The sequence below is a fragment of the Anomaloglossus baeobatrachus genome, chromosome 9 (assembly GCF_048569485.1).
Source record: "Anomaloglossus baeobatrachus isolate aAnoBae1 chromosome 9, aAnoBae1.hap1, whole genome shotgun sequence".
Classification (NCBI taxonomy): domain Eukaryota; kingdom Metazoa; phylum Chordata; class Amphibia; order Anura; family Aromobatidae; genus Anomaloglossus; species Anomaloglossus baeobatrachus.
The window spans coordinates 181456352-181528440 of NC_134361.1; positions in this window are offsets into that span (position 1 = coordinate 181456352).

The window sequence follows — 72089 nt, forward strand, 5'->3', positions numbered from 1 at the left end:
AAACATGTACTAAATATTATCTCTCAAATATAATGGCAAGGCAATTATAGTTGGCTAACTTGCGACGTACAATCGCTATATACATCCATTCCACATTCACTTGCCATTTTAGCTTTGAGGGATTTACTTAAAAAATACTCTAATTATTCATCTGAACTCCAAAATTATTTGCTAGAAGTCACAGATTTTTTACTAAAAAACAACTTCTTCACCTTCCTGGGCAAAGGATATGTCCAGCTGCAGTGATGTTCAATGGGCACACGGTTTTCCCCCTCACTAGCGGGCATATTTATGTTTTGGTGGGAGGAACAATTTATCTTTAACCAATGTAACCCTTTTCTATCAGATATAGCATTATATCTGAGATACATAGACGATATACTTATTGTGTGGCAAAATCCAAATAAAAAAATCGAAGATTTTATTTTTTACATCAGTAATAATGCCCACAATCTCTCTTTTACTTTTTTTCATGATTTATCAAAAATTAATTTTTTGGATATACAGTTTCATGGAAACAGTAACAGTGGGGAGATTAACTGTAGTCTCTATAGAAAACCCATATCAGGCAACTCCCTATTACACGCGGGAAGTTGCCATCCAAAACATGTCATAGAAAACATCCCTACAGGGGAGTATATCCGTGCCAGGAGGTGTTGTACTACCCAAAAAAAATTTGAGATGGAATGTGACACTATTGAAAAGAGATTTTTGGCCAGGGGTTATAAACTAAAAAATCTTTAAAAAGCCAGAACTAAAGCAATTACCAAGAGTAGATCACAATATCTTGAAATGAATAAAATCAGTCCTCAGAAGGAACTACCGGTTGTTTTTTCCACCATGTATAGTAAAAACTATTATGATGTGACTAGAATCATCAAAAAATGCTTACCCATTTTATCCACAGACGATACTTTGCATCAAATTTTGAAAGATGGAGTTAAATTTGTCTCAAAAAGAAACATCACCTTGGGATCTATTTTATCACCAAGTGACCATATGAATAGATGCGGTTTTGCTAATGGGGAAAAAAACACCGGTAATTGGTTGCCTAGCATAGGTTCTTACAAATGCGGCCACAAAACCTGTGGACTTTGTGGCTACATGTTAAATGTAAAAAACTTTTCTTCATATACGGACAAAAAAACTTATGAAATAACGTCCCTAATAAACTGCAGTTCAGACCATGTAGTTTATTTGATTTCTTGTACTATTTGCCAGTTGCAATATATAGGCAGTACTTGTCGCCCACTTAGAAAGAGGATATCGGAACACATCTATGATGTGAACAATGCCACCACCAGAAAACTATCAGGAGTGTCTCAGCATTTCCGCGACGCACATGCTGGTAATTCTAAAGGCATGAAAGTCAATGCCATTGAAAAAGTCAAATTACCCAAAAGAGGTGGAAACTTAAAAGATATCCTTTTTCAAAGAGCAATAAAATGGATTTTTTTTTAATGGGCACAAGATTCCCTATGGGTTTGAATAAAAGGAATGAACTAATGTTTGCATATTAAATCTGTTCATTATTGTATATTTTTATATGTGTTATATCACTATATGAATTGTTTTACCTTAAGGGGTTAACTTTTTTGCAATGACTATGCTCTCTCTATCCATTTGACCACGTGTTTGGGTTTAGCCCTTTTTAAAACAGTTCTATGACTAGATGGTTTAGAGACTGAATAAGAACTGGATGTTCGAAACGCGTCCTCTCTAACATGGGCTTGACTACCACAGCATGGACTTTTTAACAATATGTGAATAAAGAATCTTCAATTTTAAAAATACAAGTTGCCTGGATTTATGTGCTGGTGAAATCCTCTCCTCATCAGTCCTGGATAGAGTATGCTGAGCCTTGTAGTTCTGCACTGCTGTCTGTCTGTATGGAGAAGAGCAGACAGCAGCTGCAGAACTACAAGTCTCAGCATACTCCATCCAGGACTGTATGCAGAAGTTTTTTGCCCACCAAAAAAATGACATGGGCTTCGCCATATTTTTGTATGCTAGCCAGGTACAGCAGGCAGCCACGGGCTGCCTCCAACCCCCAGTTGCCTATTTGTACCCGGCTGGGAACCAAAAATATAGGGAAGCCCGTTTTTTTTTAATTATTTCACTTATTTCATGAAATAATTAAAAAACAAATGACGTGGGCTTCGCCCCCTTTTTGTGTCCAGCCGGGTACAACTAGGCAGCTGGGGATTGGAATCCGCAGCACAGGTTAGCCCGAGGTTTCTGGGCGCCTCTGCTGCGAATTGCAGTCCGCAGCCGCCCCAGAAAATGGCGCTTTCATAGAAGCGCCATCATCTGGCGCTGTATCCAACTCTTCCAACAGCCCTGAAGCCGGGTGGCTTGTTGGGTAATAATGAGTTAATACTAGCTTTGTTTTACTAGCTAGTATTAAGCCAGAGATTCTTAATGTCAGGCACGTTTGACCCGGCCATTAAGAATCTCCAATAAAGGGTTAAAAAAAAGACACCACACAGAGAAAAAATACTTTAATAGAAATAAATACACAGACACATTAGAGACTCCATCTTTATTACCCCTTGTCAGCCCTCCACGATCTATGGTCTTCTATCTTTCTTGTTCAACAAATGCAGCTCTGCTCCATCACTGCTGCATGGGGGAAGATGCTGTTTCCCGTGCAGCCTTCACTCCGTGAAGGCTGCACGGGAAGCAGCGTGCAGCCTTCACTCCGTGAGTGATCAGTGCTGCTGGCTGTCAGCGGTAACAGCGGTAATGCTGACAGACGCGTTACCATAGCAACGGTGCTCCCGGAGCCCGCGGTTAGCGGTGACGTCACCGCTAACTGTGTTGCTATGGCAACGCGGTTAGCGGTGACGTCACCGCTAACTGTGTTGCTATGGCAACGGTGATCTCCGTTAATGACCGGCTGTGTCAGCCGGTCCCTAACGGAACGGGGAGTCGACCGTATGCTAGAGCATGTCACCGGTACACGGTGATACACAAATGTGCACCGTGTACCGGAGAGTGCAATGACAGGTCCTACATGACGCGTCATAGTCATGTGACCAGTGTGTAGCCAATGAGATAATAACCACGTGACTGGTCACATGGCTATTTTGACGTCACGATAGGTCCTGCATCACTGCTGGCAGTGCTGGTCACCGGGAGGATTCAGCGATCATCGGATGGAATAGCGGCAGGAGACAGAGTGCAGGAGGGATCGCGGGGACCGGTAAGTGTTATGGCAATGTTTATTAACTGTATGTGTACATTTATAATGCGTTTTTATGTGTTTGTGATTGCCTCCCATTATATCCTATTGGTTCGAGTTCGGTTCGTCGAACGTTCGCCAAACTGAACTCGAACGAGACCTCCGTTCGACGAACCGAACTCGAGCCGAACCACGGCCGGTTCGCTCATCTCTAATCATTACACACAGCAAATCCAAGATGGCAGCCCCCAGTGTTTGAGTAAAAATAGAACTAAAAAAAAACTAAATAAACAATGAATTTAATTTAGCATTAAAAATAATTGATTCCACAGTCAGTATTATTAATACAAAAATTAAAAATACGGCATCTTCCCTTTAATTCTCTAAACACTTTCTTTTTGTCATTGACTGTACCCCTTATAGCTCTATTTAGCCATAGTGGTTTCCTCCTATCTATAACTTGTTTATTCCCAAAGGGTATATATTGTGCACAGGTCCTATTCAGGATGAGTATCAAAGTGTCCCAATTGCTTTGTGTAGTTTTCTCAGGACATTGTCTCAGTTTATGGCAGTAAGTTCAAGATTTATACTTTGGAAATTTGCCGTCCTGAAATATAGTGTTCTTGTAGCCCCTCTACTATACATCTTATTAAAGGTGATCACTAACAGCGCCTGTCATCATTATCCCATCCAGTCCTTTTCTTTCCAACATCACAACTCTGGCCTCTTTACAATAGACTAGGCCTTCTTGCTACATCCAAGCCTTGGAGGTTACGGTGTGTCATAAGGTCACAATGCAAATGTTGTGAATATGACACACAGTGACCTCCAAGGCCTGGATGTAGCTGGAAGTCTTGGAGATGCGAATGGAGGTGGTGGAAACAAAGGGACTAGAAAGTGAGTAGTAGGGGGTCCAGAGAGGTTAGTGTAAATTTATTTTTTAATCATTATTCACAGCTACAACCACCCTGCTTCTTGCCATCCTTTTCTTTCTGTCATCGGGTGCACAACATCTCCGGCCTCTTTACTAATTGCCACAACTTTTGGTGGTCTCCAAGCCAAAGCTCACTGCATGACATAAGGTTGCAATGATGAAGTGACCTTATGAAGCACTGTTATCTCTGCCTTGGATGTAACCAAGAGTTGGCCTATAGTGCAGAGGCTAGAGACGTGGGACATGATGGTGGAAAGAAGAGGATCCAGCAGACGCTGGAGATGTCACTGGTGACATGAGTGTTATTTTTTTCATCATCTGACATTCATAACTATGGGTTGCAGGTAAGTTGGATGCTTATAGGTTAGGGACCACCTGTGCTATATATTGTCTTACTGCTCCATGGCCCTGGTTGCCTCCATTTGTTGCCTTTATTGACCTTTTGTACAATTATTTTATTTTTAGTTTTTGCACATTACTTTCAGCTTTATTTTCCCTGAAGATTTAATATAATAACAAAAAAAGCCAGTTTCAATCTGAAATGATAAAGCATGCAAACCATGAATGTAAGAATATAGATATGCATTACTGCTTATGGAAATCTAGGAAAAATTGAGATATTTAGCATACAAAAATGGCCACTTCTATATCTGCCCAGTAGCCACATCAAGGTATATCTTGTATACTGGGTATCTACTCTAACATCTCTCTCTGGGTTAAAAACCTCCATGTTAATGGGCAAGTAGGAACCTGCTACTAGATAGTAAAGTCACATGTGGCTAATAGGGGAGCGGTGCACAGTTAGAGGTTATGACTTCATAATCTATACAAAAAAATTGATGGCACTCCCAACATGCAATTTGAATAGGTTCAAAACTGAACATGACATATAATAACAAAAAAAGACAGTTGCACTCTGAAATGCTAAAACATGCAAACCATGAATGTAAGAATATAGATATGTGTAGCGCCCAAGGAAGAGGGTACTCGGTCCCAGGCGGTAACAAATGGGAATGTCACTCTGGTGGCCGTTGCCCGGTCTCGTGCTCTGGGCCCCTTTTGTTAATGGGGGTATTTACAGGGGAGATAAGAGTTTTTGTCATGTAACGCCACCTGCGGGTTGCGGTTAGGGGTGGAGAACCGCTGCTGCTTAACGTAGGTACTCCCAGGGCTGGTGGTAGTTGCAGCTGTGATGGTAGGCCCTCCGCAGGTAGGGCTGTGCCTGGGAGATGTAGTGGGGCAATAATGGAGACCACACCAGGTTGTCTTTAACAGTCTCTACTCACTGTGGACCCAGGGGTTGCTGCTTCAGGTCCCAGGAGGACCAGTGCCAATGTAGTAACCCAGGTTGCTCTGTCCCCGGAACTGTACCCGGTACAGTCTCCTTCTCTGTACAGCGGGCAGTGCGGACCCTGCGGGGAGGTAACTGTCTGAACCCTGATGCTAATTTACTGCTGATGCCCCCGGATTATTTGGTTCGGTGAAGTCCGTGAAGGTGTCCTCACCGGGCAGGTATTTACCAAACAGTCTAAAACTCGCGCTTGACTTAGGGCCCTGTGCCCCGTGCATGCTCCGGTCCCAGCGGTATCTCCGGTACCCGTCCTCGTGACCTCTCTCCTGTGCCCCCGGGGTCACCGTTATAAGGACCCAGCTCAGGCAGGTCCGCACACCTCTCCTGTGTGCTACTTGACTCAAGACTCCTCTTTGACTGACTGACCCCTCCCACCAGGCTGGCTATACCCAGGGACTCATTCCCGTGGTGACCATCCCCTTATGTGGTTAACCCTCTATGCCCAGTGTGGAGAGGAGAACTAGGATTTAGATTGTGTTTTGGTGGAAAAGGCACTGGTACTCCAGGTCCCAGGGGGTAGGTCCTGCATCCCTAAGTGGATGCAGTTCCCTGTAGTGCCCTGAGGGTCTCAGGGGTGCTACATTTATTTTACTGCTAAAAAAAACGCTAGGAAAAATTGAGATGTTTAGCATAAAAAATGGGCATTTCCATATCTGCCCATTAGCTACGTCAAGGCTCGTATACTTGGTATCTACTCCAACACCTCTCTTTCTTTCTGTTAAAAATCTCTACGTGTATGGGCAAGTAGAGAATAAAATCACCTTTGGCTAATGGGGGAGGAGTAAACAGTCAAAGGCTATGACTCCATAATCTAGACAAAAAAACTGACAGCACTCCCAACATGCAGTTTGAACAGGTGCAAAGCTAAACATGACATATGAACCTCACCTACGGTACCCATCCCTTGTAGATTGTCAGCCCTTGCGGGCAGGGTCCTCTTTCCTCTTACTAGAGTCTGTGTCTTGTATTGTTTATGATTATTGTACTTGTCCTTATTATACAAAAAAAGACAGTTTGCGCTCTGATAATGCTAAAGTATGGAAACCATGAATGTGTGAACATGGACCTGCATTAATGCTAAGGAAAATCTGAGAAAATGAGATATTTAGCATATAGAAATGGCCATTTGTATACCTGCCCAGTTGCCCCTTCACGGCATATCTCGTATCTCGTTGTCCTTATTATGTATACCCCTGTTCACATGTAAAGCGCCATGGAATAAATGGCGCTATAATAATAAATAATATGATAACAAAAAAGACAGTTGCACTCTGAAATGCTAAAGCATGCAAACCATGAGTGTAAGAATATAGATATGCATTACTGCTTAAGGAAATATAAGAAAAACTGAGATATTTGGCATACAGAAATGTCCATTTCTATATCTGCCCAGTAGCCGCGTCAAGGCATATCTTGTATATTGGGAACCTACTCTAATGCTTAAGTTTTATTACCAAGATAAAAGAAAAAAAGTTAAGAAAATATCTTTCTGCAAAATGAAAGGCAACTGATCAGAAATATATAAAAACCCTTTTGATGTACATATAAAAAGTCTCAAACATTTTAATATCTAACCTTTCTGCTGAGATGTGATCGATTGAAAATACAAACCCAATTTCTGAAGCTAAACTTTTGGAAGATTCAGATAATGTGACCCCTTCAGATTTCAGTCAGGCACGTTTCCTTATACTAGGTATGTAGATGACAACAATGTCTAAATATCCAGTATAAGGAACAATAATACAGAAACAGAAAAAAAACAGGCTATCAGTAAAATGTATTAATCATATTATTTGGTAACATATAAATATGTTTTATGAAAGAAAACACATAGTATTCTCACTCGCACTATGCAGCAATTTGATCTGAGTTCAGATTTCGGGGTCGAGAGCTACAGTAACTTCATTATTGACTCTTTGGAACGTGTAAGCATATCCTGTGCTTAATAAACTTTTTTACGTTCCCACAGAAACCTGTGATAGCAACTGTGAACATACTGTATAATTTGAAGTACGGTAGCAAACACAAAACATACTGCAACACAGATGATAATTGATACACTTTCCGCTTTTTATGAGATGTAGTACTAGTTTGGGGGTGTACAGTTAGGTCCAGAAATATTTGGACAGTGACACAAGTTTTGTTATTTTAGCTGTTTACAAAAACATGTTCAGAAATACAATTATATATATAATATGGGCTGAAAGTGCACACTCCCAGCTGCAATATGAGAGTTTTCACATCCAAATCGGAGAAAGGGTTTAGGAATCATAGCTCTGTAATGCATAGCCTCCTCTTTTTCAAAGGACCAAAAGTAATTGGACAAGGGACTCTAAGGAGTGCAATTAACTCTGAAGGCATCTCCCTCGTTAACCTGTAATCAATGAAGTAGTTAAAAGGTCTGGGGTTGATTACAGGTGTGTGGTTTTGCATTTGGAAGCTGTTGCTGTGACCAGACAACATGCGGTCTAAGGAACTCTCAATTGAGGTGAAGCAGAACATCCTGAGGCTGAAAAAAAAGAAAAAATCCATCAGAGAGATAGCAGACATGCTTGGAGTAGCAAAATCAACAGTCGAGTACATTCTGAGAAAAAAGGAATTGACTGGTGAGCTTGGAAACTCAAAAAGGCCTGGGCGTCCACGGATGACAACAGTGGTGGATGATCGCCGCATACTTTCTTTGGTGAAGAAGAACCCATTCACAACATCAACTGAAGTCCAGAACACTCTCAGTGAAGTAGGTGTATCTGTCTCTAAGTCAACAGTAAAGAGAAGACTCCATGAAAGTAAATACAAAGGGTTCATATCTAGATGCAAACCATTCATCAATGCCAAAAATAGACAGGCCAGAGTTAAATTTGGTGAAAAACACCTCATGAAGCCAGCTCAGTTCTGGAAAAGTATTCTATGGACAGATGAGACCAAGATCAACCTGTACCAGAATGATGGGAAGAAAAAAGTTTGGAGAAGAAAGGGAACGGCACATGATCCAAGGCACACCACATCCTCTGTAAAACATGGTGGAGGCAACGTGATGGCATGGGCATGCATGGCTTTCAATGGCACTGGGTCACTTGTGTTTATTGATGACATAACAGCAGACAAGAGTAGCCGGATGAATTCTGAAGTGTACCGGGATATACTTTCAGCCCAGATTCAGCCAAATGCCGCAAAGTTGATCGGACGGCGCTTCATAGTACAGATGAACAATGACCCCAAGCATACAGCCAAAGCTACCCAGGAGTTCATGAGTGCAAAAAAGTGGAACATTCTGCAATGGCCAAGTCAATCACCAGATCTTAACCCAATTGAGCATGCATTTCACTTGCTCAAATCCAGACTTAAGACGGAAAGACCCACAAACAAGCAAAACCTGAAGGCTGCGGCTGTAAAGGCCTGGCAAAGCATTAAGAAGGAGGAAACCCAGCGTTTGGTGATGTCCATGGGTTCCAGACTTAAGGCAGTGATTGCCTCCAAAGGATTCGCAACAAAATATTGAAAATAAAAAAAATTTTTTGGGTTTGGATTATTTGTCCAATTACTTTTGACCTCCTAAAATGTGGAGTGTTTGTAAAGAAATGTGTACAATTCCTACAATTTCTATCAGATATTTTTGTTCAAACCTTCAAATTAAACGTTACAATCTGCACTTGAATTCTGTTGTAGAGGTTTCATTTCAAATCCAATGTGGTGGCATGCAGAGCCCAACTCGCGAAAATTGTGTCACTGTCCAAATATTTCTGGACCTAACTGTATGTTCTCTTTTGGGTGTATCTGCTTTCTTTAATGCAATGTCCAGCCGTATTCTTTAGCTTTTGAAGCTGCCCAGACACTATGTTATTGAACCAGAAATAGGGCTTGTTTTTGCATAGCATACTCCAAAAAAGCTGAAAATTCCAACTACATAGATACATAGGTACATAGAATACATAGAATGGTAGAGTTGGAAGGGACCTCAAGGGCCATCGGGTCCAACCCCCTACGAGTGCAGTCTTTCCTAAATCATCCTAGCTATATGTTTATCCAGCTTCCGCTTGAAGATTTCCATTGATGGAGAGCTCACTACCTTCCATGGTAGCCTGTTCCACTTCCTGACTGCCCTCACTACCTCCCATGGTAGCCTGTTCCACTCCCTGACTGCCCTCATTACCTCACGTGGTAGCCTGTTCCACTCCCTGACTGCCCTCATTACCTCCCATGGTAGCCTGTTCCACTTCCTGACTGTCTAATGAGAATAAGGTAGTTCCCTCTGTACTGTGAGAACCTTTCAGATATTTGTAGACCGCTATTAAGTCTCCTCTCAGCCTTCTTTTTTTGCAAACTAAAAAAAAGCTTATTTTCAGGGTAGGTTTTATTTTCGTGGGGAACATGGTAGTAATCGAATCCACTAACAAGAAAGAAACTAAAAGGGAATCTGTCACCAGGTTTTTGCTACCCCATGTGGGAGAAGCATAATGTAGGAGCAAAGATGCTGATTCCATTGATGTATCACTTACAGGGCTTCTTGGTGCAATATTGGCAAACTCATTGTTTTAGCAGATCTAGCTGTTCTCTGAATGCTAAACTCTGCATAACCCCTCCCACACCACTGATTGGTAGATTTCTGTGTACACTGTCCATAGGCGGAAAGCTGCCAATAAGTTTTGGGGGCGGGGTTATACAGAGTTTATGAATATGGAGAACTACATGGCAGCAGGTTTACTAGTCCTCTAGAGATAATCTCCTGCTGATAACTGCGTTTTTATCAAAACTACTGCAAGAGGTCCAGTAAGTAACAACACATCAATAGAATCAATGTCTCTGTTTCTATATTATATACTGCTGTAAGATTAGGCCGGTTTCACACATCCGGCTTTTCGCCGGTTTGACGGATTCGGCGCACTCCAGTACAGTATATACAGTACACTGGCAGCGCAACAAGGGCCGGTCACATGCTGTCATGTGACCGAAGCATGTGACCCGGAAGGTGCCGCGCTGCCATTGTACTGTATCACACTGTACTGGAGTGCGCCGAATCCGGGAAACCAGCGAAAAGCCGGATGTGTGAAACTAGCCTTAGATGGCTCAAACCTGGTAACAGATTCCTTTTAAAGGGGTTTCCTGCCAAATAAAACCTTGATAGCATTCCCTGAAATATTTTTGTTTAGCTTCAAAAGTGCAGAATGACTGTCAGTAAAACAGGACATCATAGTAATAAAAGTAGATTAGTACAGTTAGGTCCAGAAATATTTGGACAGAGACACAATTTTTGCGAGTTGGGCTCTGCATGCCACCACATTGGATTTGAAATGAAACCTCTACAACAGCATTCAAGTGCAGATTGTAACGTTTAATTTGAAGGTTTGAACAAAAATATCTGATAGAAATTGTAGGAATTGTACACATTTCTTTACAAACACTCCACATTTTAGGAGGTCAAAAGTAATTGGACAAATAAACCAAACCCAAACAAAATATTTTTATTTTCAATATTTTGTTGCGAATCCTTTGGAGGCAATCACTGCCTTAAGTCTGGAACCCATGGACATCACCAAACGCTGGGTTTCCTCCTTCTTAATGCTTTGCCAGGCCTTTACAGCCGCAGCCTTCAGGTCTTGCTTGTTTGTGGGTCTTTCCGTCTTAAGTCTGGATTTGAGCAAGTGAAATGCATGCTCAATTGGGTTAAGATCTGGTGATTGACTTGGCCATTGCAGAATGTTCCACTTTTTTGCACTCATGAACTCCTGGGTAGCTTTGGCTGTATGCTTGGGGTCATTGTCCATCTGTACTATGAAGCGCCGTCCGATCAACTTTGCGGCATTTGGCTGAATCTGGGCTGAAAGTATATCCCGGTACACTTCAGAATTCATCCGGCTACTCTTGTCTGCTGTTATGTCATCAATAAACACAAGTGACCCAGTGCCATTGAAAGCCATGCATGCCCATGCCATCAAGTTGCTTCCACCATGTTTTACAGAGGATGTGGTGTGCCTTGGATCATGTGCCGTTCCCTTTCTTCTCCAAACTTTTTTCTTCCCATCATTCTGGTACAGGTTGATCTTTGTCTCATCTGTCCATAGAATACTTTTCCAGAACTGAGCTGGCTTCATGAAGTGTTTTTCAGCAAATTTAACTCTGGCCTGTCTATTTTTGGAATTGATGAATGGTTTGCATCTAGATGTGAACCCTTTGTATTTACTTTCATGGAGTCTTCTCTTTACTGTTGACTTAGAGACAGATACACCTACTTCACTGAGAGTGTTCTGGACTTCAGTTGATGTTGTGAACGGGTTCTTCTTCACCAAAGAAAGTATGCGGCGATCATCCACCACTGTTGTCATCCGTGGACGCCCAGGCCTTTTTGAGTTCCCAAGCTCACCAGTCAATTCCTTTTTTCTCAGAATGTCCCCGACTGTTGATTTTGCTACTCCAAGCATGTCTGCTATCTCTCTGATGGATTTTTTTTTTTTTTTTCAGCCTCAGGATGTTCTGCTTCATCTCAATTGAGAGTTCCTTAGACCGCATGTTGTCTGGTTACAGCAACAGCTTCCAAATGCAAAACCACACACCTGTAATCAACCCCAGACCTTTTAACTACTTCATTGATTACAGGTTAACGAGGGAGACGCCTTCAGAGTTAATTGCAGCCCTTAGAGTCCCTTGTCCAATTACTTTTGGTCCCTTGAAAAAGAGGAGGCTATGCATTACAGAGCTATGATTCCTAAACCCTTTCTCCGATTTGGATGTGAAAACTCTCATATTGCAGCTGGGAGTGTGCACTTTCAGCCCATATTATATATATAATTGTATTTCTGAACATGTTTTTGTAAACAGCTAAAATAACAAAACTTGTGTCACTGTCCAAATATTTCTGGACCTAACTGTATATCAGCATTAATCTAGTTTGCATTATTAGATATTATGGAGAATGCTCAAGTCCCTAGTAAATTAAAACATGCCAAAATAATTGCATTGTTAAAACCTGGGAAGCCTGAAGATAATCCATCAAGCTATAGACCCATTGCCTTGTTGAGTTGCTTATATAAGCTCTTAGAACGCTTAATATATAACAAGATCAGTTTAAAGATTTTCGACTCAATACCTATAGAGCAAGCCGGCTTCAGACCTGATCGAAACTGTAGTGACCAAGTCTTAGCTTTGACAACTCTCATTGAAGCTGAATTCCAGGAGAACAAGAAAGTTTCAGTGGCGTTTATCGATCTCTCTGCCGCATATGATACTGTGTGGAGGGAAGGACTTTTATATAAATTTTTGAAGGTGATTCCATGTAAGAAAATGATGTACCTCTTGAACAATATGATTGCAAATCGAACTTTTCATCTTATTATGGGCGATTCAACCAGTTGTAAGAAATCTTTAAACAACGGACTGGCCCAGGGATCAGTTCTGGCACCTCTCCTGTTTGCCCTGTACCTAGCTGATATTCCTAAAACAGTGTCACGGAAATTTGGATATGCCGATGACTGGGCACTTGCTATGGTAAGCAAAACAATGGAGGAAGTAGAGGATGTTCTTACAAAAGATCTTAGTGTAATGGGAAAGTACTTCCGACAATGGAGATTAAAACCTAACCCATCAAAAACAGAAGTTTGTTGCTTTTATTTACACAATGCAAGTGCTAAGACTAAACTTAAAGTACAATTTGAAGGCCAATCTGTTAAACACAATTTCAATCCTAAGTACTTAGGTGTAACCCTTGATAGAAGTCTAACTTTTAAATCCCATCTGGATAAATTGGCACAGAAACTGAAAGCACGTAATAATATTATTCAGAAACTTTGTGGATCCTCATGGGGCTCGACAACATCTGTTTTGAGAACATCTACTCTTGCCCTGGTGTCCTCTGCTGCAGAATACTGTGCTCCAGCATGGTTAAATAGCTGTCATGTAAACTTAATTGACACTCAGCTGAACAACTCTTTGCGTATAATATCTGGTGCTATTAGACCTACACCTGTTCACTGGTTACCTGTGCTGGGTCATATCGCACCCGCAAATCTAAGAAGACAAAAGCTCCTACTTAAAGAATACACTAAGGTAGTGAATAATGAAAAACTACCAATACACCAAAATATCAGAGATGTTACAATACAACGATTGAAATCAAGACACCCAGCCATCCGAACTGCAATCACCTTGCATGAACAAGACTTCAATTTAGAGGAGAAATGGCGAGAACTTTGGGTCAATGTAGTAGAAGGTGATCCCCAAATGTTCCCTAATTTACAAAACCCTCCACCAGGCTTCAATCTACCAAGGAAAACATGGGTTATTCTAAATCGTATCAGAACAAACTTTGGCGTCTGTGCAGATTTTATGTATAAGTGGGGAAAATATGACTCTCCGACCTGTGACTGTGGAGCAGATCGTCAAACTATCCAGCACATTGTTGAGGAGCGCCCCCTGAGATCCTACCATGGTGACAAGAAGGATTTCTATATTGTAAATGATAACGCTATTGCATATATAGAAAATTTTGATATTCAAATTAGATTTTTATCCTTTTGATATTTTTCAATCACTGTCTATTGTCTGGTGTTTATTTTTATATGATGGTAAGATATATGTTAATACGATTAAATAAATAGTTTGCATTCAGAGAGCAGTGATGCAAACAACTAGTAAGTAGCTGCAGTGCTGCCCCCTTGTGACATTATGTTCCAGGAAGATTGATAGATGCTGTGGGGAGTGACTGCAGCCAAAGCCTCCTTTGATGTCCTATTTGAGATTCTTCTCAAGGAGATAGGGAGAAGTGTAAGGTACTGTGTAATAAAAAAAATTACAAATTGGTCAGAGCATAAAGATACATATTTAGAAAACACATTTTAGGTGTTGGTACAACTTTAACCCCTTCATGACATCCACCGTGCATGTACAGTACAAGTCAGAAGTGGGTGTATTGAGCAGGCTCATGGGGTGAGGTCGCCCCATGCTCAACCAGGAAATATAAAATCCTGATATCAAACTCTTATAGCAGCATTTAACACGCAGCGGCATGGGGGTGCGTCATTTTATGTGCCCATTGGGGAACCAAAGATATGATTGCTGACAGCAGCAGGTCTGTTGAAAACCTCCATGCTTGTCCAAGCAGCACTCCTTTGAAACCTGACTGTGTCCGGGCTTCAAAGAGACTGTGATTTAACTATTTACAGCAATAATATGACATTGTTATGTATAGCACAAGCAATCAGATGATCACAGCTTCAAGTCCCCTAAGGGAACTAATAAGAACAGTTAAAAAAGATGTAAAAAAACCTAAACAAAATTAAAATTGCATAAAACTTCAAATTACTCCTTTTTGCACCAGTAAAATTAAGATAATAAAATACACATATGTGGTATCTCTGAGTTCAGTAAAGTATGACCTATCAAAATATGAAAATAATGTACACGGTCAGTAAACAAAAAAAAATTCAAGAAAGCCAAAATTATGTTTTTTTAGGTCACTGCAATGACAAGAAGTCAAAAAGTAATTTCTATCTAAAAATGATATCAATAAAAATGTATCACCCCATGTAAAATAAACCATCACATAGCACATACAGTGCCTACAAGTAGTATTGAACCCCCTGCAGATTTAGCAGGTTTGATAAGATGCAAATAAGTTAGAGCCTGCAAACTTCAAACAAGAGCAGGATTTATTAACAGATGCATAAATCTTACAAACCAACAAGTTATGTTGCTCAGTTAAATTTTAATAAATTTTCAACATAAAAGTGTGGGTCAATTATTATTTAACCCCTAGGTTTAATATTTTGTGGAATAACCCTTGTTTGCAATTACAGCTTATAATCGTCTTTTATAAGACCTGATCAGGCCGGCACAGGTCTCTGGAGTTATCTTGGCCCACTCCTCCATGCAGATCTTCTCCAAGTTATCTAGGTTCTTTGGGTGTCTCATGCGGACTTTAATCTTGAGCTCCTTCCACAAGTTTTCTATTGGGTTAAGGTCAGGAGACTGACTAGGCCACTGCAACACCTTGATTTTTTCCCTCTTGAACCAGGCCTTGGTTTTCTTGGCTGTGTGCTTTGGGTCGTTGTCTTGTTGGAAGATGAAATGACGACCCATTTTAAGATCCTTGATGGAGGAGCGGAGGTTCTTGGCCAAAATCTCCAGGTAGGCCGTGCTATCCATCTTCCCATGGATGCGGACCAGATGGCCAGGCCCCTTGGCTGAGAAACAGCCCCACAGCATGATGCTGCCACCACCATGCTTGACTGTAGGGATGGTATTCTTGGGGTCGTATGCAGTGCCATCCAGTCTCCAAATGTCACGTGTGTGGTTGGCACCAAAGATCTCGATCTTGGTCTCATCAGACCAGAGAACCTTGAACTAGTCTGTCTCAGAGTCCTCCAAGTGATCATGAGCAAACTGTAGACGAGCCTTGACATGACGCTTTGAAAGTAAAGGTACCTTATGGGCTCGTCTGGAACGGAGACCATTGCGGTGGAGTATGTTACTTATGGTATTGACTGAAACCAATGTCCCCACTGCCATGAGATCTTCCCGGAGCTCCTTCCTTGATGTCCTTGGGTTAGCCTTGACTCTTCGGACAAGCCTGGCCTCGGCACGGGTGGAAACTTTCAAATGCTGTCCAGGCCGTGGAAGGCTAACAGTAGTTCCATAAGCCTTCCACTTCCGGATGATGCTCCCAACAGTGGAGACAGGTAGGCCCAACTCCTTGGAAAGGGTTTTGTACCCCTTGCCAGCCTTGTGACCCTCCACGATCTTGTCTCTGATGGCCTTGGAATGTTCCTTTGTCTTTCCCATGTTGACCAAGTATGAGTGCTTTTCACAAGTTTGGGGAGGGTCTTAATTAGTCAGAAAAGGCTGGAAAAAGAGATAATTAATCCAAACATGTGAAGCTCATTGTTCTTTGTGCCTGAAATACTTCTTAATACTTTAGGGGAACCAAACAGAATTCTGGTGGTTTGAGGGGTTGAATAATAAATGACCCTCTGAATAAACTTTTCACAATTTAAAAAAAAAAAAAGAAAAGAAATAACATTCTTTTTTGCTGCAGTGCATTTCACACTTCCAGGCTGATCTACAGTCCAAATGTCACAATGCCAAGTTAATTCCGAATGTGTAAACCTGCTAAATCTGCAGGGGGTTGAAGACTACTTGTAGGCACTGTAGCTAATCAGAAAATGTAAACGTTTTGGGTCTTGGAAAATTGCAACTAAACCCACCCATTTTTTATTCATCTATTTATTTTTTAATTTATATATATAATATATATATTTATTTTTTTATTTATTTTTTACAATCTTGTGATTTTTTTTTTTACCAGTTTAATAATAAAATAATTGGACATACTTGGTATCGCCGTAGTTGAACTGATGAGGAAAATCATATTTCGAGGAAATTTTTACAAAATTTACACCAATGTCAAAATTGTGGGTTTTTTCACAATTTTTCCTCTTTTGGATCCCCCCCCCCATTTTGCAATATGTGGTAAAGTGAATAATGTCATTCAAAAGTATAACACATTTTGTAAAAAAAAACAACAAGTCCTCAGGTCTAAATGGACAAAAAATAAAAAAGTTACGGCTCTGGGAAGAAGGGGGGAAAAAAACAAAATGGAAATTGGCGAAGCTCAATCACGTACATACTAACTAATATACAGTAGGATGAAACTTCATATAACAGCCATTACTGTAGGAGACCCTGAACCCAATTATACTATAATTGATACCAGGACCGTAAACTGCAAAATCTTTTTTTTTTTTCATATTTTAAATTCATTAGCATATCTTCCACCATGAAAAAGAAATAAAATATTTTTTTGAAAATCAGCATGACCCAGTACTAAGAAAGTGTCAAAAACTGCAGCTATAAAGGAGTCTTGTAAAGATGGAGAAAAAAGTAGCGCAGAGGAAAAATGATATCTCTGTAGGTGGGCTGATGGCTATAGAAAACTTGGTGCCTGCCGAGTTCCCCCAAAGATGAGAACTGATCTCCGAGATTCCCAGTATGGCACACCTTGTGATCATCTTATTGACAGGAGCATTGTAATAGCATTGGATTGCCCAAAGTGGAAACCTCTTTTATTAAATTAGTCGAGCCCCCGAAGGCATATTTATCAGATCTAAACTCAGGAAGCCAGAAATCCAGGACAGACCATAGCTAAGTAGGAATTTTGGTTTAGGCTTTAGTCTACATGGCAAGTATATTTTGATCAAAGATGTTGTGATTGCGAAGCTTTAATAAGTTGCCACTTACAATTCTTACATCATGGTTTACTTTAAAAGATCACAGGAACAGAAAGTATGCCGGGGCGGACAAAGAGAGTAAAGGGCCCCTGTGCAAAAGCAGTATATGGACCCAATAGTTCATCGTAATACACATTCCGAGCTGCTTTGGAGGTGGTTAAGGCCCCTTTTCCTCTTGGGCCACGGTGCGACTACACACATTGCCAATTGTATGTACGCGTCTATGTGCACTTCCTTCCAAGAAGTCTCTTAACTTCTACGAGCTGGACCTGTATAATTATAAATTATAAGTAAGAAAATATATGGGGTATTTCAGCTTGGCCCATATAATTATTGCGGTGGCTGGTAAACATTAGTACATTTCTATGGTTCATATACTTCAAGGAGAAGGAAAATAAGACTTGGATCACAACCAAAGTTGAAAATGAAGTCTGAACAGACCTGGATCTCAGTATACATGGTTTTGACAGAACACAAAAGCCATCATATTTTGTAATTTTATATTTATTTTAATGCTAGATTTAGCTGAGCCCTTTCAGTTTGCATAAGATTTTAATTATTATTATTCCATTTATTCCATGGCGCTTTACATGTGGAAAGGGGTACACATTGTAGGGACAAGTACAATAATCATAAACAAAACAAGTCACAGACTGGTACAGGAGGAGAGAGGACCCTGCCCGCGAGGGTTCACAGTCTACAAGGGATAGGTGAGGATAGAGTTGGTGAGGGTGGAGATGGTCGCGCAGTGCTATAGCGGACTGAGGGTTATGGCAGGTTGTAGGCTTCTCGGAAGAGGTGGGTCTTCAAATTCCTTTTGAAGCTTGTCAAGGTAGGTGAGAGTCTGATATGTTGTAAAATATAGGTCAGGTAAAGAGAAAACCGGTTTAAATGCCGCGCTAAAAACCACTGATGTTGTAGATGAAAAAGATTTCCTTTATGTCATAATTCTACACGTTTCAGAGACATCTCCGTCTCCTTCCTCAGGAAAATAAATCATATTACAAAAAAGGGGCAACAGAGCCTATATAAAGGAAGACCAGTAGCCACATATGCATTTGAAAAGTGAACAGCCCATATGACTCAGAGCCGATGACTCAGCGCCGCATGGAGAAGAGAAAAAAAAAATAAAAAGGGGAAAGCACACATTAAATCAGCACAAATGAACCGAAGGAATTACCGTGAAATAACATGAACATCTCAAGGAGAAAATTAGTGGATCAGTGAAGGATCAATAAAAAACATAAAAATAATTATTGCGTGTTATTTAATAAAAGTGTGAGGCAAATCCCGGGATATGAAGATGAATTATGACTTCCAGTCATAATCGCTCATCACTCCCTGGCAGTGCCCCCCTCCCTTCTTGTCCTCAATGTCCAGCATCTGTGAAGGTGTCACATCCCATGGCCATCTCCTATGATATGGAAATTAGGTGATGTAGGAACAATGGACACAGGAGGACTCCCTGCCGTGACCCTGTGGTAGGAGCTGCTATCTAATTAGCAAGCTTGGAAGTATCCAGACAGAACGACTCCAGTAAAAAATGGTTCATATCTCGCAAGCCATATTTCCGATAAATATGGCAACCATAAAAATGGTGTCTCCGCATGCGGACGATGCTGGCACACCCTTTTTATGGGAGCGGGAGCTTGGGAAATACCCCAGGCGTGATATCAGCCAATGGGGAACTAGTAGACAAGTCATGAGTCCTCTCATTCTGTAGCTAAATTCATAACTGTCACAATGAGAGCATTGGCGTCCGCCTACGACGCTCCCAGGCCAAGTTATGGCCATATTCCATGTTGTGGATTTTGTCCATAACTCCAGCCAGGGGTGGAGCAGTGCTCCCTCTGAGGTCACGAAGGTAGGAGGGGACCTGGATTTGCCCAGGTTGATAACCCTACTTCGGCCATTTTCCAGTGTTCTTTCGCTGGGGGTCACGTGTAGGAAACATCTGTGGGAGTTCCTGGAAACCTGGTCTACAGCGCCCCCCTGTGGCCAGACGCACAAGGTAACTGATTGAATTGCATACCTGTTTGTAAACCATGCTTTATCTGTAACTGTACTCTGACCTATGTATATTCTGTAGATTCCCTATTGTATATATTGTAGTTTCTAGTGTGCTTTAGGCTGATTAAATTATATAATTAATCTTGGGCTGTTCTGTTATCTCGATCTTGAATCCCACGTCTGTGTGTTCGGCTAATAGTTACCGTGAAGCGGTTGGTGGCAGCGAGTTGTGCCAAGGATTATTGTGGGGAGGCCAGTGAGATCCGGGGAGGTTTTATATATTCCGCCCGCGGAGGTCGGGGGAATATATACCCTACTCTCACTGGGGACCCTTCAATAATCGGCATAAGTAGTATAGCGGCCTCCTTGCTTATTGTCGGGCAATTCCATAATTGGCCTGACTATAAGAGGGGCGCTAGAGAGCGCGTCACGTGCTCTGTCTGTCGGTCGGGAGGTATAAAGGAGGGGTGACCCCCACTTGTTACCCCCCGATTGTGACGTACTGGTAGCCAGCGCGGGGGATTTCTGAGTGACCCCCCCGGTGGTTTGTGACATATTGGTGGCATAGCGGTGGGATCGAGATAATAGTGTGTGTGAGTGTGAGACCCATACTCCCAGACACTAAAGACTGCCTGCAGCAGCTGTGGCTGCTGGGGTCTTCAGACTAGCTCAACACTAGAGTGTCAGAGTGCAGATACTGTAAGGTGTGTGGAGGCATCGGGTGTCAGTTCTGTGTCAGTGACCAAAAGTCTGCAAGAATGGCTGATGGCACCAGGAGCAGAGCTATGCAACTGGCCAATGCTAAAGCAGGAGCCGAAGAGAGGGAGGACGGTGCTGTGGACAGTAATGAGGAGGAGCAGGCACGACCCACGGTCGCAGCGGCTGTGGCCGCTGTCACCTGCAGTGGGAGTGCTGGAAGCCAAGGGGCCTCCCGGAGGTCCGATAGCTCTTCCCCTTCTGACCAAGTGGCAGCCGAGTCAGGTGGAGGCCAGGACACAGGTCCCGGGGTACTGACCGAAGATGTGACAGTCTCGTCGATTCTGGCCACATCTAGTCAGGGGTTTCAGGCAGCGTTAGAAGCTGACGACAGCCTGAAAGCTCTTAAGGAGCAGGCGGCACAGCCTCCCTCGGACTCGGACCCGGAGCGAGTGGTCTGGGACCAAGGACGGCTGTACCGGGCCACGGTCCAGCAGGGTTCACCGGAGGCGTGGCCCAGGGACCGACAGTTGGTGGTACCCTATCCGTTCCGGACGGAGTTGTTGCGGATCGCACATGAGATTCCGATGGCCGGACACCTAGGGATCGCTAAGACCAAGGCCAGGTTAAACCAGCATTTCTACTGGCCAAAAATGGGGGCCGATGTGGCTGCCTACTGCCGTTCGTGTGAAACCTGTCAGAGAGTGGGGAAGGCGGGGCCACACCCCAAAGCCCCACTGGTATCTCTGCCAATCATCGATGAGCCTTTCAGGAGGGTGGCTGTGGATCTGGTCGGCCCGCTGGCCATCCCCAGCAGCTCCGGGAAACGCTTCATACTGACGGTAGTGGACTATGCCACCCGGTACCCGGAAGCAGTGGCCTTGTCGTCCATTCGGGCTGACAAGGTGGCCACCGCATTGCTGGAGATTTTCTCCCGAGTGGGTTTTCCCCAGGAAATGCTCACTGACCGGGGGACCCAATTCATGTCCCAGCTGATGGAGGCCCTCTGTAAGCAAGTCCAGGTGCGACATCTGGTGGCCAGCCCGTACCATCCACAGACTAATGGCCTGTGCGAGCGGTTTAATGGCACCTTAAAGCAGATGCTTAAGATGTTGGTCGACTCCCATGGGCGTGACTGGGAGCGGTATCTCCCACACCTGTTATTTGCTTACCGGGAGGTTCCACAGGCCTCAACAGGATTCTCACCGTTTGAGCTCCTGTACGGGCGACGTGTGCGGGGCCCCCTGGCTCTGGTGAAAGAGGCTTGGGAAGGGGATTTGGCCACCCCTGGAGTGTCGGTTATCGAGTATGTCGTGCGCTTCCGGGACAAAATGCAGGCCTTGACGCAACTGGTACACGACAATATGGCTCAAGCCCAGGCCGATCAGAAGCGTTGGTACGACCAGAACGCTTGTGAGAGGACCTACCAAGTGGGTCAAAAGGTGTGGGTACTGGTCCCCGTACCACAGGACAAGCTTCAGGCAGCCTGGGAAGGCCCATACCTCGTGTACCAGCAGTTCAACCCTGTGACGTACCTGGTCACCCTGGACCCTGCCCGTGGAAGGCGGAAGCCCTTCCATGTGAACATGATGAAGGCACATCATGAGCGGGAGGCATGTGCGCTCCCCGTGTGCAACCTGCCCGAGGAGGGAGAAGCGGAAACCCTCTTGGATATGCTAGCCCAGGTTAGGGCAGGCGGATCCATTGAGGATGTGGAGGTTGGCCACCAGCTCTTGGAGGACCAACGGTCCCAGCTGTGGGCCACCCTCCTCCCCTTCCGGGGGTTGTTTACCAACCAGCCCGGAAGGACTGACTTGGCTGTCCATCACGTGGACACTGGGGATCATCCCCCGATCCGGCGTTCAGCATATCGGGTCTCCCTGGAGGTGCAGCAACACATGCGCCAGGAGATTGACGAGATGCTGAAGCTGGGGGTGATCCAGGCATCCAACAGCGCTTGGGCCTCGCCTGTAGTCCTCGTCCCTAAGAAGGACCGAACCACTCGGTTCTGCGTGGACTACAGGGGGCTCAATGCTGTCACGGTCGCCGATGCGTACCCAATGCCACGCATCGATGACCTGCTCGATCAGTTGGCCGGGGCTCAGTACCTGACCATCATGGACCTGAGCCGGGGATATTGGCAGATCCCCCTGACTCGCAAGGCCAGGGAACGCTCTGCCTTTATTACCCCATTTGGACTATACGAGTCCACGGTGATGCCATTCGGGATGAGGAATGCCCCTGCCACTTTCCAGCGGATGGTCAACACCCTGCTCAAGGGACTTGAAAGGTACGCGGCCGCGTACCTGGATGACATTGCCGTCTTCAGTCCCACCTGGGAGGACCACCTAGAGCATCTAGCACAGGTGCTCAGGCGGATCCACCGGGCAGGTTTGACCATCAAGCCGGGAAAGTGTCAGCTGGCCATGAGCGAGGTCCAGTACCTCGGTCACCGGGTAGGTGGGAGAACACTGAAGCCCGAGCCTGAGAAAGTGGAGGCCATCGCATCCTGGCCCACCCCCAGGACCAAGAAGCAGGTGATGTCCTTCTTGGGGACCGCTGGGTACTATAGGAGGTTTGTTCCATGCTATAGTAGCCTGGCAAAGCCCTTGACGGACCTCACCAAGAAGAAGCTGCCCTCTGCAGTCGATTGGACAGTGGACTGCGAGACAGCCTTCCGGGCCCTAAAGGACGCCCTGTCCAGCCCGCCCGTGCTACAGGCAGCCGACTTCACGCGGCCGTTTGTAGTACAGACCGACGCCAGTGACTTCGGCCTCGGTGCGGTGCTCAGCCAGGTGGACTCTGCGAGCCAAGAGCACCCAGTCTTGTACCTGAGCAGGAAGCTGTTACCAAGGGAAGTGGCCTATTCCACGATGGAAAAGGAGTGCCTGGCCATAGTGTGGGCCCTGCAGCGTCTGCAACCCTATCTATACGGGCGCCACTTCATCGTGGAGACGGACCACAATCCCCTCAGCTGGTTGCACACCGTCTCTGGGACGAATGGGCGATTGTTGCGATGGAGCCTTGCGCTCCAGCAATACAACTTCACCATTCGCCACAAAAGGGGCCGTGACCACGGTAACGCAGACGGGCTGTCCCGACAAGGAGAGGTCGCGGACGGGCGCACGGGGGAACACCGGAGTGTGCTGCCCCCTAGCGCCCTCAAAAGGGGGGAGGTGTGAGGCAAATCCCGGGATATGAAGATGAATTATGACTTCCAGTCATAATCGCTCATCACTCCCTGGCAGTGCCCCCCTCCCTTCTTGTCCTCAATGTCCAGCATCTGTGAAGGTGTCACATCCCATGGCCATCTCCTATGATATGGAAATTAGGTGATGTGGGAACAATGGACACAGGAGGACTCCCTGCCGTGACCCTGTGGTAGGAGCTGCTATCTAATTAGCAAGCTTGGAAGTATCCAGACAGAACGACTCCAGTAAAAAATGGTTCATATCTCGCAAGCCATATTTCCGATAAATATGGCAACCATAAAAATGGTGTCTCCGCATGCGGACGATGCTGGCACACCCTTTTTATGGGAGCGGGAGCTTGGGAAATACCCCAGGCGTGATATCAGCCAATGGGGAACTAGTAGACAAGTCATGAGTCCTCTCATTCTGTAGCTAAATTCATAACTGTCACAATGAGAGCATTGGCGTCCGCCTACGACGCTCCCAGGCCAAGTTATGGCCATATTCCATGTTGTGGATTTTGTCCATAACTCCAGCCAGGGGTGGAGCAGTGCTCCCTCTGAGGTCACGAAGGTAGGAGGGGACCTGGATTTGCCCAGGTTGATAACCCTACTTCGGCCATTTTCCAGTGTTCTTTCGCTGGGGGTCACGTGTAGGAAACATCTGTGGGAGTTCCTGGAAACCTGGTCTACAGCGCCCCCCTGTGGCCAGACGCACAAGGTAACTGATTGAATTGCATACCTGTTTGTAAACCATGCTTTATCTGTAACTGTACTCTGACCTATGTATATTCTGTAGATTCCCTATTGTATATATTGTAGTTTCTAGTGTGCTTTAGGCTGATTAAATTATATAATTAATCTTGGGCTGTTCTGTTATCTCGATCTTGAATCCCACGTCTGTGTGTTCGGCTAATAGTTACCGTGAAGCGGTTGGTGGCAGCGAGTTGTGCCAAGGATTATTGTGGGGAGGCCAGTGAGATCCGGGGAGGTTTTATATATTCCGCCCGCGGAGGTCGGGGGAATATATACCCTACTCTCACTGGGGACCCTTCAATAATCGGCATAAGTAGTATAGCGGCCTCCTTGCTTATTGTCGGGCAATTCCATAATTGGCCTGACTATAAGAGGGGCGCTAGAGAGCGCGTCACGTGCTCTGTCTGTCGGTCGGGAGGTATAAAGGAGGGGTGACCCCCACTTGTTACCCCCCGATTGTGACGTACTGGTAGCCAGCGCGGGGGATTTCTGAGTGACCCCCCCGGTGGTTTGTGACAAAAAGAGTATAAAAAGAAAAAAGTGGGGACGAGGGTAAAAGAAAAGCAGATGGTGTGCGAACCCAGAAAGTGTAGGTGATAGCACAGGGGCCAAACCTCTACACTAAACAGGAATATGGTTACTGTGGATTCGGTTCATTTGTGCTCATTTAATGTGTGCTTTCCCCTTTTTTTTTTTTTTCTCTTCTCCATGCGGCGCTGAGTCATCGGCTCTGAGTCATATGGGCTGTTCACTTTTCAAATGCATATGTGGCTACTGGTCTTCCTTTATATAGGCTCTGTTGCCCCTTTTTTGTAATATGATTTATTTTCCTGAGGAAGGAGACGGAGATAATAATAATAATAATAATAATAATTTTATTCATTTATATAGCGCTATTAATTCCACAGCGCTTTACATACATTTGCAACACTGTCCCCATTGGGGCTCACAATCTAGAGTCCCTATCTGTATGTCTTTGGAGTGTGGGAGGAAACCGGAGAACCCGGAGGAAACCCACGCAAACACGGGGAGAACATACAAACTCCTTGCAGATGGTGTCCTTGGTGGGATGTCTCTGAAACGCGTAGAATAATGAAATAAAGGAAATCTTTTTCATCTACAACATCAGTGGTTTTTAGCGCGGCATTTAAACCGGTTTTCTCTTTACCTGACTTATATTTTATATACTGCATTCCGGGGCCGCTGCTAAACCACAAAAAGGCACTCACATGCGATCATAAGGAGTTGTGACTTTCACAGCCCTACCAGGTGAGTGTACCTCTTTCTGTCTCTCTACCCTCATACCGGGTAAGACCCTATTGCGCTTTTTCCCCCTACAGCTCTACAAGTTCTGATATGTTGTGGCAGAGCATTCCAGAGTATGGGGAAGGCACAGAAGAAATCTTGGATGCGATGGTGGGAAGAGGAGATGAGAGGGGAGTAGAGAAGGAGATCTTGTGAGGAACGAAGGTTACGTGAGGGTAAGTACTGGGACCCTGGGTCTCATATGTAAGGAAGAGACAGGTTGTGGATGGCTTTGTAGGTCATGGTTAGTGTTTTGAACTGGAGACATTGAGCAATGGGAAGCCAATGAAGAGATTGGCAGAGAGGAGAGGTTGGGGAGTAGCGGGGGGACAGGTGGATTAGTCGAGTAGCATAGTTTGGAATAGATTGTAGCGGTGCGAGACTGTTAGAAGGGAGGTCACAGAGCATCTCCTCTGCATCTCTTATTTTTAGTTTTCCTTGAATCAATGTGGGTGGAGAGTGGAAACTAACGTCTATGATGTCTCCCATACACAGCACATATAGAAGAGGAGATCTTGTTCCACCGTGTCTCTTGTTCCCCAAGTTCTCTTGTTCCCCAGGTTCTCTTGTTCCCCAAGTTCTCTTGTTCCCCAGGTTCTCATGTTCCTGAAGTTCTCATGCTCCTGAAATTCTCTTGTTCTCTAGGTTCTCTTGTTCCTGAAGTTGTCTTGTTCCCCAGGTTCTCTTGTTCCCCAGGTTCTCTTGTTCCCCACGTTCTCTTGTTCCTCACGTTCTCTTGTTCCAAAAGTTCTCTTGTTTCTCAGGTTCGCTTGTTCCCCAGGTTCTCTTGTTCCCCAGCTTCTCTTGTTCCAAAAGTTCTTTTGTTCCCCAGGTTCTCTTGTTCCCCAGGTTCTCTTGTTCCTCAGGTTCTCTTGTTCCCCAGGTTCTCTTGTTCCTGAAGTTCTCTTGTTCCCCAGGTTCTCTTGTTCCTCAGGTTCTCTTATTCCTCAGGTTCTCTTATTCCTCAGGTTCTCTTGTTCCAAAAGTTCTCTTGTTCCCCAGGTTCTCTTTTTCCCCAGGTTCTCTTGTTCCCCAGGTTCTCATGTCCCCCAGGTTCTCTTGTTCCCCAAGTTCTCTTGTTCCCAAGTTCTCTTGTTCCTCAAGTTTCATAGCGGAATGAGATTTGACATAAAACATTTATTAGAATGACGAAGCACTGCCCATCTTTACCATCAAATGCTGGACAATATGGGTGGAGACTAGCGTCTATGATGTCTCCCATACACAGCACACACAGAAAAGAAGATCCAGCCCCCTATCTCTTCGTTGCACACCCTCAGATGTGGAAGCAGCATAGAAAATTTTATATAGCAGTCAAAAAAATTGTTTAAAAGAACTGAGAGTCCTCAGTGGTTGATACCTTTTAATGGCTAACTGAAAAGATGGTAATAATTGCAAGCTTTCGAGACTACTCAGGTCTCTTCATCAGGCATGGTATAACACAAAATCTGAAGAGTCACATATTTATACACAACAGGACTTAGAATAGTGCAGTAAAAAAAAAAAAAAAGTTATATAAAACAGAACTATCTCTATGGCAGGGGGCAAACTGTTGTGGCCATAAATTTTGCTGCAGTTCAGTGTGAAAGTTTTATTGTCCTTTGATAAGGGTCTGGTCCAGGGTGTGACACGCTCGGATGGTCAGAGGAGCACATCTTTTAACTGATGTAAAAAGACATGGCCAAGCTTGAGAGTGACTTTTTATCCTCTTGTACTATCAGGCCTCTGGCCTACTACCGTTACATTGATGATATTTTAATCATCTGGACAGAGTCTGAGGAGCAGCTGAAGACCTTCCATGAACACTTTAATCAGTTTCATCCCACCATCAACTTAACACTCAGCTACTCCTGCATGGAAATCAACTTCTTGGACACCATCATTAACCCCTTCAGCCCCCGGGCACTTTCCGTTTTTGCATTTTTGTTTTTTGCTCCCCTTCTTCCAAGAGGCGTAACTTTTTTATTTTTCCATCAATCTTGCCATATGAGGGCTTGTTTTTTGCAGGACGAGTTGTACTTTTAAATGAAACCATAAGTTTTACCATATAGTGTACTGAAAAACGGCAAAAAAATTCCAAGTGCGGAAAAATTGCAAAAAAAGTGGGATTGTACAATAGTTTTTGGGATATTTTATTCAGCATGTTCACTATATGGTAAAACTGATGTGTGGGTATGATGCCTCAGGTCGGTGCGAGTTTGTAGACACCAAACATGTATAGGTTTACTTGTATCTAAGGGGTTAAAAAAAATTCACAAGCTTGTCCAAAAAACGTGGCGCACGTTTTGCGCCATTTTCCAAAACCCGTAGCGTTCTCATTTTTCAGGATCTGAGGCTCTGTGATGGCTTATTTTTTGCGTCTCGACCTGACGTTCTTAACGGTACCATTTTTGCGCAGATGCTACGTTTTGATCGCCTGTTATTGCATTTTGCGCAAAATTTGCGGAGACCAAAAAAACGTAATTTTGGCGTTTGGAATTTGTTTGCCGCTACGCCGTTTACTGATCAGATTCATTGATTTTATATTTTGATAGATCGGGCATTTCTGAATGTGGCGATACCAAATATGTGTGTATTTTTTATTTTTTTAACCCTTTAATTTTCAATGGGGTGAAAGGGGGGTGATTTGAACTTTTAGGTTTTTTTATTTTTTTTTAATTTTTTAAAACTTTTTCTTTTACTTTTTTTTTTTATTTTACTAGTCCCCCTAGGGGGCTATTGCGATCAGCAATCCGATCGCTCTGCACTATCTGCAGATCTCAGCTACAGAGCTGAGAACTGCAGATTTGCTGCTTCACTTTCAATGCCGGCTGTATTCCGGCATTGAGAGGAAGTGACTCATGTTAGCTACAGGCGTCATCACATGACCCTGTGCTACCATGGCAACCACCGAAAGTCACGTGATCATGTCACGTGACTTCCGGTGGGGGCGGGGTAAGTCACTGTCATGGCGGCGCCCATATACATATCGCTGCCAAGACTTTGGCAGCGAAATGTAAGGGGTTAATGGCCGCGGGTGGAAGCGATTCCACCCGCGGCTAGCAGGCACACATATCAGCTGTTGATAACAGCTGATATGTGCGCGTCTCGCCGCCGCCTGCCGGCGGCAGGGCTTACCGGCACACGATCCATGACGTACATAGTACGTCATGGGTCGTTAAGGGGTTAAACTACGGAACAATGAAATAGAGACATCCCTGTACAAGAAGCCAATTGACCGTCCAACATACCTGAAATGGGACAGTTTTCATCCAAAACACATAAAAAACTCTATTGTATACAGCCAGGCTATCAGGTATAATCGGATATGTTCCAACAGTACAGATAGAGACAATCACCTTGAGGGCCTCAGAAAGACCTTTCTGAATCAAGGCTACCACCCAAGAACAATTGAAAACCAGATTACAAGAGCCACCAGAATATCAAGAAACCATCTCCTACATTATAAAACTAAAGAAGAAAACAACCGGATCCCTCTTGTAGTCACCTACAATCCACATCTGGAGGTGTTTAGAGGAGCTGCACGGAAACTACAACCATTACTGCAAAAAGATGCCCGGTTAAAATCTATTTTTCCAGACCCCCCACTTTTGTGTTTTAGACAGCCCCCGAATCTAAGAAGCATCATTGTCAGAAGCTCCCTGTCCTCTCCAACACCAACAGGAACATTTCCCTGCAACCAGAAAAAATGTAAGACCTGTCCATTAATATTGACAACGGACAAGACAAAGATTCCCAGATCACATCAGGACTACAAGATCCCAGGTACCTTCAGCTGCACTACAACCAATGTGGTGTACTTAATTATATGTACCAAATGTCCAACTGGGGGTCTGTATGTAGGGGAGACCGGACAACAGCTCAGGACAAGGATGAATTCTCACCGCCACACAATTAGAGAAAAAAGGATGGATCTACCTATGGCCAAACATTTTTATAACTCAGACCACAGCATCATGGACATGAAATTGCTGGTATTGAAAGGAAACTTCAAGTCCCAGAGAGATAGGAGACTATGGGAGTACAAACTCATGATGACTTTTGACACATTCAGAGTAGGAATGAATGTGTCTCATGGATTCATGTCTTTTTACATCAGTTAAAAGATGTGCTCCTCTCCGAGCGTGTCACAGCCTGGACCAGACCTTTATCAGAGGACAATAAAACTTTCACACTGAACTGCAGCAAAATTTATGGCCACAACAGTTTGCCCCCTGCCATAGAGATAGTTCTGTTTTATATAACTTTTTTTTTTTTTTTTACTGCCCCAATCTATGTCCTGTTGTGTATAAATATGTGACTCTTCACATTTTGTGTTATACCATGCCTGAAGAAGAGACCTGAGCAGTCTCGAAAGCTTGCAATTATTACCATCTTTTCAGTTAGCCATTAAAAGGTATCAACCACTGAGGACTCTCAGTTCTTTTAAACAATTTTTTTATCTCTACTGGTTAACACGGTACAAAGATATATTTTACTTGTATATAGCAGTCTTAATTCTTGAGATAAAACACATTAAAAAGCTGCACCACGCATACTTACTGTCAATGGGAAGTTGGAACCCCACATTTTGGTCATCTAAGTTACATCCTTGCCACATTTTGGGTCTAGTTTTGATAAACCTTGTCCAATTGTACTCAGTTTCGCAGGACTTTCTCGGTAATTCAGGAAAGTTGGCAAATATGTGTGTGTCTCTCTGTTTCTGTCCTTCTGTTTTCTTTGCAAATGACCAAAGTTCCTTTTTATTTGTTTATACAACTGATAAAAAAACAATTTGAAAATATGCTTACTCTTTAAAGAGAATCTGTCGCGGGCGGGGAGGAGGGTGTCAGCACACTACGCTCACCCCCTTCTGCTCGGGTCCGGCGGCCGCTGCTCAGTGGTGGCTCGAGCTGTAGGCCGGATCCCGGGAGTTTCTCGAGCGGCACTCCTCGCCCGTGAGTGAAAGGGGTTTGTTGGGTGTGGGGATGATTATTGTCCGTGACGCCACCCACGGTTGTGGTGATTTCACCACCGCTGCTCTATACGGGGCTCCCGGGGATGGTGATGCGGAGCAGCCAGGTGTTGTGTTGCCCCTCCGTGGGTAGGGGTTGGTGATCCCGGGGCCCGGTGATGGTTTGGGAGGTGTAGGGCCTGGTGGGCGCAGGGGCGCGGGGGCAGCGCTGTGCATTGCGGCACTGTGGTACTCACTCAGCCTGAGACGTGGACACAGTTTTACGGTAAACCAAACGGCTGGTAGGACGGTCCCACGGACGGCTGCACCTGCACTCCCGGTAGGTGACGGTGATGTCCCTCTTCCTTGCACCTTTGGTTGACTTGTGATAGCGGTGGATTCCCTCTGGTTACCCGCTCCCCGGCTACATTCTGGGCCGGAGGAGCCCTACACCTTGCCCGCAGGCGCTGGGCCCGAGAAACTGGTGCCGTGGCGGTGGCGGTGTCTCTCTGCTTCTGGTTGGGCTGTTGCCTTCAATCGGGACTTGGTTGTTGGGGGATCTACGTCCCCTTCACTGACGGATTTGGCAAATTTGGCGACTCCTAGCCTTGCCGGGGTCCGAGAGGCCCCTGCCCTGGTGCTGACTATCCTTCGGAACACTGCTCCAGACCGCCGGGCACACAGCCAACGGGGTCCTTCCAGGAACTTCCAAACGGTCCCCCTCCAGACAGTCACCGCCGTCGCTGACCTTGCTGATCTGGCCCTACACAAAGCTGGGCCCTTCAGGCTTTCCTTCCTTCTTGTCACCTCACTTGCTTTCCTCCTTTACCACTTTTCTACTTTCACTACTTGTTTACTCTTCCACTTAGCTCCTCACTCCTGCTCCTCCCTGAGCTTTCTCCTGGTCTCAACTGCCTGGTTTCTTCCCGCCTCCAGAGCTGTGACCTCCTCGGTGGGCGGAGCCAACCGCCTGGCCCACCCCCTGGTGTGAATCATCAGCCTCTGGAGGAAGGCAACAAGGATTTGTAGTTTAGCTGTGATGTGCCTACCTGGGGTGTGGGGTGTGGTGGTGTTGTGACCTGTGACCCCTGGCTTGCCCAGGGCGTCACATTCCCCTTTAGCAAAATGCAGACCGTCCGCGGGCTGCCGTCCTACACCGGTTTTATTTTTCTGAAAAAGATAACAGTTGGGAATTAACATATATACATTTTTAATAATAACTCTTCCCAAGATGGGAGGCACATTTCTTAAACGTTGCAAACGGTTTACGGTTACGGTTTCCGCTCTCTCCCACCCAAGCAACCTGGCCCTGATGCTGCCCCTAAAGCCCAGGCAGCACCCCTTGACCCACAGTCCAGCACAAGTTACCCGAGCGGGATCTGTCCTTCCCTCCAGAGGGTAGCCACCGGTTCCTTTGGTGGCTGGGCCCTAGCCTGCTCTGCTCAGGGCCCTCCCTCCAACCTGCCTCTCCAGAGGCGGCATTGCGGAAAACGGTAACGGTAAACAACTTATTTACAAGCCACTAACGTTTGTGGTTGCCCTGCAAGTTCACGGGCTTGTCCATGGATAGTTCCCATGCAAAACTTTAAACGGTCCCCACTGGGACAACGGTGCCGGCTCCGGCCGGTTCAATCACTACAGACAATCAGGTAACTTCTTCTTGGATCAATCATTTTTCATTTTCAACTTTTAACTAAACAAACTCTAAACTCACATAACTGCCTTCCTGATCCCCTCTCTAAAGGACGGTTTCTCTGTACCTAAGTGGGGGTCTACCTAAGTTGGAACGGGTGGACCTCCGGGGACCGGTATCAGTGAGGCTAGGCAGTGGGGCAGAGGGAACAACTGGTTCCACCTCCCGGCTTTCGTGTGGGACAGGTGGAGGCATAGGGGAGCTGGGCATAGGTTCATCCCTGGGCACTGGCATCGGTTCTGGCTCACGGTTGACCGCTTCCACCACTTCTTCATCCACAGGTTGTGGGAACAGTATCACTGGAAGAATCACCGCGCCGTTCTGCATAGGCCAGTCTGCTGGGAAGTCACCCATCACCGTGTGGATCACCTCTTTTTCCTTTTCCGCTGGTGGAGGAGCTGGCACCTCCGGCATTGTCCTCAAGGCTGGTGGGCACCTTTTCAGATGGTCCCAAGAAACTGTGGCCAAAGTGCCCCCTTGGTCACGACTGATCTGGTAAGCCTTTCCATTCTCCCATCCGGTGGGCTGAATGACGTAGGGGGTTTGTTCCCACTGATCATCCAACTTGTGGGCTTTTCTCTTCCGCTTCAACACCACATCTCCAGGCTGGAAAGGCCCGGCAGCCGCTCTCTGATTGAAGTGCCGCTCCTGCTGTTTTCGACTCTGACCCAGGTTCTTCTCCACATACTCCTGAATCTGTCGGTACTGCACCCTCCGCCGGGCATCCCATTCAGCCGTTGCGGGGAGCGTCTCTGGGGCTTCCAATCCCATTTCCAAATCCACTGGCAGCCGGACAGGCCGAGCTCTCATAAGATACGCTGGGGTGCACTTCGTTGAGCTGGACGGGATATTATTGTACATATCGACCAAGTCAGGCAGCTTCTCCGGCCACAGGTTCCGTTCCTCTAGTGGCAACGTCTTGAGGAGACCCAGGACCAGATGGTTCATCTTCTCACACATACCGTTGGTCTGGGCATGGTAAGGGGTGGTCCGGATCTTCTTACAACCATACAGCTGACAAAACTCGTGGAATACTTCCGCCTCAAAGGCTGGACCTTGGTCGGTGAGCACCCTCTCAGGGTATCCATGGGGCCGACAGAAGTACGCCTGGAACGCTCTCGCAGCGGTACGGCCGGTTAAGTCCTTGACCGGGACACCCACCATGAACCGAGAATAATGGTCTACTATGGTCAGAGCGTAGGTATACCCACTTCGGCTGGGGGCGAGCTTTACATGGTCCAAGGCGACCAGTTCCAACGGTTGGTGTGTAACGATGGGATGCAGGGGGGCCTTCTGGATAGCTTCATCCTTCCTCCTCAACGTACAAGGACCACATTCCCGACACCAGGCTTCCACCGATTCCCGCATCCCACTCCAATAGAACCGCTCCCTTAACAGCATCTCCAGCTTCTTCCATCCGAAGTGGCCGGCACCATCATGGTACGCCTGCAGAACGGTGGGTACATCAGCCTGGGGAATAACCAACTGGCGGGTCTTCTCGTGGGTCTTCGGGTTAATCAGCTCCCGGTACAGCCTCCCCTGATGCAGGCACAGCCGGGCCCGTTCTTTCCACAAGCGTTGGGCCTCCGCTGGGGCGGCAGGGTCCATCCCGGCGGCGCCTTGCTCTACCAGGTTCTTGACCAGGCGGACCGCATGCGCCTGATTTTGAGCTTCTTGCCACTTCTGACTGGGTAGCGGATCCAGATTCACCCGTTGTTGATGGACATGGATCTTCTCAACCGATGGCCGGTGGAATGCAGGCAACTCGATCTCCTCGAGGTCATCATCTTCGCACTCACCTTCTGACAAGTGGGGCATTCAAGAGAGGGCATCAGCATTGATGTTGACACGACCGGCCCTATACTTGATGGTGAAGTCGTAGTTGGCTAGTCTGGCTACCCACCGCTGTTCTAATGCACCCAGTTTGGCCGTGTCCAGGTGAGTCAACGGATTGTTATCCGTAAAAGCGGTGAACTTTGCGGCGGCCAGGTAGTGGTGGAACCGCTCGGTGATAGCCCACATCAGTGCCAGGAGCTCAAGCTTGAAAGAGCTATAGTTCTCAGGGTTCCTTTCGGTCGGCCGGAGTTTTCGACTAGCATAGGCAATCACTTTCTCCTTGCCTTCCTGGACCTGGGACAGGACTGCCCCTAAACCCACATTGCTGGCATCAGTGTGGAGAATGAATGGGCAGCCGTAGTCCGGGTACGCCAGGACCTCTTCTCCGGTCAAAGCCGCCTTCAGCTGACGGAAGGACTCCTCGTGCCTGTCCTCCCACACCATTGGGGCTGGTCTTCCCCCTTTGGTCTGTCCCACGAGGAGGTCTTGCATGGAGGCAGCCATCTTCGTGTACCCCTTGATGAAGCGCCGGTAGTACCCCACCAGACCCAGAAACTGCCTTACTTCCCTTACTGTAGTTGGTCTCGGCCAGCTCTGGATGGCAGTGATCTTCTCAGGGTCGGGAGCGACACCATCCGCACTCACCACATGCCCTAGATACTGCACCCTGGGTTTCAGCAGGTGGCATTTAGAGGGCTTCAATTTCATCCCATACTTGGCAAGGGACGCGAACACCTCGGCCAGGTGCTCCAGATGGGCTTCATACGTCTGGGAATAAACAATCACATCATCCAAGTACAGCAGGACGGTCTCGAAGTTTAAATGTCCCAAACAGCACTCCATCAGCCGTTGGAAGGTTCCAGGGGCATTGCACAGCCCAAACGGCATGCTATTGAATTCGCAAAGCCCCATCAGGGTGGTGAAGGCGGTCTTCTCCCGGTCTTCCGGGGCCACAGCCACTTGCCAGTACCCACTGGTGAGGTCCAGGGTAGAGAAATAATTTGCCGTCCGCAGTGCGGCCAACGATTCTTCAATACGGGGCAGCGGGTAGGCATCTTTGTGGGTTATCTGATTAATCTTCCGGTAGTCCACACACATCCGCATGGTACCATCCTTCTTCTTGACCAGTACCAACGGAGCGGCCCAGGGACTACAGCTATCCCGAATGACCCCTGCCTCCTTCATATTCCTCAACATATCTTTGGCACACTGGTAATGTGCAGGGGGAATAGGCCGGTACCTCTCTTTGACAGGGGGGTGTTCACCAGTGGGGATGTGATGTTGGACCCCTTTGATCTGCCCGAAGTCTAGTGGGTGCTTACTGAATACCTGTTCATACTCCTGCACCACCCTGTATACCCCCGCTTTGTGATGTGTAGGGGTGTCGTCAGTGCCCACATGTAGCTGTTGGTGCCACTCTTTCACCTCCCCCTGCGGTGGGGAAGTGCTGGTAGCAGGTGGGGAGACCGAGGGACTGGTTTCGTGGATGGTGTGAGGGTCTAGGGTGAGCAGTTTGGCGATGGTAGCATACCGGGGAAGCCTGACTTCTTCCTCCCCACAATTCAACACCCTCACGGGCACCCTCCCCTTTTTCACGTCTACCACCCCGCGGGCGGCCATTACGGTGGGCCAGTGCTCGGAGGGTATGGGCTCCATCATGGCAGGGTAGTCACGCCCCTGAGGTCCTACTGCTGACCTACACCAAATCATCATCTCACTTCTGGGGGGCACAAGCAACGGGGCCACATCCATCACTCTCACTCCACCAATCTCTCCTCCTGTTGAATTTACGTGCTGGCGGTACATCAAGGCTCAAATCTCACGCTGCACAGCTCTCTGTCGGCTCCCCGCCGCCGTGGCGGCCAGCTGTTGCAATAGGGCCAACACATCACCCATACAGTGCTCCATCACATTGGTTCCTAGCACTATCTTCGGGTTATGATCACTGGGCTCATTCATGATCACAATCATACCCTGGTGTTGCAGTTCAGCTTGCCCCACTGTCATGGCCACCTGTTTATACCCCACTTGGGTCAAGGGGAGTCCGTTGGCAGCAATCAGCGTTATACTAGTTGTGAGGCAAATCCCGGGATATGAAGATGAATTATGACTCCAGTCATAGTCCCTCATCACTCCCTGGCAGTGCCCCCTCCCTTCTTGTTCTCAGTGTTCCACTTACACCTCCATGGCCATGTCCTGTGATATGGAAATGAGGTGGTGTGGGAACAATGGACACAGGATGACTCCCTGCCGTCACCCTGTAGTAGGAGCTGCTAGCTCATTAGCAAGGCTATGGAAATAGCCAGACAGAACGACTCCAGTAAAAAATGGTTCATATCTCGCAAGCCATATTTCCGATAAATATGGCAACCATAAAAATGGTGTCTCCGCATGCGGACGATGCCGGCACACCCTTTTTATGGGAGCAGGACATTGGGAAATGCCCCAGGCGTGATATCAGCCAATGGGGAACTGGCAGGCAGGTCATGAGTCCCCTCGTTCTGTAGCTAAATTCATAACTGTCACAATGAGAGCATTGGCGTCCGCCTACGACGCTCCCAGGCAAAGTTATGGCCATATTCCATGTTGGGATATTGTCCATAACTCAAGCCAGGGGTGGAGCAGTGCTCCCTGTGAGGTCACTAAGGTAGGAGGGGACCTGGATCTGCCCAGGTTGATAACCCTACTTCGGCCATTTTCCAGCGTTCTTCTCGCTGGGGGCACGTGTAGGAAACATCTGTGGGAAGGATCCTAGAAACCTGGGTACAGCGCCCCCCTGTGGCCAGACGCAACAAGGTAACTGCTGGAACTGTGTATGCCTGTTTGTAACCCATGCTTTGATTGTAACTGTACTCTGACATATGTATATTCTGTAGATTCCCTATTGTATATATTGTAGTTCTAGTGTGCTTTAGGCTGATTAAATTATATAATTAATCTTGGGCTGTTCTGTTATCTCGATCTTGAATCCCACGTCTGTGTGTTCGGCTAATAGTTACCGTAAATCGGTTGGTGGCAGCGAATTGTGCCAAGGATTACTGTGGGGAGGCCAGTGAGATTCGGGGAGATTTTATATATTCCGCCCGCGGAGGTCGGGGGAATATATACCTTACTCTCACCGGGGACCCTTCAATAATCGGCATAAGTAGTATAGCGGCCTCCTTGCTTATGGTCGGGCAATTCCATAATTGGCCTGACTATAAGAGGGGCGCTAGAGAGCGCGTCACGTGCTCTGTCTGTCGGTCGGGAGGTATAAAGGATGGGTGACCCCCCACTTGTTACCCCCCGATTGTGACGTACTGGTAGCCAGCGCGGGGGATTTCTGAGTGACCCCCCGGTGGTTTGTGACATATTGGTGGCATAGCGGTGGGATCGAGATAATAGTGTGTGTGAGTGTGAGACCCATACTCCCAGACACTAAAGACTGCCTGCAGCAGCTGTGGCTGCTGGGGTCTTCAGACTAGCTCAACACTAGAGTGTCAGAGTGCAGATACTGTAAGGTGTGTGGAGGCATCAGGTGTCAGTTCTGTGTCAGTGACCAAAAGTCTGCAAGAATGGCTGATGGCACCAGGAGCAGAGCTATGCAACTGGCCAATGCTAAGGCAGGAGCCGAAGAGAGGGAGGACGGTGCTGTGGACAGCAATGAGGAGGTTGCCCACGAGTCCTCCAGGAGCTCGACGCCAGAAAACCGTTCTGCCGAGGACATTGCGCAACCTGGCACTGCTGGACAAGATGAGGAGCAGCTCACCCAAGGTTCCTCAACGAGCCAGATGCCAGCCCTCCGCTCTGAAAGGGACAGTGAATCACCAGGCTCCGCAGCGTGCCGCAGATCACCACGTGCCATTCCACCGAGCCTGGGAGGCTCGGATAGCCTTCTTCAAATGGCTATGGCCCTTCTCCAGGCTGGAGACCAGAAGGGCTACAAGGAACTCCTGGCAGAGCGCAGGGCAGAGCGGCACGCAGAGCGTGAGGCTGCGGAGCGAGAGCGGCAGGCAGCGCGTGAAGAGCGAGAGCGACAGGCAGACCGTGACTACCAGCTGCAGCTAGCTCAGCTCCGGCCCTCATCAGCCACATGTGACCTTCGAGACACCAAACTTCCAAAGGTCCGTGTTGAGGACTTCCCAGTGCTGGAGAAGGATGGAGACTTGGACTCTTTCTTGACTGCTTTTGAACGGACTTGCTTGCAGCACCATCTGGACAAGGACCAGTGGGCCAAATACCTGACCCCCCGTTTAAGGGGTAAGGCCCTGGATGTCCTTGGGGACTTGCCTGCTGAGGCAGATCAGGGCTACGACACCATCAAGCGGGCCCTGATCCAACAGTACAACCTCACTCCAGAGTCCTACCGCAAGAAGTTCCGGAGCCTACAGAAGGGACCAAAGGACTCCTGGGCTGACCACAGGCGGGCACTTGCCCGAGCTGCCGACCACTGGACCCAAGGCCTGCAGCTTTCCACCGGACCGGAGATCCTGGACTTGTTCATCACGGAGCAACTCTTGTGGAACTGCCCTGAGGATCTCCGCCAGTTCATCCGAGACCAGAAGCCAAAGGGGTCCACGGCTACAGCTGCCCTTGCCGATGACTACACCAACAACCGGGCCCCTGAGGCCAGGAGAGCGGCCACCAGCAGCACCTGGAGAGGGGGTAAGATGAATTCGGCGACTGCCCCACCTGCCCCTAGACTGCAGGGGGTGTCCCCCTCAACTCCCCTCTCCAGGCCCGTGGCGGAACCAAGACGGTGCCACCAGTGCAACCTACCTGGACACTTCAAGGCCATGTGCCCTCAGCGTCCCAAGGCCCCGGCTCCGTCCCCGTCCCAAGGGCCGCCCAAGGTGTATTGTGTGGGTGGGGGTGGTGGTAGGTCCCTGGACAGCTTCCAACCTGTCACCGTCGGCCGGTCTGTGACCATAGGACTGCGAGACAGCGCCTCGGAGGTGACTCTGGTGCGGCCTGAGATGGTGTCCCCCCAAGACTTGATCCCTGGAAAAACCCTCGCTGTCTCCGGGATTGGAGGCACTGACCCGGCGCTGCCTGTTGCTGACATTTATGTGGACTGGGGCGCAGGGCGGGGGGTGAGGGAGGTGGGGGTAACTGATCGGATCCCTGCAAACGTGCTACTTGGGACAGATTTGGGGCAGATAACCTCCCAGTTTGGGCCCCCCCCAAGGGCTGAACCTTCAGCCCGTACTGACATGACTCCTAACAATGTTAATGTGTTATCTATGAATGATGTAAGGGAGGAGGGAGTGAACCCTGATATTTCTGCTTGCATAGACACCATAGACACACACTCAGCTGCAGCTGTGACAGGGGAGGGGGTCAGAGAAAGGTGTGACAATGCCTCTACAAGTAACCAGCCTGTGAGCTGGGATCTGTTGCCCTCTGCAGGGATAAGCAGAGAGCAGGGTGCTGCAGGGGGAGGACCAGTGTGTGGGGTGGGGGCTACCACAGCAAATGTGGGGTCCCCAGAGATTTCACAGCGGGGTTCTGTTGCTGCAGGAGGGGAACAGGCAGGTGAGATTGGGGCCGGTCCAGGAGCGGAAGTGCTGCCAGGTAAGATCTCGGTGCATGGTTCCCCCACAACCGGGGTGTCAGGAAGCCAGGTCGGTCTGCCTGAACCGGCGACTTGGTCAGGAACGGAGGAGGAGCAGGCACGACCCACGGTCGCAGCGGCTGTGGCCGCTGTCACCCGCAGTGGGAGTGCTGGAAGCCAAGGGGCCTCCCGGAGGTCCGATAGCTCTTCCCCTTCTGACCAAGTGGCAGCCGAGTCAGGTGGAGGCCAGGACACAGGTCCCGGGGTACTGACCGAAGATGTGACAGTCTCGTCGATTCTGGCCACATCTAGTCAGGGGTTTCAGGCAGCGTTAGAAGCTGACGACAGCCTGAAAGCTCTTAAGGAGCAGGCGGCACAGCCTCCCTCGGACTCGGACCCGGAGCGAGTGGTCTGGGACCAAGGACGGCTGTACCGGGCCACGGTCCAGCAGGGTTCACCGGAGGCGTGGCCCAGGGACCGACAGTTGGTGGTACCCTATCCGTTCCGGACGGAGTTGTTGCGGATCGCACATGAGATTCCGATGGCCGGACACCTAGGGATCGCTAAGACCAAGGCCAGGTTAAACCAGCATTTCTACTGGCCAAAAATGGGGGCCGATGTGGCTGCCTACTGCCGTTCGTGTGAAACCTGTCAGAGAGTGGGGAAGGCGGGGCCACGCCCCAAAGCCCCACTGGTATCTCTGCCAATCATCGATGAGCCTTTCAGGAGGGTGGCTGTGGATCTGGTCGGCCCGCTGGCCATCCCCAGCAGCTCCGGGAAACGCTTCATACTGACGGTAGTGGACTATGCCACCCGGTACCCAGAAGCAGTGGCCTTGTCGTCCATTCGGGCTGACAAGGTGGCCACCGCATTGCTGGAGATTTTCTCCCGAGTGGGTTTTCCCCAGGAAATGCTCACTGACCGGGGGACCCAATTCATGTCCCAGCTGATGGAGGCCCTCTGTAAGCAAGTCCAGGTGCGACATCTGGTGGCCAGCCCGTACCATCCACAGACTAATGGCCTGTGCGAGCGGTTCAATGGCACCTTAAAGCAGATGCTTAAGATGTTGGTCGACTCCCATGGGCGTGACTGGGAGCGGTATCTCCCACACCTGTTATTTGCTTACCGGGAGGTTCCACAGGCCTCAACAGGATTCTCACCGTTTGAGCTCCTGTACGGGCGACGTGTGCGGGGCCCCCTGGCTCTGGTGAAAGAGGCTTGGGAAGGGGATTTGGCCACCCCTGGAGTGTCGGTTATCGAGTATGTCATGCGCTTCCGGGACAAAATGCAGGCCTTGACGCAACTGGTACACGACAATATGGCTCAAGCCCAGGCCGATCAGAAGCGTTGGTACGACCAGAACGCTTGTGAGAGGACCTACCAAGTGGGTCAAAAGGTGTGGGTACTGGTCCCCGTACCACAGGACAAGCTTTAGGCAGCCTGGGAAGGCCCATACCTCGTGTACCAGCAGCTCAACCCTGTAACGTACCTGGTCACCCTGGACCCTGCCCGTGGAAGGCGGAAGCCCTTCCATGTGAACATGATGAAGGCACATCATGAGCGGGAGGCATGTGCGCTCCCCGTGTGCAACCTGCCCGAGGAGGGAGAAGCGGAAACCCTCTTGGATATGCTAGCCCAGGTTAGGGCAGGCGGATCCATTGAGGATGTGGAGGTTGGCCACCAGCTCTTGGAAGACCAACGGTCCCAGCTGTGGGCCACCCTCCTCCCCTTCCGGGGGTTGTTTACCAACCAGCCCGGAAGGACTGACTTGGCTGTCCATCACGTGGACACTGGGGATCATCCCCCGATCCGGCGTTCAGCATATCGGGTCTCCCTGGAGGTGCAGCAACACATGCGCCAGGAGATTGACGAGATGCTGAAGCTGGGGGTGATCCAGGCATCCAACAGCGCTTGGGCCTCGCCTGTAGTCCTCGTCCCTAAGAAGGACCGAACCACTCGGTTCTGCGTGGACTACAGGGGGCTCAATGCTGTCACGGTCGCCGATGCGTACCCAATGCCACGCATCGATGACCTGCTCGATCAGTTGGCCGGGGCTCAGTACCTGACCATCATGGACCTGAGCCGGGGATATTGGCAGATCCCCCTGACTCGCAAGGCCAGGGAACGCTCTGCCTTTATTACCCCATTTGGACTGTACGAGTCCACGGTGATGCCATTCGGGATGAGGAATGCCCCTGCCACTTTCCAGCGGATGGTCAACACCCTGCTCAAGGGACTTGAAGGGTACGCGGCCGCGTACCTGGATGACATTGCCGTCTTCAGTCCCACCTGGGAAGATCACCTAGAGCATCTAGCACAGGTGCTCAGGCGGGTCCACCGGGCAGGTTTGACCATCAAGCCGGGCAAGTGTCAGCTGGCCATGAGCGAGGTCCAGTACCTCGGTCACCGGGTAGGTGGGAGAACACTGAAGCCCGAGCCTGAGAAAGTGGAAGCCATCGCATCCTGGCCCACCCCCAGGACCAAGAAGCAGGTGATGTCCTTCTTGTGGACCGCTGGGTACTATAGGAGGTTTGTTCCATGCTATAGTAGCCTGGCAAAGCCCTTGACGGACCTCACCAAGAAGAAGCTGCCCTCTGCAGTCGATTGGACAATGGACTGCGAGACAGCCTTCCGGGCCCTAAAGGACGCCCTGTCCAGCCCGCCCGTGCTACAGGCAGCCGACTTCACGCGGCCGTTTGTAGTACAGACCGACGCCAGTGACTTCGGCCTCGGTGCGGTGCTCAGCCAGGTGGACTCTGCGAGCCAAGAGCACCCAGTCTTGTACCTGAGCAGGAAGCTGTTACCAAGGGAAGTTGCCTATTCCACGATGGAGAAGGAGTGCCTGGCCATAGTGTGGGCCCTGCAGCGTCTGCAACCCTATCTATACGGGCGCCACTTCATCGTGGAGACGGACCACAATCCCCTCAGCTGGTTGCACACCGTCTCTGGGACGAATGGGCGATTGTTGCGATGGAGCCTTGCGCTCCAGCAATACAACTTCACCATTCGCCACAAAAGGGGCCGTGACCACGGTAACGCAGACGGGCTGTCCCGACAAGGAGAGGTCGCGGACGGGCGCACGGGGGAACACCGGAGTGTGCTGCCCCCTAGCGCCCTCAAAAGGGGGGAGGTGTGAGGCAAATCCCGGGATATGAAGATGAATTATGACTCCAGTCATAGTCCCTCATCACTCCCTGGCAGTGCCCCCTCCCTTCTTGTTCTCAGTGTTCCACTTACACCTCCATGGCCATGTCCTGTGATATGGAAATGAGGTGGTGTGGGAACAATGGACACAGGATGACTCCCTGCCGTCACCCTGTAGTAGGAGCTGCTAGCTCATTAGCAAGGCTATGGAAATAGCCAGACAGAACGACTCCAGTAAAAAATGGTTCATATCTCGCAAGCCATATTTCCGATAAATATGGCAACCATAAAAATGGTGTCTCCGCATGCGGACGATGCCGGCACACCCTTTTTATGGGAGCAGGACATTGGGAAATGCCCCAGGCGTGATATCAGCCAATGGGGAACTGGCAGGCAGGTCATGAGTCCCCTCGTTCTGTAGCTAAATTCATAACTGTCACAATGAGAGCATTGGCGTCCGCCTACGACGCTCCCAGGCAAAGTTATGGCCATATTCCATGTTGGGATATTGTCCATAACTCAAGCCAGGGGTGGAGCAGTGCTCCCTGTGAGGTCACTAAGGTAGGAGGGGACCTGGATCTGCCCAGGTTGATAACCCTACTTCGGCCATTTTCCAGCGTTCTTCTCGCTGGGGGCACGTGTAGGAAACATCTGTGGGAAGGATCCTAGAAACCTGGGTACAGCGCCCCCCTGTGGCCAGACGCAACAAGGTAACTGCTGGAACTGTGTATGCCTGTTTGTAACCCATGCTTTGATTGTAACTGTACTCTGACATATGTATATTCTGTAGATTCCCTATTGTATATATTGTAGTTCTAGTGTGCTTTAGGCTGATTAAATTATATAATTAATCTTGGGCTGTTCTGTTATCTCGATCTTGAATCCCACGTCTGTGTGTTCGGCTAATAGTTACCGTAAATCGGTTGGTGGCAGCGAATTGTGCCAAGGATTACTGTGGGGAGGCCAGTGAGATTCGGGGAGATTTTATATATTCCGCCCGCGGAGGTCGGGGGAATATATACCTTACTCTCACCGGGGACCCTTCAATAATCGGCATAAGTAGTATAGCGGCCTCCTTGCTTATGGTCGGGCAATTCCATAATTGGCCTGACTATAAGAGGGGCGCTAGAGAGCGCGTCACGTGCTCTGTCTGTCGGTCGGGAGGTATAAAGGAGGGGTGACCCCCCACTTGTTACCCCCCGATTGTGACGTACTGGTAGCCAGCGCGGGGGATTTCTGAGTGACCCCCCGGTGGTTTGTGACACTAGTATCTGGGGGTGCCAGCTCGTCCGTCCCCCAATACCGCTGGTACAATGTGTATGGTATGGTGGTTACCTGGGATCCAGTGTCCAAGAGAGCCATCACCGGTATACCGTCCACAACCACGGGAATGATGGGTCGAGCTCCGATATACCGATCCCGCCAGTCCGAGGGGCCACGGGGTTCTACTCCTGAGGATTGGCCCGGGGCCCCAGGGGTTGCTCGTTTAACGGGCACTCTCGAAAGTAATGCCCCGGCTTACGGCACTTGTAGCAGATTGGAGGCCTGCTCCGCGGTGGATTAGCACCTCTCCGCTGCATCCAGGGTACATCTTCAGGGCTGTCAGCAAGCTGTATCGGTGATGCAGGCGGAGATTTGGTCAACGGTTGAAGTGCAGCAAGGATCTTGGCGAGGTCTCCGTCCATGCGACGGACCTGGGCTGCCAGCTCCTCCATAGTGCTGCTTGAGGTGGTGGACGTTGAAGAGGTTGGTAGAGCAGGGGCCACCACCACAGGAGCCGTCTCGATGGGCCATGGGGCTGGCTCTAGGGCTTCTGAAGCTGGGGGTTGTAGTGCTTTAATGGCCCGCTCCTTTAACACAGCAAAGTCCACATCAGGATGTTCCAGGGCCCACAGCCAGAGTTGTTTACAATCCTCAGGGGACCTCATCCCCTGCGCAAATTGCTCAGTTAACATCTTGTTGCTGTCCGCTTCCTTAATAGGATTCACTCGTTTTAGCGTGCGGAGGGCGGTTTGCAACCGCAAAGCATAGTCCCGAATGCTATCCGTAGCCCGTTGTCGGCACTGGTAAAACTGCATCCTCAGCTCAGCTTCAGTCCGGGTCTCAAAGGCAGTCTGTAGCTTCTCAAAGATGGTGGCTACAGAGAGCCGGTCCCCCTCAGCCCAGGTCTCCGCCTCCTGCTCAGCCGCACCGGTTAACTGGCTCAGCACTATCGCCATACGTTGCTTATCGGTCAGGGGGTACAGCTCCAGCAACGGGCCGAGCTTCTTCCGGAAGGCCTGTAAGGCATCCGGTTTCCCGTCATACTGCGGTAGCCAGGCAGCTCCGGGCGCATAGGGCAAGGAGAACGGCATGACCTGAGCGAGCGTGGGGGCCACGGCACCTCCCGCCGGTACGGCCGGGACCTGGGCAGGCCCATTCCCATCCGCGGGTGCCGCTGCGGCTGCGAACACCGCTCCTCCAGCGGCTCCGTCGGGCGCAGACATCTTGTTTACGTCCCCCTTAGCTCTTTCCGGCCCCTCCTCTTTCGGGGCGGGGTTTTGGCCTTCGCGCCTCTGCTACTCGAGAAGACGCTCGAGCGGGAACTTTTCGCGCCAAAGATGGCGGCTTCTGAAATTTTTCTGCCGGATACCTCCGGCGGTAACAAGGCGCACCTCTACCAGACGGCAGAGCGGTAAGATCCTGTTCGTGACGCCAAGTTGTCGCGGGCGGGGAGGAGGGTGTCAGCACACTACGCTCACCCCCTTCTGCTCGGGTCCGGCGGCCGCTGCTCAGTGGTGGCTCGAGCTGTAGGCCGGATCCCGGGGGTTTCTCGAGCGGCACTCCTCGCCCGTGAGTGAAAGGGGTTTGTTGGGTGTGGGGATGATTATTGTCCGTGACGCCACCCACAGTTGTGGTGATTTCACCACCGCTGCTCTATACGGGGCTCCCGGGGATGGTGATGCGGAGCAGCCAGGTGTTGTGTTGCCCCTCCGTGGGTAGGGGTTGGTGATCCCGGGGCCCGGTGATGGTTTGGGAGGTGTAGGGCCTGGTGGGCGCAGGGGCGCGGGGGCAGCGCTGTGCCTTGTGGCACTGTGGTACTCACTCAGCCTGAGACGTGGACACAGTTTTACGGTAAACCAAACGGCTGGTAGGACGGTCCCACGGACGGCTGCACCTGCACTCCCGGTAGGTGACGGTGATGTCCCTCTTCCTTGCACCTTTGGTTGACTTGTGGTAGCGGTGGATTCCCTCCGGTTACCCGCTCCCCGGCTACAATCTGGGCCGGAGGAGCCCTACACCTTGCCCGCAGGCGCTGGGCCCGAGAAACTGGTGCCGTGGCGGTGGCGGTGTCTCTCCTATTCTGGTTGGGCTGTTGCCTTCAATCGGGACTTGGTTGTTGGGGGATCATCTACGTCCCCTTCACTGACGGATTTGGCAAATTTGGCGACTCCTAGCCTTGCCGGGGTCTGAGAGGCCCCTGCCCTGGTGCTGACTGTCCTTCGGAACACTGCTCCAGACCGCCGGGCACACAGCCAACGGGGTCCTTCCAGGAACTTCCAAACGGTCCCCCTCCAGACAGTCACCGCCGTCGCTGACCTTGCTGATCTGGCCCTACACAAAGCTGGGCCCTTCAGGCTTTCCTTCCTTCTTGTCACCTCACTTGCTTTCCTCCTTTACCACTTTTCTACTTTCACTACTTGTTTACTCTTCCACTTAGCTCCTCACTCCTGCTCCTCCCTGAGCTTTCTCCTGGTCTCAACTGCCTGGTTTCTTCCCGCCTCCAGAGCTGTGACCTCCTCGGTGGGCGGAGCCGACCACCTGGCCCACCCCCTGGTGTGAATCATCAGCCTCTGGAGGAAGGCAACAAGGATTTGTAGTTTAGCTGTATTGTGCCTACCTGGGGTGTGGGGTGTGGTGGTGTTGTGACCTGTGACCCCTGGCTTGCCCAGGGCGTCACAAATCTGTCACCAAGTTTTTGCAATCTAATCTGAGAGCAGCATGATGTAGGGACAGGGACCCTGACTTCAGCGATGTGTCACTTTGTGGAATGTTTGCTGCAGTTTTGATAAAGTCACAGTTTTATCTGATGCAAATCTACCCGTTCTCTGAATGCTGTGCTCTTTATAACCCTGCACACACCTCTGAATCATAGCTTTCTGTGTACACTGTACATGTCATGCTATGTATGGGGAAGTATGAAGCTAACGGTAAAAGGGAAGGGATACCCTGTGTCCAGGGAAGGAGAACATTGTAACCCCTGAACAAGCCTACCACTGGGCCTTGAGTTCCCTCAAAACCCAAGATAGGTTCCGCACCTATGCGCCAAAAAGGATATACCTGGCCTTAGGCTGACACTCATCTGGGCCTTAGGTAGGGAGCAGATGGGATGAGCACTTTGGCAACCCCACTAGGCACTAAAGGACACACAGGGATAACAAACAAGGGAAAACCCCCAACAACTTATCTCCAGTTGACTCAGGGAAAGAAACTGCAACAACCACCAAGATTCTCCAGATGTATGCAAGCCGCCTGCTTGCACTGACGACTTGATAAATGCATGTGAAGTATCATCAGCACTGAGTAATAGGAAGTGAAGGTATGTAAAGACAAGGGAAGTACTGATAAACAGCAGCTGACAGGCTGAGGAACTTTGCAGGGTCCTAAAGGGAAAGGAATGAATACCAGTCAGAAATAATAGTAGGTCAGGGATCAGTTTGAGCAGCCAAACACTGGGACTTTCTATAGCCGGACACCACAGGACTGTCTATCACGCATGACATACCCTTTATAGTACATTGGCAGAAAGCTACCAATCAATGGTGGGGGCGGGGTTACACAGAGCAGGAGGACCACATGGCACAAAACTACTAGTCCTAGAGTGATAATCTCCTGCTGATAAAACACTGATTTTAGTTAAAGTACAACGACCATCCCCGTCAGTGACACATTGCTGGAGTTAGGAATAAAATAGAAGAAACCTGTCTATAGATTCCTTTTCAGGTAATTTTATGGCAGTAAAAACTCATTTACTATAACTATTTGTGGCTTCATAATCACTCAAAAATAATTATATGTCATAATATAGAAAAGGACTTGTAAATGACTATGTAAAGTACTGGGTCAAATGTGACACAAGTTCTTAATTTTTATTCCATTCCTGAACAGTTCTCCACAATTTACCGGACACACAGGACTTAATATTTATTACAATGATAACACAACTAAAGTCTCATTTCGAATTTTCATTTCAAGGACAAAAATAATGGTCAGTCCCCGACAATCAATAATGTTGGTTCAACCAGGTCACTATACAGTCAAGAAGTTGCAGAGGAAAAGCAAAAAAACCTCTTAATCCCAAGACTCGTATCTCATTACAATCAGTAATTGTAAAGAGTAAGAACGTTCATGGCTCCGGAATGTTTCTCAGACCACAAGACTGACCTAAGTGTGCGAGTCCAAGATGGGAAACGAGCTGCAAACGTTCAATAGAAGGCATACATCATAACCTGGCAGAGAAAGACACCCACACAGCGAGAAGAGAATTTGTGGCTCAGCTCCTATGGGGATATACTGCAGTCACTTTTATTATGAGTAATAGGGAAACACTGGTTACTGCGTAAGAAGCTACGGTTCCTGTCTGCCTATTCCTGCAGCTCGAAATCTCTCATAGGATTATTTCCTATAATTTAATTTATATGTGGAGAAGAATCAATAGAATATAGAAATAAAGAGGCAAGCTACTATGACTCCGATGCATGTCCAAGTTTGAACAGAACAGGGACAAAATCGGCAGACAAGGACGTAGTCAGAAAACCAAGCAAAGGTCAAATCCGGTTCTGGTAGCAAGGTAGAAAAATGGCAGGCAGGAGGGTAGTCATAAAAAAGGCAGAGGTCAAAACACAGAAATCACAATACAGAACAGAGCAAGGAACCAGGAAGTAGGAATACAAAAACTATCTCTGGCAATGACCAGTAGACAGGAGGGGGAATAAGAAGGGTGCGGTGTCTTCCCATTGGTTGTATCTGAATGGTGGTAACATCAGCTGGAAGACAAATGTCGCGGGCGGGGAGGATACCGCTGCCGCGCACTCGCTAACGCTTGGGTCCGGCGCTGCTGCGGCTGCTGCTGCTGCTCAGTGGCTCGAGCGGTGGGCCGGATCCGGGGACTCGAGTGGCGCTCCTCGCCCATGAGTGAAAGGGGTGGTTGGGTTGAGGGATTTAGTCCATGACGCCACCCACGGATTGTGGTGAAGATAGGCACCACCGCTGCTCGTGACAGGGAACCCGGGAGCGATGGTAAAGAGCAGCTGGGATGTTGTTTTCCCCCCTCCGTGGGTAGGGGTCGGTGGTCCCGGCGCCCGGTGGAGTGACGGGGAGGCAGGGTTGGTGAGGTGCAGGGTTGCAGGGACAGCGCGGCGTGGTGCCGGATGGCACGGGTGTACTCACTTAGTAAGAGATGCACAAAGTCCTCGGTAAACCAAACGGCAGGATGGACAGGTCCTGCAGCCGGCTGAAGTGTCTCTCCCCGGACAGGTGATGGCGGCTGTCTTTCCCTGCACCTTTGTGTACTTGTTTGACTGCGATGGATTCTCAATGGTAGTCCGCTCCCCGGTGTATGGATACCGGAGGAGCCCGTTTGCCCGCAGACGCTGACCCTTGGGTCTCTAGTCTTAGGCGGTAGCTGTATACCCTCACGATGTGGGCGGTTGCCTTCAATCGGGTCTTTGGCTGTTAGAAAACCCCTGGGGTTCCCGTCACACTCGGATTTGACTATTGTCGGCGGCTCTGAGTCTGGTCGGGGTCCGATGGCCCTGCCTGTGTGTGCTGGCTTCACTTCGCTCCCCGGTCGGTACTGGCGGGCCAACACCCGACCCCGGTCCTACTGTTCCGCGTCGATTCACCTCTCCTGCAGATGGCCACCACCGTCTGCCAACCTTGCTGTTGGTGCCTGGGCCACAAACCCAGACACCCAAGCGTTTACTCCTCACTCTTTGACCTGTCAGACTGATCTGTCACTTTTCCCGCCTCCAGGCCTTTGAACTCCTCGGTGGGTGGGGGCCAACCGCTTGGCTCCGCCCCCACCTGGTGTGGACATCAGACCCTGGAGGGAGGCAACAAGGATTTTATGTTTGGCTAATGTTACTGTCTAGTGGAGGTGGGGGTGTTTGTGTGTTACCTGTGACGACCTGGCTAGGCCAGGGCGCCACACACACGCCACCTATAGTCAACGAGTGGTACTGCAGGTCCCAGAGAAATCCATCTTAGTGGATGAGCGGAGCCTGCGCCCACCAGTGCCACTGGCACCGACTCCTCTCCCATCACCAGCACTGTCCACAGTGGGAACACAGCATCACCTGGTGATCAAAGCAGAAGTCACAGGAGTGGGCCCTGGTGGTGACGTGACAATATTCATATTCAAGTCAATGAGGGCGTGGAAATTGGCGGACTGCACTCGGATGACATCTGAGTGCAGTCCGATTTCCATAGACTCACAGAATGGGGAAGATGGAGAAATTTTGTTCTCAATCTTCTACTCAAAGTGCACTACAATTCCCCTATCTGAAAAAAGTGTATCACAATATTCTTATCAGACTGTCTTTTGCATGCTCGGCTTCATAATTGTGGATGAATCTACTGCCATCTGCCCTTGCCATTAGGCTAAAATCCCACCATGAGTATTTGATGAGTTTTTTATGTTACTGATTTTTTGCATCTATTAGCTAAATTAGATTACTTGAGTTTTTTCTTTGCATGCCTTTCTGAGTGCAGTTATTTACATTTATTTACTTCTCTCCCTCCCTCCTGCACGGATGTTGACTCACACACCACCGTACCTTCACCACGCTGCCTGGCTTCCCCACGGTCCTCCATGTGGATGTCCTCTGCTTCCCTCTCCCAGGCATTGCACAGGTACTCTAGGAGTGCTCCTAGAGAGTGCACCTGCACCACTGCCCTTCTCTTACATGGCCAGTGTGCCATTTCCTGGAAGTTCCGCTCAGCCTATTGCTGAGAAGCACTGGGTACTTAAGGCACGTTCCCACTAGGGGAGGTGCCTGAACAACACTCTTAGTTAGTGGTTTGTTCCCTACCAGCTAATTGTCAGGTCGCCTTGTTCACTGTCTGGTTCCCTGCCAGTGTACATTCCTGTTCCTTGCCCTGCTGGTACCTTGTACCTGTCTATCCTGGTTGTGCTACCTTCCTCAGCCTTCCCAGTGGTCTCTGTCTACACTAGAGACTGTACCTGTCTGTCCTGGCTATGCTATCTGCCTCAGCTGTCCCTGTGGTCCCTGTCTATAATAGTGACTGTATCTGTCCGTCCTGGCCATGCTATCTGCCTCAGCCATCTTGGTGGTCCCTGTCTATACTAATGACTGTTCATGTCCATCCTGGCTGTGCTACCTGCCTCAGCCATCCTGGTGGTTCTTGTTTATACTAGTGACTGTGTCTGTCCGTCCTGGCTGTGCTACCTGCCTCAGCCATCTTGGTGGTTCCTGTCTATACTAGAGACTGTACCTGTCTTTTCTGGCCGTGCTTCCTGCCTCAGCCAGCTCGATGGTTCCTGTCTATACTAGTGACTGCTTCTGTTTGTCCTGGCCATGCTGCCTGCCTAAGCCATCAAGGAGATTCCTGTCTATACTAGTGTTACTGTGTCTGTCCGTCCTGGCCGTGCTACCTTCCTCAGCCATCTTGGTGGTTCTTGTCTATACTAGTGACTGTACCTGTCCATCCTGGCCATGCTTCCTGCCTCAGCCATCTCGATGGTTCCTGTCTATACTAGTGACTGCATCTGTTTGTCCTGGCCATGCTACCTGCCTAAGCCATCAAGGTGATTCCTGTCTATACTAGTGACTGTGTATGTTCGTCTTGCTCGTGCTACCTGCCTCAGCTGTCTCGGACAAATAACTGTGACTGTCAATCCTAGCCATGATATCAGCCTCAGCCGTCCTGGTGGTTCCTGTCTATACTAGTGACTGTACCTGTCCATCCTGGCCGTGCTACTTGCCTCAACTGTCCCGGTGGTACCTGTCTACACTAGAGACTTTGCCTGTTTGCATCTGTGTCCCTCCTCGTCTTGGGGTCAGCTTTCACAGTCCCGTTCACTGCCCTGGGAATGGCACCTGGCGTCTGCCTCATGGTGGGTGCTTAGTCAAGTCCCCCACCCCAACAAAACGTAAACCCATGGCCCCCCTTTAGTCCAGTGGGTCCATATCAGCTTGCTGCTTTACCATCTGCAGTGGCGATTGTTACAGTAGCCTCAGAAGAACTCTTGCTTTGAGATCCTAGGTACAACAGGTAAAAAAAGGAATATAATAGGTAGCTAGAAAAGACGGGTATAATGAAACTGGATGTGAATCCTGCCCTGACATCACATTTTATGTAAAATACATTAATGCTAAGTTGGCAGCATATCAGAATGTAATTACAAAAGACGTTTCAGAGCAATCAGAGAAAATGTTACGTTTCGCTGTGCCGGAGGCAACGCTATAGAAGTGATGGTTGTTTGTGTCATATGTAAATAATTCCGGTAGAGGAGAACAATGAGGTATTTGAATGGCTATACAAGAACAGATCTGTATGAAATTAATTTGTAATACATGTCTTGGTGCTCTGCAAGACAAAGACTGGATCTTGTAAGGGTTATTTATGAGCTGTACCTCACATATGGATAACACAGTTTCCATAGAGAAATATACATACATTGTCAGCGTTCTAACTCCACTCTAATACTTTCAATGATTTACATTTTTATGCTAGTTTACAATGGCTACATGATTTATATTCTCACACCGGAACATGAAAGAAATGTCGTTCATTCACACGTTTCCTAATTTAGATTTTAGTTGTTTCCTATAACACCATGGATGACATATATAGGAAATCTTTACAGCAGGGTTGTTGCTAGGGTATAAAAGATCAAGGACACACGCTTAAACAGCAACCATCTAAAAATACTACACTAAGATAAAATATTAGCACCATACAGTAACTAAAAAGAACCACAATACTGAACAGAATCATCTATACAAAGGGCAGGCAATTAATTTTCCAGGGGGCCACATGAGACCAAACCAATAGGCTGAAAGTCATTCTGCTCAATATTATTATTAATATATTAATTATAATTATTTTATATTTATTGTATCACTTAATATTGAGCAGAATTAAGTATGCTGACATCCTTATGTATACCATAGTGTCACGCTCCCGGGGCCACGGCGCCGCTCGTCATGGCGCCGCTTGTCATGGTGTGACGCCCTGGCCGAGCCAGGTAGTCACAGATAGGGCCCCGCATTACACCGTTCCCTAGCAGGTGACAGCAGCCAAACACATAACACTCTAGTTACCTCCCTCAGTGCTTGATGGACACACCAGGGGGCGGAACCAAGCGGTTGGAAGACGCGCACCTAGAAGTCTCAGACAGCCTGGGGTGGGAAAGTTCAGTCTAGTCTAGGAGTTCAAGTCTAGAGGTCAAGTGGAGAGGTGTGTGGGCTGGCGCTGTGTGTAGCTCCAGCAGAGGCGAGAACCCAAACTGAACCAGTGCCAGGGTAGGAGCCCTGGTACTGCTGGCTAGGAGGCAGATGGAGGCCTCTGTCTGCAGGAGCCAGGAAGACGGCTTGGTGGAACCGTGGTGGACCGGGACAGGGTAGTGGCCCGCCGGTACTGACCCGGGGAACCGACTCGGAAACCGGAGCACAAAGGGGGTACTCAGACCCTGAAGCTAGGTCCAGAAGCTACTGGGGGCTAGCTAATTAACTGATTGCGGCCAGGACTATAGGTCCTGTCCCACCCAAAGTCCCGACAGAAGGCAACAGCCTAACGAGGGGGATAGAAAGCCACCGCCAAGGCAGAGAGATCCCACGGGCCAGCGTCTGCGGGCAAAGGGCTCTTCAGGCAACCACAAGCCGGGGAGCGGACTCCTGAAGTTGCAAGCGCAGGTAGTCCACCATCACAAAAAGGTGCGGGAGAAAGACAGAGACCACCAACCGGGTGGGGGAACCAGACTGCAGCCGGCTGTGGGTACCGACCACCATCACCTTGGTTTACCAGAGACTCGTGTGTGTTCACTAATAGTGAGTACATCAGTGCCCTCCGGCCACCCATCTCCCTGCACCGCCCAAACACCACTCCCCAACGGGTCTCGGGGCCACCATCCCTGCCAACGGAGGGGTTAACAACTTGCTGCATAACATCTCTCCCGGGTGCCCCGTAACTGCAGCGGTGGTGTCCACCTTCACCCCATCCCGTGGGTGGCATCACGAACTCAAACACGGCTCCGGCCATACATCTACGTCCCCAAACCACCAAACCCCTTTTGATCGATGTGACTGCAGGACCCAGGGTCCGGAGACCCTCGAGCCACCCACTGAAGGTCCAGATCTGAGCGGCTTCGCTGCTGCCAAGCATGGGGCGGCACAATGGCGCCGCTCCTCACTCACCGACCGCTCTGATCGTGGCCACTGCTCCCGCTCCCCCTCTTCAGCGTCCTCCGTGCCCCATGCTCGTCGGCCCCGCCGTCTCGCTGCTGTCCGGGACTCTGCCTCCGGCTCTCCTGCGTCTCTTCCTCTGCGTCCTGTGCTGATCTCTGATCTGACTCCCGGGCTTTGTGAATGTGCACTAGGGCGCGGGCGCGCTCTCTCACCTCTTCTGAAATAGGATATGGCTGATAATATTCAATGTGTTCTTGTAGCTTTGTCTCTTGCGCTAGGTGTTCAGGTCCTTCTGTGTCTCGTACCCAGGTTAACCCTGTCTCTGCCCACAGATCCCGACTGCCAGCTTGAGTGTGTCCAGCCCTCTGGTTTCCCAGGAGATTCCCCGGTGACAGTCTGCTGTGGATCCCATCTTCTCCCGCCAGCCTGTACCTGTTGCCGGTTCTAGACTTCATCCGGTATCATCAGTCTGCACCCGTCACTGGTCCCGGACTCCATCTGTTACAACCAGTCGGCACCTATACCCGGTTCCACTCATTCGTCCTTATCCCCTTCGGCCCACATTTACCATTGGACCAGCAGCCAAATCCCGCACGAACATCTTAAGAATGCTAACCCGTATTTCACTCGTGTCCTGGCTGATGTGCATCTAGGCCCTCTGGGGTGGCCGCCAGATAGTCCCTCTGTATAGGGGCTTGCTCCTGGTAGTCTCCCTGGGGGAGTCCGGTGTGCGGTCCTGTGGATCCTCCTTTGCACCGAATATCAAACATAGGATACCCACACAGCCCCCTATATACAGTATAAGTCCACACACAACCCCTATATACAGTACGAGCCCATACACAGTCTCCTGTATACAGTATGAGCCCACACATAGCCTCTTATATAGTATGAGCCCTCACATAGCTCTCCTATATACAGTGTGGGCCCACATACATCCCCCAATATATAGAATGAGCCCTCACTTAAAATTGCTATATACAGTATGAGCCCTGACAAAGACAAAGTCCCCCTATATATTGCACAGTATGAGCACCCACACAGTCCTCTTTATACAGTATGTGTCCCCAGATAAAGCTCCTATATACAGTATGAACCCTCACGTAGCCTCCCTAGATACAGTATGATCCCTCACACAGTATCCCTATATAGAGTATGAACCCCCCTGCATAGCCTCCTATATACAGTGCTAGCACACAGATAATCCACCTAGATAGAGTATTTGCACCACATAATTCATCTAAATACAGTATGAGCTTCCACCTAGCCTCCTATATACAGCATGAGCCCCCACATAGCCCCCTATATACAGTATGAACCCCCACACAGCCTCCTATAAACAGTGTTAGCACACAGATAATCCACTTTTATAAAGTATTTGCCCCCCATAATTCACCTATATACAGTATGAGCTATGACCTAGCCTCCTATATACAGTATGAGCCCCCACATAGCCCCCTATATACAGTATGAACCCCCACACAGCCTCCTATAAACAGTGTTAGCATACAGATAATCCACTTATATAAAGTATTTGCCCCCCATAATTCATCTATATACAGTATGAGCTTCGACCTAGCCTCCTATATACAGTATGAGCCCCCACATAGCCTTCTATATACAGCATTAGCCCCCAAATAATGCACCTATATAAACTATTTGCCCCACATAATTAATCTATATACAGTATGAGACCCCCCACATAGCATCCTATATACTGTACAGTTTTAGCCCCCACATAGCCCCTATACACAGCGTGAAACCACATTTAGCCCCTTATATACAATGTGAGCCCCCACATAGTCCCCTATATATAGGTATGAGTCTCAACATAACCTTCCTTTATTAAGTATGAGCCCCCACATAATCTGCTATATACAGTGTGAGTCATGTGTGGCGCCCCAGGACCTGGTCGCCACAACAGCATTGCCCTCCCAAAGGGTTAATGCTGAGCCTGGAGGTAATTGGGAGGTCCATTGGCCAGTAAGTTTAACATCCAACGCAGTTCTCCTTCCGGCCAGCAGGGGGAGCTCTGAACCTGGAATTCCAGGGAGCATTCCTTAAGTCTGACCTGAGGGAGGAAGTAGTGTTCAGTCTGTAGAGAGAAGTGATAGCAAGCAGACGCAGAGTGTGCTGTCCTGTGGATCTGGGGCCTAGAGCTGGAGCAGCTTAGCCCAGGGAAGCAGGAGTAGCAGAGAGGCAGAGAAGGGACTCGGACATCGGAGTCTGTGGCCACCAGGGCTTAAAATACTCCCTGGTAGCCAAATCCGAAGGGCAGGAGAGCTGCAAGCACCTGGCCCATAAACAGCCCGAAGGTACAGCTGCATCATCAAGGCCCGGTGTGGACTCTAGCAGAGAAGCACCAGAGAGGGCCTGCGCAGCCTACCACAGAGGGAAAGGGACGTACCACCGGTCCCAGCAGCAAGAGGGCCATTGCTAGATCCAGAGAGCAGGGTCCTATAATAGTAAAGAAAAGAACAGGAGTAGGCCTCATACTCAGCTGGCCAAAAAGATCACCCCAAGTACTTCCAGGCCGACCGGATCCCCTTCACCACCTGTGACGGTCTCCCAGGACTGGACTGTTCTTAAAGTAAAAGAGGGGAAGGTAAAGAGACTGTTGTTTGTGCCTGGTTCTTTCATTGCCTGTCGGCCCTGCACCGTGTTATCCACACAACACCATAGACTTTCACGAGCACCAACAGTGTCCCCGGGGCACCGCTCCACCTGTAGGGAGCAGTACCACTATTGCTGCCGTATCATCACCCCGGAGGCCTCACACAGCAGCGGCAGCTTAATAGCCGCAAACCACAGGTGGCGTCACGAAACAAATACTTTAATTGCTCCCAAGTCACCAGCCATATTTAAACTGACACCCACCAGGGCCACGGAGTCGGGCCCCGCCACCACTGACTACCCCCGGACTAGTCCGGCCCGGCACCGGGTGTCCCATAGCCCTGGGGTGGGCGAGTCAACTTTGGCGTCACAAACAGGATTTCGTGCCCGGCGCCCACCAGGTCCTGTGCGCCTTTGAAAAGACTGTGTGTTTACTGTTTGAAGACTGCCGCCGCCATTAGCTTCGCTGAGTGCAGGAAGTAGGGGGGCGTGCCCGAAAAAGAGCACGAAGGGAGCGTGCCATCAGAGCGGAGGGTCGTTAATCCCACGCTACCTGGAAGAGATTGTAAAAAGAAAGCGGAGCCTGGTAAGGTTCACTAAGGGGGAGGAAGATGTCCGACACCGAGGGAGAGCCGGTGGCTGTAGTAGTTTAAGACGCAGCAGCGCTGGCCGATGTAATCCCAGTCGCCGTTGCCCCAGCCCCCGCGGTAGCACCGGTAATGCCGATCACAATGCCGTACATCCCGGGAGCAGAATGGCTGCCGCAGTACTCCGGGGAGTCCCATACCCTGAGCGACTTCAGAGAAAGGCTGCACAGCTTGTTCCGGGTGTATCCGCTGACTGAGAGCCAGAAGGTGGGCATATTAATGGGGCAGCTAGCCGGCACAGCCCAGCGTGAAGTGAAGTCCTGGCCTGACACAGATAAAGGGACAGCAACCCAGATACTGGCCAAGTTATAGAGTACTTTCGACACCCGCACCACAGCAGAAATAAAGATGAGATTCTTTGGGTGCAAACAACGGGCCACAGACAGCATAAGGGACTATGCCTTAAACTTGCAGGAGGCCCTGAAAGCAATTAAACAGGTGGACCCAGAGAGTGTACGTGAAGAAGACAAACTCCTAACTGAGCAGTTCATAGAGGGGCTCCTGTCAGATGCCCACAGGACCCAGCTGCGTATCATGGTCCTGCAGAACCCTGCTCTGGACTTTGCAAAGTTTAAGGAACAGGCCATCCGGGTACTGAGGGAATCTACACCGAATGACCCAGTACCCCTCCGGCCTCTTGCTATCACGTACCCAGGGGTGGTGCCTGCAACACGAGCCGCTGCAGGGGCTGAGGATAAGGATCCTGCTGCAGAGCTCAGACAGCAGGTCCAGGAGCTGACCAAGACTGTAGCTGCCCTTGCCAAGACCGTGCAGTCTCTACAAGTGACCCCATCGCCTGCAAGAATCGAGTTGGCCTCCAGCCCAGATGACATCCCATGGATGCGACAGAGGAGGATTCCGCCGACCCGAGGAAAAGACACAGACCGGTATGATTCAACGGGACAACCGATCTGCCGCCACTGCAGCCAGGCGGGCCATATTGCAAGACACTGTCCTTTAAATGGGCCGAGCCTGGGGCCAGGAGCCGACCCCAGGTGTAAGGAAGCCCGGCTCAAACCCCAGTCGCAGCAAGTATGTGGGAGGACGACCGGTCCTTCCTATTGTGCTGGATGGGATCCCTTTGAATGTCCTCCTGGATACCGGGTCCCAGGTAACAACCATCCCCTATAAACTGTACAAAAGATATTGGGCTGATTCAGACATTGACCATGGCCCAGATGATGATTTAACAATTGTGGCCAGTAATGGTCAGCCCATACCTCAAATTGGGTATAAAGAAGTAACCATTAAAGTGGGGCGGGTAGAATTGCCATGTCAGGGGATGATAATTGTAGATATTGATCGCAAAGAATCTGACCCACTGCTAACCATTGGTACAAATGTGATAGAAAATTGTATTGCCGAAGTGATAATTTTGTTACAACAGGCATCTGAAACTGCCAGCTCCGGGCAGCAGCGTGCCCTACAGAGGGAGATCAGAGCCCTGATGAGGAGGCAGCAGGTAGAGCTGGCCGGAGGAGAAATTGGCAGTGTGAGGGTAAGTGACCCCCTCCCCATTGCAATACCCCCAAGAAGTGAAATGTTGATATGGTGTAGGGCAGCAATAGGCCTCAAGGGTCAGGATTACCAGGCCTTGGTAGAACCGGTGTATTCAGACAGTAGGCCTGGAGTCCTGATAGCCAGAGGGGTAGCAGACGTCCGCAAGGGGAGAGTGCCCGTCCGTGTCCTGAATTGTGGGGAGAAGGAAGCCAAATTGCCCCGGTACGCCACTGTAGCAAAACTGTACACTGTCAGTAACAATACCATCAAAGCAGTGGAACCCTTGATCCCGTCCGACCAGGCGGAAGACAATGGCTCCAAGGGACAGCTGGAAGACTGGTGCCAAAAATTACATGTGGGCACCGACTCCACCCCCTCACACCAAAAGCATGGAGTTTACCGGGTGGTGCAGGAGTACGAGCGGGTCTTCAGCAAACACCCCCTAGATTTTGGGCAGGTAAAAGGGGTTAAACATCAAATCCCCACGGGTGATCATCATCCCATTAAAGAGAGATACCGCCCTTTACCCCCAGCACAGTATCAGCGTGCCAAAGAAATGTTACGGGAAATGAAGGAGGCTCGGGTTATCAGAGATAGCTGTAGCCCTTGGGCAGCTCCACTAGTGCTCGGAAAGAAAAAAGATGGTACAATGAGAATGTGCGTAGATTACAGACAAATTAACCGCATTACACATAAAGATGCTTATCCACTACCCAGAATAGAAGAGTCACTAACGGCCTTAAAATCAGCTAATTATTTCTCCCCCCTGGATCTCACCAGTGGGTATTGGCAGGTTCCCGTGGCAGAGGCGGACAAAGAGAAGACTGCATTCACGACACCAATGGGTCTCTGTGAGTTCAATTGTATGCCGTTCGGGCTCTGCAACGCCCCAGGGACATTTCAGAGATTCATGGAGTGCTGCTTGGGCCATCACAACTTTGAAACCGTGCTATTGTACCTGGATGATGTCATAGTCTACTCCAAGACCTACGAAGATCACCTTAGGCACTTAGCAGAAGTGTTTGAGTCCCTGTCGGAGTATGGCCTGAAGATAAAGCCGTCCAAATGTCACCTCTTGAAGCCAAAGGTACAGTACCTGGGTCATGTGGTCAGCGCAGAAGGTGTGGCACTTGATCCAGAGAAAGTCACCGTAATCAAGGACTGGCCAAGACCCACCACGGTAAAGGAGGTGCGGCAGTTCCTTGGGCTGGTGGGCTACTACCGAAGGTTCATTGATGATTTCACAAAGATAGCAGCGCCTCTTCAAGATCTCCTGGTGGGCCAGCCAATGCAGGCTAAGAAGCAGAGCCCTTCCCTTTGAATGGAACAGCCAAATAGAAACATCTTTTGTCCGGCTGAAAGGGGCTCTCACGGGAGAAGAAATTCTGGCCTACCCTGACTACAGCCAGCCATTTGTACTGTATACAGACGCCAGCAACGTGGGACTGGGAGCAGTTCTGTCCCAGGTACAGGGAGGCAGAGAGAAGGTGATAGCTTACGCCAGTAGGAAGCTTCGGCCCACGGAAAGGAATCCAGAAAACTACAGTTCCTTCAAGCTAGAGTTCCTCGCTATTGTTTGGGCAGTGACTGAACGCTTCAAGCACTATCTGGCATCGGCCAAGTTCAACATCTTCACGGACAACAATCCGTTGACACATCTGGCAACAGCCAAGTTAGGTGCGTTGGAACAGCGATGGATGGCCCGGCTGTCTAACTTTGACTTTACCATCAAGTACCGGGCTGGCAAGAAGAATAACAATGCTGATGCGCTGTCCAGAATGCCTCCCTTACCCAGTCTGGAGAAGACCTGGATGAACTCGAAGAGATAGAGTTACCGGCTTTCCATCACCAAGGTGTTTCCCAGTGTGAGCATGCTGTAGGAGTGAAGCGCTCGAGCCAGCACGAGGTCTCGGTCAACCCATTACTCCACCATAATTGGGAAGAGACACAGAACGGTGACCCGGCCGTGCGATTGGTCAAAGAAAAGCTAGCACAAGCTGAGACCCATCTCGGTCCAGACGCTCCACAAGAAGCCCAGCAGTTGTGGAAGGAGAGGGGACGACTGTTCACCTACCAAGGCAAGCTCTGCAAGAGATATGTCAACTGGCAAACGAATGAACTCATCTGGCAGATAGTGGTCCCACAGAGGGATGTTCCAATGGTCCTAGCAGCTTACCATGATAAAGCAGGACACTTCGGGTGGAAGAAGTTTGAGACCCTACTCCGCGATCGGTTCTACTGGGTGCACATGAGAAAGATGATCGAGAAGTGGTGCCGAGACTGTGGTCCGTGTAATCTGAGGCGGAAGGATGATGCCAGCCAGAGGTCTCCCCTACAGCCAATTGCCACGAAGCAGCCCCTGGAGTTGGTGGGCCTGGACCATGGGAAGTTAACACTAAGCCGGTCAGGCTATGTGTACGCCCTCACCATTGTGGACCATTACTCTCGTTTCCTGGTAGTAGTGCCTGTGAAGGACCAGACAGCCAGAACAGCAGCTAGAGCATTCCAGGCATACTTTTGTCGTCCTCACGGTTATCCGGAAAGGGTACTGACTGATCAAGGTCCTGCATTCGAGGCCGAAGTGTTCCAAGAGTTCTGTAACATGTACGGCTGTAAGAAAATCCAAACAACACCGTACCACCCCCAAACCAATGGATTGTGCGAGAAGATGAACCATGTGGTTATTAATATGCTGAAGACTCTACCTCTGGAAGAAAGAAACCAATGGCCAGAGAAGTTACCAGATCTGCTAGACCTGTATAACCATATCCCAGTAAATTCGACCAACTGCAGCCCTGCTTACCTGATGCGAGCAAGACCTGGCAAGTTACCTGTAGACTTTGAGATGGGGACTGTGTCACCTGAAGCGGTTCAGGAGATAGAAGATTGGGATACAGAGCGACAACAGCAGTACCGCAAGGTCCAGGAATGTGTAGAAAGGAGCCTGTCCCAAGCAAGAACGAGACAAGAGCATAACTACAATCAAACAGCCCCAGCAACTCCCTTAGCACCTGGGGAACAGGTCCTCAAGAAAAAGCGGAGGGCGCATAAATTAGATGATCAGTGGGAGAATGAACCCTACACCATTATTCGCTCCAACTTTGACAATAGTAAGGTATGCCTCATAAGCAAAGATGAAGGCAAGACCTATCAAGCAGTTTCTCGAGACCGCCTGAAAGCGTGCCCTGAACGTTGCAGAACCCAAAAAGAAGTAGAAGAAGTACAAGAAAGTCCCCAAAGTCAAGAAAAAGAGGAAGAGATGATCCAAACAATCCTTGGAAAATTCCCCAAAACATGGACCCGAATAAACAATGCCATAGTGGTACCAGTCTTGACGTTCCCACAGTTGGTCGAGCCAGAAACAGAAGAGGTTCCAGATCCACCTAAAGAACCGTCCCCTCCAACACAAGATGACACGCCAGCAGTAGAAAGGAGGCTCAACCCCCTGCCAGTGGTGAACCTGCCGTACCCTTGGCGAATCTGAGACCCCGTAGGCAACCAACATGCATCCCTGTCAGGGTTAGGCCTACCAATAACACGGGAGGGGCAGACACTCCAAGTAGTCAGGGACAAACCCCAGAGCTACGCTGGTCCCAACGTAGCACTCGGGGACAGCCCCCTCCAAGGTATAGAACATAGGAAGTAAAATACCTAACAGAGTGTAAATAGTTATGTGAAAATGTCTGGTATGTAATGTTTTGTTTTAGGTGATTAAGTAAATGGACAATTGGGTCACTGGACTATGGGTGGCCAACACTCTAATTGTACATAGTTAGCACCAGTGTGCTCCACACCCCTGAAGAAAAACCCGTCCGGCGTGCATAGAGTGGGGTCATCAATGCTCTGACGCACGCCCAGAGCCAACGTTGGGGGTTTGATCGCGGCGGGTCCCCCATGGAGCAGTGTAATGGACACCCGGCAGGGAGCCACACTGGACTCTAATAGTAGTGTTTAAGTTTGTAACGTTTAAGTAATGCGCCTCCCATAATGGGATGAAATGTTCTAACATGTTATGTTTTGTTTCTACAGTCCGGGAGTACTGAATTTAACTAAGGGGGAGTGTGGCGCCCCAGGACCTGGTCGCCACAACAGCATTGCCCTCCCAAAGGGTTAATGCTGAGCCTGGAGGTAATTGGGAGGTCCATTAGCCAGTAAGTTTAACATCCAACGCAGTTCTCCCTCCGGCCAGCAGGGGGAGCTCTGAACCTGGAATTCCAGGGAGCATTCCTTAAGTCTGACCTGAGGGAGGAAGTAGTGTTCAGTCTGTAGAGAGAAGTGATAGCAAGCAGACGCAGAGTGTGCTGTCCTGTGGATCTGGGGCCTAGAGCTGGAGCAGCTTAGCCCAGGGAAGCAGGAGTAGCAGAGAGGCAGAGAAGGGACTCGGACATCGGAGTCTGTGGCCACCAGGGCTTAAAATACTCCCTGGTAGCCAAATCCGAAGGGCAGGAGAGCTGCAAGCACCTGGCCCATAAACAGCCCGAAGGTACAGCTGCATCATCAAGGCCCGGTGTGGACTCTAGCAGAGAAGCACCAGAGAGGGCCTGCGCAGCCTACCACAGAGGGAAAGGGACGTACCATCGGTCCCAGCAGCAAGAGGGCCATTGCTAGATCCAGAGAGCAGGGTCCTATAATAGTAAAGAAAAGAACAGGAGTAGGCCTCATACTCAGCTGGCCAAAAAGATCACCCCAAGTACTTCCAGGCCGACCGGATCTCCTTCACCACCTGTGACGGTCTCCCAGGACTGAACTGTTCTTAAAGTAAAAGAGGAGAAGGTAAAGAGACTGTTGTTTGTGCCTGGTTCTTTCATTGCCTGTCGGCCCTGCATCGTGTTATCCACACAACACCATAGACTTTCACGAGCACCAACAGTGTCCCCGGGGCACCGCTCCACCTGTGGGGAGCAGTACCACCATTGCTGCCGTATCATCACCCCGGAGGCCTCACACAGCAGCGGCGGCTTAATAGCCGCAAACCACAGGTGGCGTCACGAAACAAATACTTTAATTGCTCCCAAGTCACCAGCCATATTTAAACTGACACCCACCAGGGCCACGGAGTCGGGCCCCGCCACTACTGACTACCCCCGGACTAGTCCGGCCCGGCACCGGGTGTCCCATAGCCCTGGGGTGGGCGAGTCACATGCATAGCCCCCAAATATGATATGAGCCCACACAAAGCCCCCTACATACAGTGTGAGCCTCACATGCTCCCTATATGCAAAATGGGCCCTCACATAGAATCCTATATCAATTATGAGCCCACGCAAAGACTGTCTCTATATATGAGCCCCAACCTAGCTCCCTAAATATAGTATGAGCCCCCACATAGCCCCCATCATATCCCATACACATAAAAGAAACAACACATACTCATCTCGCACCCAATCCCCAGCACTCTACTCCATTCCTCAGCACACAGACTCTTCATACAACAGATGCGCTAATGTGCCGCACACACAGTGGTGGAAGAAGGAGCGTGGGGCTCTCTCCTTCACCATTGTATTCCCTGTCCACATCTTGGCCTTAAAGTCCCTAAAAAGTGGATGGGATTAATTGAACTCTCCTGCCCACTGTGTTTGTTTTTTTTATTTAGCATGAACTAACCTGTGGTGTATGTTTCAACTCTGCAAAAATTTAATTTCACCTGCGGGAACACTGCAATTTATGTGCAGATATTCCGCAAATCTTAATTCACTAGGAACTGGAGCAGGATTTGTGGCACGGCGCATACAGAGCTGCATGCCTCTTGTCTGGCGCTCCTGATTTATGTGGTGACTAATCTCATCAAGACCAGTGTGACCAAAGTTTGCGCTCTCCGATGCTGCAAGCAGGGGTAGCTTTGCCTCTGCTGCATAAGTGGAGCACAGAGCACTTGGAATCTTCAGAACATCGGTTTCAAGCTCTCTAGCAAAGAGCTTGTACGTTCTAAGTTCCTTGTGTTGCGGGCGGGGAGGACGCCGTCGCTGCTGCGCTCTCGCTAACGCTCGGGTCCGGCGCTGCTGTGGCTGCTGCTGCTGCTCGTGACGTGACTGTGAGGCAGGGTTGGTGAGGTGCAGGGTTGCAGGGACAGCGCAGCGCGGTGCCGGATGGCACGGGTGTACTCACTCAGCAAGAAAGGTACAAAGTCCTTGGTAAACCAAACGGCTGGATGGACGGGTCCCACAGCCGGCTGCTGTGTCTCTTCCCGGACAGGTGGTGGTGGCTGTCTTTCCCTGCACCTTGATGTTCTCCTTTGACTACTATGGATCCCCAACGGTAGTCCACTCCCCGGTGTATGGGTACCGGAGGAGCCCATTTGCCCGCAGGCGCTGGCCCTTGGGTCTCTAGCCTTTGGCGGTAGCTGTATACCCTCATGGTGTGGGCGGTTGCCTTCAATCGGGACTTTTGCTGTTAGGAAACCCCTGGGGTTCCAGTCACATTCGGATCTGACTATTGTCGGCGGCTCCAAGCCTGGTCAGGGTCCGATGGCCCTGCCTGTGTGTGCTGGCTTCACTTCGCTCCCCGGTCGGTACCGGCGGGCCGTCGCCCGACCCCGGTCCTACAGTTCCGCATTGCTCCACCACTCCTGCAGATGGCCACCACCGTCTACCAACCTTGCTGTCAGTGCCTGGGCCACAAACCCAGACACCCAAGTGTTTACTCCTCTTACTTCAACCTCCTAAACTGTTCTGTCTCTTTTCCCGCCTCCAGGCCGGTGAAGTCCTCGGTGGGTGGAGCCAACCGCTTGGCTCCGCCCCACCTGGTGTGGACATCAGACCCTGGAGGGAGGCAACAAGGGTTTTGTGTTTGGCTGGTGTCCCTGTCTAGTGGGGGTGGGGTGTTTGAGTGTTAACTGTGATGACCTGGCTAGGCCAGGGCGCCACACTTGCTTAGGAGACAGACCACTGCATCGATTGCCGGTAACCTAGGCATTGAGCAGGTGAAGGGGGCGCCGGGTTGCTTGTGGGCCGCACTCCTTCACCAAGGAGACCCTGTGAGCGGAATAGACTTTGGGTGGGTGTATGACACTTACCGGTTTCTTCAGGCTGGTGTCCATAATCTCAATTCACAGTTTCTACTTATTTAATAAATCCTAATCAATAGCGCTTCCAGTTGTTTTTTCTTTTAGGATACGCTGGTTTGAAAAACCTTGATATCCGGTCATTAGACATAGAGATCCTTTTTCCCAATGCTGCCCACCGCTGTAGCAGCGTATCCTAAAAGAAAAAACAACTGGAAGGAGATATATAGTTGTGAAAGTCTAATCGGTATATACTGACAAAGAAAATCACTATTGGAGAACCACTAACCTAGAAAGCAATTTATCAAAGAAGGAGCCATATAATGAGTGACAGCCCCCACTGTAAAAACAAAGAAACAAACTTCAAAAACTCTTGATCAAAAAAAGTCATTCCCCAGAATTAATTGGGGCTGAGAAGGGAGTCCTAGAAAAAAAGAAAAAACAAGAAAGTAATCTAGACATCTCATGAAAGCTGAATTCTGCAGCAATATACACCAACCTCTTATAACAAAGGAAGGCACCATTTTGAAAAGAAGAAAGGAGAAGCAAATGTAAAGACCTTTTACAAAAAAGAGGACCTGGAAAAATGAATTTCTAAAAGGAAGGACACCCTTTCCCTATTTAGATAATATATGTAGTGTTGCATTTGTTTTTAAGACCCATGATGAACCCCAAAAGTGTGGGGAGAAACGCGTTGGTTCGTTTAATTTGGGTTAGTCCATTAAGTGGGTCAACACGTTTTATGGAAAACCTATAATTTCCCTCATAACTGGTGAAAAGATACTAACTCTATCCTATCTGATCACAAATTTCCTACCTATCTACACAGGTGCCTGGTTCTTTCCTCCAAAAGGTATATAGCAGTAGGGAAAAAAATAGACAGGGAAAATCATCGCAGAGTTGGGGCACCAATCCTCAGCGGTCCTTAGGGTGCTGACCCCCACAAGATAGACAGAACCAGAAAAATTAGGGAAAAAATAGGGATTTTTAGCTATCAGGATAAAAATGTCAGTGGTGTAAAATGTTGTTCATAGGTCCATCACCTCACTGGCAGTCATTGTCTTAAGGGGGCTTTACATGCTACGACATTGCTAACGAGATGTTGTTGGGGTCTCGGAATTCGCTACGCACATCCGGCCTCGTTAGTGACGTCATTGCGTGTGAAACGTACGAACGACCGCTAACGAACAAAATTACTCACATAATCGTTGATCGTTGACACGTCATTCTAATCCCAAATATCGTTGCTGTTGCAGGAATCAGGTTGTTCGTCGTTCCTGAGGCAGCACACATCGCTACATGTGACACCCCAGGAACGAGGAACAGCACCGTACCTGCGTCCTCCGGCAACGAGGTGGGCGTCACTTTCTTTCGGCTGCTCTCCGCCCCTCCGCTTCTATTGGACTGCTGCTGTGTGATGTCGCTGTGACGCCTCATGAACCGCCCCTTTAGAAAGGAGGCGGCTTGCCGGCCACAGCAACGTCACTAGGCAGGTAAGTCCATGTGACGGGTCCTAGCAATGTTGTGCGCCACGGGCAGTGATTTGCCCGTGAGGCACAACCGACGGGGGTGGGTGCTTTCACCAGCGACATCGCTAGCGATTTTGCTGTGTGTAGATCAGCCTTTAGACAGTGAGTAACACATGGAACACTGGAGTTGACTTGGCCAAACAGAATTGTTCACTTTTATTCTTCACACCGCTATGACACACGTAACCTTCTTTTCCCTTTCTTTTACTCAGTGTGGGGTACTGCTCTGACAACTGATCCCATCCCACTATGTTGGATCTTGTCCTCAATCTCCTTTCCTCCTTTCCCCCTCTTCCTCGCATCTGTGTCAGCTGCTGGGCCTTGTCGGCTCTCTAGCTGAATGATTCTCTAAGCCCACCAGGGTGAGCCATAGGCTCTGGACCTCTCAAATTTACCTCAGGGTTCCATGACCGGTCCTGGCCCTTCTCTCTCTCGTACCCTATACTGCACTGTTCCCTTTTGAGACCTCCCTACTCTCCTCCTTCTCACATCTGTCACTTCCCCCTTAACTATATATTTTCCACTCTGCTGCTAACTCAGCCCAGCCACTAGGTGGCACCTGTTGGTAACAATCCCATTTTATTCCATCTGGAACCTGCATCTAGTAGCAGCAGACATATTAACACATACAATACAATTGGTATAACACAGAATACCGGTAAAGGGGCAAGTCCACCTCCTACAAAGTAAAACTGTAATATTATTACTAGGGATGATTGAATACCTCAAATATTCGGCTTTGCGAATATTTTCTGAATAGGTCGCCGCTATCCGAATATTCGATGCGCAATGTAAGTCTATGGGAAGCCCGAATAGTTCCAAATAGTTGTTATTCGGGTTTCTCATAGACTTACATTGCGCATCGAATATTCGCGAATAGTCGAATAGCGGCGACCTATTTGAAAAATATTCGCGAAGCCGAATATTTGAGGTATTCGATCATCCCTAATTATTATATTACTTTAATTTATAAGAATTGTGATTTTTAATTGAGTAATTTACAAAGTTGCTCGTTTGCACAATTGCTTTACAATTTTATCTATTAAAGAAGATGAGATATCCCCTTTAATATTTTATAAATCTGATCTATGGGATTCTTAGTGAAAAATCCTTCTGCGCTAATCTCCAGATGTTCAGCCATGTTCATTTAAGTCTTTATGGCTGCCCTGTAATTAAAAACATAGTATGTAAATTCCTGATATCCCATCATTGATGACTGATGCTAACAATGAAAACAATGGGAAAAATTAAACTTTATTGCAATATTTTTGCGGTTATATGGACCTAAAATATAAGCATATGTACTGGCACATTTTTTTACACATGGAAAATTGCTATTTCTTATTAAATAAATGTGTTTTAAAATTGATGCAAAAAAAAATAAAATAAAATGTGAACCAATGTGGGCTTTGATTCCCCTACCACTAGTATTAGAAGAATGTTTTGCCCAGTGGCAGCCTCTGGTTCCCATAAAGACCATTTCATAATGTTCGCTACAGTCATAATTGTTTTTCTCTACTTCCAGGAGACATTAATATGGATTTTCTGCAAAAAAAATATTGTGTTCTTCTTTGAAGTCCATTAGGAATTTTGTTTTGCTAACTAAAAATATCTGGGAAGTGATACCAAACCACCGGGAGATGATTCAGATATGTATTCCTCATTTTTCCCAATGTGCCAAGTACTAGTCTGTCCAAACAGAAAAATATATTCTGCTGCAGATTAATTTTTTTGAATTTCATTGAGTGTTTTCTTAAAGGGAACCGATCCTGTAAAAAAATGTTGTTAACCTTCAGATTTGGGGTTAATCTGCAAGTTAATAGCATTCTGACATGTTGCGACTGCTGCCCTGAGAGCACGGCTACTGGGAGGAAATTAGTTTTATTCCTCCCAGCAGCCTTGGACTTTCAGTCATAGGTTCACCACAGGCATGGTCTGGAGGCTGTGAACTCTAGTAAGACTTCACACCCTCCCAGCAGCCTCGGACTTTCAGTCGTAGGGTCCCTGCTGGCATGGCTCCAGTCACCGCTCAGCACTCAGTGAATAGTGAGGTGCGACTGTAACTAGCAATAACTGACATGTAAGAAAACTCTATTAACCCACTATTTTGGGTTAATCTGCAGGTTAATAGTGTTCTGATGCCATGTGGCTGTTGAACTGAGAGCATGGCTACCGGGAGGAAATTATCTTTATTCCTCCCGGTAGCATTAATTTCCTCGGACTTTCATTCATAGGAGCACTGCTGGTCTGATTTCAGTCACCGCTCAGAGCTCATTGAATAGTGAGCGGTAACTCTAACCATGGTCACAGCAATGAGTAACATGTAAGAAAAACTATTAACCACCTATCTTGTATTAATCTACAGGTTAATAGCAGTCTGACGCCGTGTAGTTGCTGAACTGAGAGCACAGCTACCGGAAGGAAATTATCTTTATTTCTCCCGGCAGCCTTGGATTTTCAGTCATAAGTGCACCTCTGGCATGGTCTGGAGGCTGTGAACTCTAGTAAGAATTCACACCCAGTAGATGTTCCATCAGTTGGGAACTCCAGGAACCTTAAAGGCTCCCTTAACACTAGAAGTCCCAGAAATTTCAAGCTCCCCCCTGAAGCCCCGAAAGAGGGTCAAATGACTGATGATAAACTGAATAGAACTAACTAGAAACTAAATGAGTAAACTCAATGGAAAACAACAACCTCCTGTGGTGCGACAGTAATGGCCTTAATTACAGAACAAAAGACGGTGATTATAGGATGTTAGCTAAAATCCTTCAAGTCATTCGACCCGTCTCTGGGTTCCAAAGGTAGAAATGTTAAATGACCCCTCTCTGGGACTTCTAGTGTTAAGACTATTTTAAGCTTTCCATGCCTCTCAGCTGCTAGAAGACATGGTGGCTGTGAACTCTGGTAACCATTAGGAATACTCCTCACCGGGCCGGTGAGGGACAGGGGATGTCACGGGTGGCCCTTCCTGGTTTCGTGATCCCGAGGTGTTCACGAAGGGATGGATGGGATTGATGGTGGGGAATATGAGGATGAAGGAGTTGAGGATGTTAGCAGTAGTTGTCTCATGATGCCACCTGTAGTGTGCGAACAGGGATTAGCCGCCACTGCGGGTGCTGTCCTCTGGGGCTGATGGTGTTGCAGCCAGGATGGTTCGGCTTCCACAGGTAGAGCTAGGCCCCAGGTAGGATGATGGGGGTGGTAGTGGCTAATGGTGCCAGAGCGCGGGGCGCCGGCACCGGCAATGATGGGCTGACACAGTGGATGCGGTTCAAGGTCTTTTACTCACTGTGAAGTCATCACCCATGGAGTGCTGGTTTCTGCCATGATGGGCTCCAGCCAATCCCGGATAGTTCGGAAGCCACCACTGTTGTTGTGGAGTGTGAAACCTTCCTTCCTTGCACTCTATAGTGTGGATCCCCATGGTGTGAAGCTTCATGGGGATCCCAGTGCCCTTAGGTTTAGTTACTGTCCTGTTCGCAGGCAGCGCAAATCAAATAAGGGCCCAACCATGATATTGGCTCCTGACTCTATATGCTGCTATCCTCCGGGACTTCTGTGGTGGGCAATGGGACATGAAATCTCCCTTCCCGGCAGATTTTGATGGTGCAACATGGAGTATATGCCACCCTAGGGCTCTGCACCAGAACTGCACTGGTGCTGAGGGAGCTATTGAACTTTACCTCCAGCTACCGTGTTGCTCCCATGTCTCACCAACTCCACTAGTCATCTCCTGCTTTTTCCAGTCGAGCCAGCCCTAACTAAGGAAGCTCGAAAGCACTCTCCTCAGTGGCCGTGTTCTTCTGTATCCTAGACTATTCTGAGGTAAAAGTGTGTGTGTTCTCTCACTTCCCTCATGCTGCCCCCACCTTCCTGATGACTCACTAGTGCTGGGGAAGTCCCATTGCTATGGTGAACACCTCTAGCCCAGTTTCAGTGCCTTGCTACTAAGCTGTGTGTAGTGTGATGGGATAAACACCAGTGGTTATCCTCTTCCTTACCCGGGATGAGTACTGCACCTTAAATGAGATGCAATACCCTGCAGTGAATGAAGCCTCAGGGATGCTACATTCCCCCACAGTAAATCACAGCACTCCTTGGCTGCAACAAAACATATATGGTATACCGCAATTTTTGTTATGCATAGAAAAATATGAACATTCTTCCCTTTATGGGAGGCAGCATCACTTCAAACGTTGCAAACATAATAACTCTTAGCAGTTCCATTAAACTTTGTAAATTTTCTTCTAAGTCCGGTATCGAGAGACAATGATACATTCATTATGTAATACGCAGCAGAATAGAAAATACATATAATAAAATAGCATATTGAATTTTCGTAAATGAAAACTCAGAGCAAAGACTCTTCAATAGCAAAACCTTATCATAGTAATACAAAAAGACCGGTGCACCTGCCTGCCAAATCTGAAATGGAAAACAGTAGCATTAACACAACGGGACCTGCCACCCCCAATGTAGGCTATGGGCATGCGGCAGAGCATTCCTGACCATGCTTCATTGCTTGGGCACGCATGACAGGTTTTGGGTCGTGTGGGCGTCCTGATTCTGGTAGGGTGCACACAAAACAAGCTGTACAGTCCCTTTGTAA